The sequence below is a fragment of the Poromitra crassiceps genome (assembly GCF_964638095.1).
Source record: "Poromitra crassiceps genome assembly, chromosome: 28".
Classification (NCBI taxonomy): Eukaryota; Metazoa; Chordata; class Actinopteri; order Beryciformes; family Melamphaidae; genus Poromitra; species Poromitra crassiceps.
Window position 1 is genome coordinate 19,135,887 of NC_139651.1, and position 71,525 is coordinate 19,207,411.

The window sequence follows — 71,525 nt, forward strand, 5'->3', positions numbered from 1 at the left end:
TTGCTTTCAGTTCATGCCTCACAGGGCGCGAGCGCTGAACACTGACTGCATGACGCCGCGTGGTACCATCCTGCACCAGACGCTGGACTTTGATGAGTTCATCCCTCCCATTCCCCCACCACCCTACTACCCTCCAGAGTACACCTGCACCCCCTCCATGGATGGACAGAGGTATTATCAATATATATATATATATATAATAATATATATAATATATATAATAGGTATTATCAATGGATGGACAGAGGTGAGTGGAAAGAACACATGCCAAGCATCTTTTGTCGTCGCTGAGAAAAAGCAGTTGATATTGAAGACTTGTTCCCAAACCTGGGTACATAACACCTCATGGCCTCATTTCAATCATGAGAGACTAGTAAGAAAGGTTCAAATAAACTTTAATGATATAATAAACAAATTAGGTTTGGCGTATGACTTCATGATATGATGACGCTCCTCCTGAGATGCGAGAGGAGGGCGTCAGCGATGTATAGGATAGAGCAGTGGTCCCCAACCACCGGGCCGCGGACCGGTACCAGGCCGCAACGCATTTGGTACCGGGCCGCGAGCCGGTCAAATGTTTTTTTTTGTTTTTTTGTTTTTAAATAAACATAGGCTATAATATTATAGGCTGTGTGTGGTAGTTGAAACATAGTTTCAAGTTGACGTTTATTTATGTTTGTAGTTCAAACAAAAACATAAATACTGTATAGGCTACATACAGTACAACACAAAAGGCTGTTATTTACCCTTTGTCGCCACCTGGTGAGTAAATATATATGTAACTAAAACCATTCAAATTGACAACCGGTCCGCAACTTTTTTTCCATGTATCTACCAGTCCTTGGCACAAAAAAGGTTGGGAACCCCTGGGATAGAGAATCCACCCATAGGGTATTCTTCAGGAGTCATGACGTTGTTGGTGGTGGCAGGGGAGGAGGTGGGGCGAAACAACTGCTTCAACGGCGACGACACAAGTGAGGCGTAACAACAAAGTAAAACAAGGACTTATAATACACTTAACCGCTTAGGTGATTGGCTCAGCGGAAAAGCGAGGTAAATGAATGGCTTGAGCTGATTGGTTATTGCCAGAGCGGGAAAAGTGTGGGTGACTGTGAATGGACGGGGCAGAGGCATGAATGAAAGGGGGCGTGCATAGCAATGTTGAGCTGGGAGGTAGTCTTCATTCATGAAATGAGTCTGCAGTGACATCACTATGTGGAAAAGCATTGAATACACAATTTGAGCTACATCAAACGTGTGTACTGGTTAAACAGAACCACCTTAAAATTATGTCTAAATATCATCTCATGTGGAAGAGATTGCAAATTCTTTGTTACTCTCTGAGTGACGGTGTGAAATGAGCAGTTTATATTGTCACTTTATTCCATAAAGTGAGGAATTTTTTGAGGAATCCAAAGGAGCATTATTGAGCAAGGTTATTTAAAATCCTCCAAATGTTGAGTTGATGCTCAATGTTCCCTCCATGAACCACATGCATCTTTGTGAGTGAAAGGGAGAGGTACCCACATTTCCTATGTGTGACACTCCATATGATGGAGATATTTGGGTTATTTCTTCTGTAGTCTAGCGCAGTGGTTCCCAACCATTTTTCTGTTATGTACCCCTTGAGCTGTTTACCATGCCGATAGTACCCCCTCACTCATGTGTTTCCATGATTCTCCTAAAGTTGTTATATTAAACTTATATTAAACTTTTAGTAGGCCTCTCTAACACATCTCATTAAATGAAAATAATTTGAATGACTCCTCTTTAATACAATTTTGACAGTTTTCAATTGGTTCAGTTTTCAATCAGTTTTTATCATTTTGGAAATACATTGTAATCCCAATCTTTCCAAGTACCCCCTGCAAGCTGCTCAGGTACCCCTAGGGGTACACGTACCCCTGGTTGGGAATCACTGGTCTAGCGTACAGTACTGCCTACAGTACTTTCTGCCAGCCCCTCCCATGTTCTTTTAGTTAAACACATACAGTAAGTCAGATAGACCTATAAGATCGGTGTCATAAAACTGGACTTCATTTCAGCAAATCTTATGAACAAACTGTAATCAACCTGTTTTCTGGAATCGTATTTCCCAGACTATTTTTTCTTCTTTTTTCGTCCTTTTATCCTTCCTCCATGGCCCCTGCACATAAATCATGTGACTATAAAACATTTTAGTTCTTCTGGTAAAACTTTTAAAATGCATAAACCAAGCAAATCAAAAGGGGCATTATCCTTGAAAAGTTTATGAACCATTGACAATATTTTGACTATGGGTTTCCAACTCAGTGAATTGAGTGACCTCAACTGAGTATTTAACGGCCATACCCCATGCCCGAGTTTAACAGATAAAATAAAATTGAATCATCTTAAATTGTTATTTGGGTGGTATACTTAAAAGGGATTAATAATTCTGATTTTTTTGATGTGGGGTTGTTATGAGGTACTTGCCATCAGTCAGTGTAGCTACTACATGCAGTAGAAGATCCTGATTTTAAAACTCAAGTCGCGGACTTTTTAAAGAATGTGATGGGTCAATGTCACTGCTTTTCTGTATAAAGTGTTTTTAATATCTTGTATACAACCCCTCCCCACCCAACCCCCTTTTCCTCATTCCTACCTTTTACCCTAACCCCCTCTACCCCCCCCCCCCCCCCCCCCCCATCTCATCTCCCCTTTTTCTTAACTGCTCCAACCCACATTCAATTCCCCTCATGACTGTATTGCCTTTTTATGTTCTTGTTGTGCTTGCGTCTTGTTGTTTTTTGTTTTTATGGATGTTGCCATTTTGGCCAGGTCTTACTCGAAAAAGAGATCTTGGATCTCAAGTAATTTTCCTGGTAAAATAAAGGTGAAAGAAAAAAGAAAGAAAAAGAAGGGAAATCTATTTCCATGACAAAATTATAAAAATTTAACCATCAACCAGCACATTTGGCACACGGAAGGAGTTGACCATGATGCACCGAGGAAAGGTCCTTTCTCCTCTAATCCTCTGGCTTTCTCAGAGCTTCCCAGCTCTTCATTCCTGGCCTAACCTTGGCCATCCACAAAGCTCTTTAGTCATGGGCTAAGACACATTGAGAAGGGACCTGCTGACTGAAGAAGCAAACACATCAGAAGCTGTTGGTGAGGACTCCAGAGCTTGAATGACAAACTGCACAATCTCTTTTGTCACCTGTCACTCTGTGTTTCATCCACCCACCATGGGCGTTTCCTGCATTCGCTTACCCAGTGTTTGTATTCAAAATCAATCCTACGGAGACTTTGTAGCCATATATATCTGAATATATATGTATATATATATATATATATATATATACACATCACTTACATCTATGACTTCTTCTCATTGCTATGGCTACTTGTCCATTTTCAGTGCAACCACCACAAGACATTTCCTATGAAATAGCAAATGGACCGCCGCCGAAAACAGAGAAAAATCAAAATCCATCACATTAAGCAGTGTCTGATTAGACAGAATCATCTGACTGTGATCAACGCATGCAGTACTCTCATCAACACATGCAGTACTCTCATCAACACATGCAGTACTCTCATCAACACATGCAGTACTCTCATCAACACATGCAGTACTCTCATCAACACATGCAGTACTCTCATCAACACATGCAGTACTCTCATCAACACATGCAGTACTCTCATCAACACATGCAGTACTCTCATCCATCAACACATGCAGTACTCTCATCAACACATGCAGTACTCTCATCAACACATGCAGTACTCTCATCAACACATGCAGTACTCTCATCAACACATGCAGTACTCTCATCAACACATGCAGTACTCTCATCAACACATGCAGTACTCTCATCAACACATGCAGTACTCTCATCCATCAACACATGCAGTACTCTCATCAACACATGCAGTACTCTCATCAACACATGCAGTACTCTCATCCATCAACACATGCAGTACTCTCATCAACACATGCAGTACTCTCATCAACACATGCAGTACTCTCATCAACACATGCAGTACTCTCATCAACACATGCAGTACTCTCATCAACACATGCAGTACTCTCATCAACACATGCAGTACTCTCATCAACACATGCAGTACTCTCATCAACACATGCAGTACTCTCATCAACACATGCAGTACTCTCATCAACACATGCAGTACTCTCATAAACACATGCAGTACTCTCATCATGCAGTACTCTCATCATGCAGTACTGTCTCTCATCCATGGTCAGCTCTGAGCATTTTGCTCTGCTAAGCAGCTGTGACATCCATGCTTCTCCGTTGTGGTTAAAGATCCATTGAGCCCTCCCCTCCCTCCCTCCCTCCCTCCCTCCCCTCCCTCCCTTCCTCCCTCCCTCCCTCCCTCCCTTCCTCCCTCCCCTCCCTCCCTCCCTCCCTCCCTCCCTCCCTTCCTCCCTCCCTCCCTCCCCTCCCTCCCTCCCTCCCTCCCTGAAGAGAGTCTCCTCCATCTTCTCAGCCTTTGCGACAGAGAGAGTGCTGCTGCTGATGAAGCCGTTTGGCAGGCGGCCACATCTGTTTGTCAATTATGCCATAAATATAAACAAGCCTGAAGAAGCCTTTATAGAGTGTCCCTCTGCCCCGGGCCGGGGAGGTGTCATGACATCATCGTGCCCGGGCCCGCGGATGATTGGTGGGATCTGGCAGGTTCTGTGTCATGCTCTGCCACTTTAGAGGAGAACGGGCTTGTAATTAAAAGATACGACCGCTCGCATGACTGCCTCCTCTTAATTGCCAGCGTATGAAACAGCACATAGAATGATACAGCGTGTGTGTCTGAGGCTGGATTGGAGCATTGGGGATATTATGGGATACAAATGATATTTTGGCCATTAGTGTCTCTGAAAATAGAATGATATAGAATTGAATATGCTGTGAAACTAGGACTAAGTGCTCTCTGTGCTCTCGGTGTCCCAGTTGTTCTAGATATGACTTGAATTGTTTTTTCTCATTTGGGTGAACCTGTGTTTTTTTGTGTGTCTCTGACAGAGGTCTGCACCTGGACTTCCCCCATTCTCCATTCAGTGCCATCTACGGGGTGCCAATTAACAGCCCAGGGACTCTGTACCCGACTGACCTGCCCCCTCCATACGAGTCCGTGGTGGGGCAGACCCCTGCCAGCCAGGTGAGTAACACCAGCGTGCCCCCGTCTCTAAAGCAGGTAACTGAGCACAGGACACAACCTTCATTCAATATGGAGGTCAGACACCTTCATCCACTTTGAAACATGCATTTTACATACATTTAATGTGACTTCATCATAGCTTCCTAACAGAATGCCATCACAGTGCTTGCTGCTCAAATCCCCTCTTAAATCATTAGTCTCCTGTTGTAAATTTGAAAAATGTCCTGTTGGTTTTCAGCGAGTTTTTATGTTTTGAGAAGTTAATCAGTCAATCATTCAGACCATTCCAACAGCTTTCATAGTCTCATCTGTAACGGACGACTCCTTTGACTGTCATGTTGAACTGATCACAGCTGTTCTCCGGCTGAAAAGAGGCTCCGACTCTCATCTCATTGTTGGCAATTACAAATGACTGGTTGACCGGCTGAGGGACAGTCTTGATCTTCAAGTGCATTTTTAATCATGTAACACCTTGTAATCATGACACTTTAAACAGCGTCTTCAGATCACAAAAGAATGTTTTCTCGCCTGCACTGGATTTGAAGTGTCGGTGGGTATGCTAGCTGGATGGTGGGTATGCTAGCTGGATGGCTGACGGAGGCGGGGCAGTGCGGAGGGAGAGATTGATTGGTTGACTGGCTGATTGATTGGTTGACTGAAGGAACAGCCAGAGGGTAGAGATGCATTTTTGAAATTCAGATGATTATAATTTCAGGCCATGACATGACATTTTTAAAAAGATGTATTCAGTCATACACTGTGAACGGCATGGTGTTCAATGTAATTAAAGCTGCTCATTCACCATGGAGATGATCCAGCAGTGTACCTACCCCTTCAACTAAGGAATTGTGATTTGCTTGGATGCTGTGGTCTTACAGAGCCCTCTACAGGCCAAACGGTGGTACTGTATTGAGGGTGAGGTGTCAGACATGAGTTGTTAGCGCAAAGAGTAGTGACAGAGGATATAGTGGAACTCCAGCATCTATAATTCAGATGTTAGATTGGTTTACTGTCATGCCTGAGAGAGAGAGAGAGAGAGAGAGAGAGAGAGAGCGAGAGAGAGAGAGAGAGGGGTTTGTACTCTCTGTATACCTGCATTTGCTCTCAACTACAAAAAATGTGGATGTTGCTGTCAATGAAGTAAGTTGGAGTGTTCATCTTCCGTATATACAATCTTTTTGTGCAAGACCCGACCATGCACGTGACATAGGAGAATGCCAGGATTGGAGGGGGGGTTTCTGTTTTCCCCCGTTTTGGGCGTGGTTTCTGAATGCAGTGTCTCTATGGCCTTTGTGCCAGTGGCATGTGGCCTTGTGCCCTAGAAATGCGACGTCGAAAGCCAGATGGCCCTAAAATGAGGGAATCCTCCCCACCCTGCTGCCGTAGTAACATGATCAGCAAACAAGTGTTGTGAGACCTAAACCAGCTCCTCTCCATCCTGTTCCTCTGTTCCTCTCATTGGTGTGTGGTGTTCTTCACAGGTGACCACCAGCATGGAGCAGCAGGCCACTGAGTCCAGTCTGTGTGAGAGGAACACCACAGCAGGACTCAGCACTCAGGGTAAAGTCTGCTTCCTTTGTGCCCAACCAACATTACACTTTGTTCCCATTGTCACCTGCTGTTGTTGACGTTCGACCTTTGACCCTTCGACGTGCGTTGCAGCCTCGGTGGACAGCGCGTCGCTGATCGTGTCCGAGGTGGCCGACCTGCAGGACCACAGCTGCTCGTCGGAGGACTTGTGCTCCCTGGAGGTCCAGGGCTCGGACTCCTCCACCTACGGCACGCCGCACGCCGCCCCCACCGCCGACGGCAGCTGCACCAGCCTGGAGCTTTGCACGCGGGGCTCCTCGCGTTGCCACCACCGTGGCCCGCGTGGCTCCGCCGCCCGGCCCAGCGACACGGGCTACAGCGAGTCCTCCCACCACACCCACGAGTCGTCTCTCGCCGCGCGCTCCCCGGACTGGTCCTCGGGCAACGTCAGCAATCTGGACCACGAGGATTCCACGGACATCACGCGCGCGTGCGAGGAGCTCCGGGCCGCCATGCACATGTGCGACGAGCTGGCGTCGGCCAAGTACGTGCCGGAGGAGCCGATGCCGAAACCGTCGGCGCCACACTCCCTGATGAAGGCGAGAGCGCTGAGCCGCAAGCTCACGCTCCCCGTCGCTACGCCCCCACCGCCTCAACCCTGCTCCCCCACCTCGCTCGCCTCCTCTGGGGGAACGTCAGCCCTCAGCCCTTTGGCCCCCTCGCCTTCCCCGTCCCCTCCTGCCAAGACCCGCGGCCCCAGGCTGTGCTTCAGTGTTTGGTCGCCCTCCTCCTCCGCCTCACAACCCCCCTCTACCTCAGCCAAAAGTGGCTGCTCGCCCTCAGAGAGACCGCGGGGGCTCCGTGCGGCCAGGAGATACCGCAAGCTGGCGCGCATCGTCCGCTCCACCAGTGACCCCATCTCCTGTTCCTCCACGTCAGGAAGTAAGTCTCGGCAAGAATATTATTCTGAAAGATGTTTGTACTACAGCGTACATACCCCATCGAAATGTTAACCAGTGTGATCTACTTTTCATTGTCCGTGTCATAAAATAGTAGGTTGAAGGTTTCAAGCTCGTAAGAGGCATTGGCATCTTCTGCCGTCTGTCAGTTGGTCTCTCTCGGCGCTCATGAAGGTTCTTGTCTCCCTCTGCAGGCGAAAGTTGTGGCTGCGCCTCTGCAAGTAACCCTCCTGCTGAAGCCTCAGCTCACACGTCACCAGAGCAAGGTAGTGTTGACCAAGTGTGCGTTCATGTAATGGTGGGAAGGTCTGAAGTCAGCTGCTGAACAGTGTTGCTGCTGAACAAACAGTGTTGCTGCTGAACAGTGTGGCTGCTGAACAGTGTTGCTGCTGAACAGTGTTGCTGCTGAACAGTGTTGCTGCTGAACAAACAGTGTTGCTGCTGAACAGTGTGGCTGCTGAACAGTGTGGCTGCTGAACAAACAGTGTTGCTGCTGAACAAACAGTGTTGCTGCTGAACAGTGTGGCTGCTGAACAGTGTGGCTGCTGAACAGTGTTGCTGCTGATCAAACAGTGTTGCTGCTGAACAGTGTTGTATTATTATTTTGTCTGAAAATCAAACACAAAACACAAACTATAAGCAAACGTGGACACTCTGCAGCTTAACAAGCCAATTTAATAAACTTAATTGAAACGAATAGGTTATGATGATGATGGTTAGTCTGGCAAACATGTCATGAAGGAGCATACCTACGCGTTTTCTCACTGTCAGATGACAACTGGATTTTTCCACCATGCTGAGAAGATTAAAAGTTAATATCATAACTCAGAAACTCTCAGACTTCATCATGGGACTTGGACTGGCGTTCACATTGACGTATCTAATAGCACATGAATGCAGGGAAAGATTCCACAGCCATAGGTTATTGTGTAGTTTTAAGTGGAGTTCGGACGTAGCTGATCTTGAGAATGTGTCAATGAGACCATGCTTAAATTTAATGGTTATTTGACTTTTCACAAAAACACATGTCAACTCTGTGACTGTCGTGTGGTATTGTGTTTTTGATCTTCGTTTGTTCCTGGTGTGTCCAGAGCCAGCAGACATCTCAGCAGAAGCAGGAGGCGGAGCTAAAGCCAGTCACGCAGGTGTCAGGAAGCAGCAGAAGGAGGGCAGGAAGTGGCGTGCGCTGCACACACACTCGTCCCACGAGCGCCCACACTCCCTCGCTGACCTGAAGACGTACAAAGACACCAAGATCTTGGTGGCGAAGTTCCTGGAGCATTCAAGCTGCAGTCTACCTCCTGAGGTCCAGCAGGTCGTCAACAGCATTAAGTGTGTCATCAAGTCCGATGAGAAACACATGGAGGAGGCCATTTTCAGTGCCAATGTTATAGATCAGGTAATGCTGTTGGTAATAGATAACGGGTAATAAAATCAATCAATCAATCAATCAATAGAGACGTGTTTACTAGCCAATTTTGGAGAAAGTGGAATTATAGCTTATTGCAGACCATCAATATGTATTCTGGTTTTTACAGAAATATATCTATAAATTGGGACTAATGATGATGATAGGAATATGGTTATAGATCTACCAAGTAATTCTCTGGAACACGTTTTGTCAAAGCAAAACAAACGAAAATCTCACACGGCTGGCTTAACCTCTCCTGTGAGATCTTTCCTAAAGTCCAAGTCAACCTATTCTGCTATTGGGCACTTGTGAAGCAGTTAGGCTATAAGTGAAATGTGCCTAGATCTTTGGATTTTCCATAATAATTGGCATAACGTTCATAATCATAGTGAGTTCCAGTTATGAAAAATAAATGATGCGGACACCTGATACTGATTTTTCATGTGAGAGAGCAGCATCAAAACTACAGTCGCTGTGGATGAGGTATAATAATACTATAATCCTGCATGTGTAACTGCCAGTCAAATTTCAAATTACATTTTTACAAAGGCCAATACTTACAGTGCATATAGCACTGTGCAAAAGTCTTAGGCACCTTAGATTTGAATTTTTAATATTTAAATTTTGTCTTAGATGTTTTTTTGTTTTCTGGATTAATGTGTCAGTAGACCGCCCATTATAGTATTATTATTATTAGTATTGTTATTATTATTATTATTATTATTATTATTATTATTATTAGAAACGTTTTAATTTAATTATTTTGAAAGCATTTTCGCTTGACTTTTATACAGTATGATCAAATACAACTTATTTACATATTGGTTTTCCATGTTAGTGGTGCTTGTTGATGAATTGTTTTCTCTCTATATATCTCTCTCTCACACACACACACACACACACACACACACACACACACACACACACACACACACACACACACACACACACACACACACATAGGGGCATCATGCAAAAAAATGTGGGGGGTTGGGAGCCAGATTTAGAGGAATATCTCATTTTAAATTAACAGACTTAAGCTTAATTTGCGGACTGTCCGGTTTTCGCGGAGCGGAGGCTCTGTGCGGCGAGCACGGCGCTCCGCACAAGCTCTGCGGAGGGACTGCACGGAGCTCCACGCTCCTCTCAAAAAATGTAACTCCGCACTCACTCCGCAGAGCACGCCGCGAGCTCGTGCAGTCAATTCCAAGGCTATGATTGGCTAATGTTTGCTATGGTTTGTATAGGGAAGAAGCCTCCACAAACTGACCAAGTGACCGGCGAAATCAGTGCAAAATGAACGGGTTTGAGCATCGCCATCGCCACATGAGTGAGGGAGCAACATGATCCTTTTCTCAGTTATGAGGGAGCCCATTTTAGAGTGAATAGCCTACAATTTACTACGTCAATAAAAACGATTTGAGATTTATTTAATGCAAAGCACAAAAACAAGAAGACAACAAACTTACTTGCTAAAAACAAACTGAAAATAGCCTACAATTGCACTAGGATTGATTATTCGCCGATATAAATCAGGATCACACACGGAAGAACTGATGTGACATTTGCATTCTCGCTAAAAACACAACAGGAGCCTGGAGGGGGATTCTCCGCTCTCTGCAGACGCTGCACTCCTACCGTATTTACCATAAAAAGATGTGCCTCTGCGGAGAGAACGGTCTTGCCGTGAACACCGTGGACGCCGGACACTCCGCAGTCAGTATAAATTTGCTTTAAGCAGGTGTAACCATAAGGCTATTTTCCAAACTGCTCAGCCTCCTGGAACGATCCATAATCACCAGACTAAGTACATTGCCACTGCCCAGGCTCAATGGACTTGACAAAAAAGGGAGACCACATGTTTCAAAGCAATGTAACACAATGTTTATTTTGGCTGGTATTGCCTTTTCAGAAGGTAGAAATCTTTTCTCTTCCATTAGTCTCATCTAGTGTCCTCTAGAGAGCAGGGGTTCACAACCTTTTTTGTGCCAAGGACCGGTAGATACATGGGAAAAAAAAGTCACGGACCGGTTGTCAATTTTAATGGTTTTAGTTACATATATATTTACTCACCAGGTGGCGACAAAGGGTAAATAACAGCCTTTTGTATTGTACTGTATGTAGCCTATACAGTATTTATGTTTTTGTTTTAACTACAAACATAAATAAACGTCAACTTGAAACTATGTTTCAACTACCACACACAGCCTATAATATTATAGCCTATGTTTATTAAAAAAACAAAAACAAATTGCCTCTCAAAAATCCAATGGGCATGACGCTTCTGCACACACACACACAGTAATTCAGTTCAGTTCACTCACATTCACTTCCCAATGGTAAACAATCCTGCCATAGCATCTAAATACTCCGTTTCCCCCTCTGTCCCCCCCCCCCCCCCTCCCTCCCTCCTCCTCTGTCTCTCTCTTCACCTGCACAGGTAATGACCCAGTCACAGCGTATCATCTGCAGTCCCAGGAAGCGCGCGCACGACGATCTCCACCTGCAGAGCTGCGGTGCTCTGAGCTCTTCCCCTGCGTCCCTGCGCCGACCCAAACACCCCCTACAAATGACGAGCGCCTCTCCCAACCCACTGGACTCCCCCTCCTCTGAACACAGCCGTGTGTGTCGAGAGACCATTCTCTGACCTCTCTCTCCCAAAAGGACTCCAGTCAGGCCTCCCGAGGCCTGACTGGAGCTGCGCTTGAACTGCGCTTGAACTGCGCTTGAACTGTTGAGCTGCGCCGCGAGGGGCCGCACATTTCTGTACAGCGATGAATAGATATTCAGGCATCGTGAAATCTTTCTGTACAGCGATGAATAGATATTCAGGCATCGTGAAATCGTTTCTCTGCACAACGTGACTGCAGTGAAGGCAATCTGAAATGGCCTCATGTCTCATAGTGCCCTGTGAGATGGTAGCAAACTCAGAGCCTGCCAGTGTCTGTAGTGGCTCCTTTCTCATCAGAAAAACTGCAGAATGTTCTCCCTCAGGGGATCTTTTCTACTCACTTTCATCTCTTTAAAACAACAAAAGAAACACAGCTGGTAGCCTGATGAAGTTAGGACCTGGTGACTGGTAGTCTGATGAAGTTAGGACCTGGTGACTGGAAGTCTGATGAAGTTAGGACCTGGTGACTGGAAGTCTGATGAAGTTAGGACCTGGTGACTGGAACCCTGATGAAGTTAGGACCTGGTGACTGGAAGTCTGATGAAGTTAGGACCTGGTGACTGGAACCCTGATGAAGTTAGGACCTGGTGACTGGAAGTCTGATGAAGTTAGGACCTGGTGACTGGAACCCTGATGAAGTTAGGACCTGGTGACTGGAACCCTGATGAAGTTAGGACCTGGTGACTGGAAGCCTGATGAAGTTAGGACATGGTGACTGGAACCCTGATGAAGTTAGGACCTGGTGACTGGAACCCTGATGAAGTTAGGACCTGGTGACTGGAACCCTGATGAAGTTAGGACCTGGTGACTGGAACCCTGATGAAGTTAGGACCTGGTGACTGGAACCCTGATGAAGTTAAGACCTGGTGACTGGAAGTCTGATGAAGTTAGGACCTGGTGACTGGAACCCTGATGAAGTTAGGACCTGGTGACTGGAACCCTGATGAAGTTAGGACCTGGTGACTGGAACCCTGATGAAGTTAGGACCTGGTGACTGGAAGCCTGATGAAGTTAGGACCTGGTGACTGGAAGCCTGATGAAGTTAGGACCTGGTGACTGGAACCCTGATGAAGTTAGGACCTGGTGACTGGAAGCCTGATGAACTTAGGACCTGGTGACTGGAAGACAAAGGAGACTGTGTTGTCAGCATTGTCCTCATGATAAACAGAAAGAACAATGTCTATTAAACTGTGAACTGGATTGACAGGCTGACTGGGCGCTACTCGCCATCTTTTGCAGACTTTGTGGAATTGTTACTGATAGGGTGGTGGATATTTTGTGGTGCCGCTGGTTCAAGAACTTCACAGACGTGGATTATTTAACTTACCTCAGTGTGTTACGATTCTTATCAGTGTTACAATAAAGTATGAGTTTGTATCTTGTGGTTTGCTTTCTTTTTTTCAATGAGTGGTGTGAGACATTGACATTATGTCAATCTGCATCATAGACTGTATAGGGTCTGCATGCAGTGGTGTTGTGAATATCCAGTCAGCTCATTACTATGGTAATGAAGGAGAAACTGTCCGGTAATCTGACAGAAAGACAAACCTACTGCATTCCACTATTTCTATTCATTTATTTTTTATTTGCCATTTGTAGGTTACTTTTAATTGTCATTCTCCATTGAGGACATTTGTGAACAACATTGTGCATGTAAATAACATTTTCTGAAACATAGAAGTAGCTTTTTTTTTTAAATTGATGGACATGAATTTATAAAACAGGAACTTAGACAACAGAATAATTAGTTTGTGGTATTTGGAGTACTTTCCTTATTTTGAACTGTTTTAAGCACTTCCGGTGTGCGTTTTTCAAAATAAAAGAACGATGTGTCCACGAACTCCGCCATGGATGTAGGCTAGGCGGCTAGATCATACACTACAAAAAAATCGACCTCGCGATATTTGAGTCGCCATCTTGCAATATTGATTAGTGTTGATCTCAGTTGATATTGAACATTTTGATATAACATAAGCATCACCACCAGACAACCGGCATACAAACGGACACAGTTTACATTATTATTATTGTTATTTTTACAGCAGATCCACATACACGTCAACCCTACACGAGCCCAGCCGAGCTTGGGTGTTGTGTTCCCGTTCCCATAGAAGGAAAACAAAACCACATCAGTCCGCCAAGTGCTACACTGCCACCAAGGAGCTTTGACTGCCACCAAGGAGCTTTGACTGCCACCAAGCAGCTTTGACTGCCACCAAGGAGCTTTGACTGCCACCAAGGAGCTTTGACTGCCACCAAGGAGCTTTGACTGCCACCAAGGAGCTTTGACTGCCACGCGTGCTTTGTGCTGCTGATACTGGGGTCAACTGAGCCGTCGTTTGCGAAACGACAGTCAAGCCAGCCGCCACAACATGCTTCCTCAATACATGTGAAGAGCCGTGTCTGCGGGTGGGGAGACAGATTAAGGGTAGCCCATGTGTCCTGGTTGCTGCAATAGTGCCTCCTCTTGTCGGTCTGGGCGCCTTTTCGGGGGGGGGAGGGGAACTGGGGGGGGAATAGCGTGATCCTCCCACACGCTAACGTCCTCCTGGTGAAGCTAGTCGGAGGACGCATGTGCTATTATTCTACAGCTCTCTCCAGATTGGCAGAGGGGGTAGAGCGACGCCCGGGACAGCATGGGGGAATTGGAACAAAAAAGCTTAAAAAAAAGGTGAGTGTGTATTCATACCAGACTGAACGTGAGCAGCCTGGCTGCTGGGAATCTGTAGGACAGGTAGATGGAGGCCAGCCTGCCTGCTGTGATGGAGGCCCAGAACACACTGACCAGACAGCCTGCTGTCTTATGGCCCATAGACAGAGGAGGGCTCACTGCATACGTGTAGACAAAGCCTGCATAGGCGCCCTGCAGGCAAACACACACAGAGCACGGCTTTAGCGAGAATAGTGTCTGGATGCCTGCCTGTCACATACAGGAGTGTGAGCTCTAAGCACGGCTGGGTGGGAATAGCGCATCTCACAATAATTCCATCCGTTATGAAGAGGATGGCTCCGCCCAGGAGATGGAGGGCGAAGAAAGTGGGAGGGCGACCCCGAAGCTTGGCAGCGTTAAAGCAGCCAAACAGACGTCCGTGACCTGGGGGAGACGGCAATATTTACACTTTCTTCATTTCCATGGAATAGAATGGTCAAAACAATCTCACACGTGCACGGCACACACACAAACACGCACGCACGCACGCATGCACAAGCACGCACACACACACAAACACGCACGCACACACACCCACACACACACACACACACACACACACACACACACACAAACACACACACACGCACGCACACACACACACACACACACACACACACACACACACACACACACACACACAGTCAATTGTTGCAATGTGTCATCACATTGACATGAAACCAGTGGTTACTGGTTGACCCTTGACCTCAGCCGGTTCAAACTGTGTTGAAGTTGAATATCGTCTTATCTGATCCACCACTTGAACCAGATCCTTTTCCAATAGACTATTTCAAGCTAGGAGTGAACAGGGCCGCTGGAAGTCACTTTAAGCAGGGGGTGCTGGGAGGAAGGGACTCTCGGTGGGGCCCACGCCGAAAAAGAATTGGATGTTTTTTTTTGCCATATTTAGAGGAATATCTCATTTTAAATTAACATTAGGATTATACTGTTGTGACTTGTGATGTAATTATTCAGTATTTTCTCCTTTTCTCACTCATTCAGAGCAAAGAGGGAGATATATAGCATGATGATAATGCTCTATATCTCCCTATTTGCTCTGAATACACCAGTTAACATGAGATGGTGTTAAATGTCAATAGTATACAGAGAAAATGTGGAGCAGGACTCTTATGAGGCTGACAGGCTCTTTCCAGAACACTTCTTCAGTTTCCTCATTAAAAACTCTCTCTCAACATTGTCTGTAAAACTGACTGTATCTGTCCTCTTGATTTTTAGATGCCAACATGGTGTGTCAAAATAATAAATTGGTGTAAAATATTCCAAATCCCATGTTGTATTTACATAACAAAAAATAAATTCCATGTAAACCAAGTAAGAAATCAAATGTTGCAGAGGACACAAGTTGAGGCAATTATCAAAATATATTAGTTACCCCCCCCCCCCCCCCTCTCTCTCTCTCTCACACACACACACACACACACACACAGACTCTCACACTCACTCACAGACTATATATTGACATAGCCTAGATACATACCAACATGAGGACATTTATCTTTTCCCCTGAGCTAGATTTTACACCAGAGATAACCTACTGTGTATTGGAAATATCTGTCAAGAATGTAATGCAATACTATTGTAAATATTTTAGTTTTTGTTTCCACTATGCATAGACACAAACTGTCTTTTTGATGCAGATCCACCCTTATGCCATGCTGCATGCATCAAAAATAGTGATCGCCTCATAATAAGTCCTATGATAAATCTGATACATAGAAAACAGCGTGCATACAGTACAATGAGTGAGTGAGTGTGAACAGATCAGTGTTATTATCTATAAACTTGCAGGCAAACAGGCGATAAGAGGATACATGTCTACAAACGTTTGTATAAACAGGAGATTAGACACAGATCAGAAGAATTAGTTGAGGTGGGGGGGTGGGGGTCGTATCTGATAGGAAGTCACTCTTTAAATAAATGAATGCCCAGTGTGTTGCTCAAGTCAACAACTCTCTTATTTTGTGTCGTGACCGTGTTAACAGGACCCGGAAGAATTTGGCCCACTGTAAGGTCTGAACATAAGGTGAATAGGTTTTAAGAAATGGTTAAGGGGTTATGAGGAAAGTGTTGCCTCAGGAATTATGTCACCCGTGCCTTCCTCTACATAAGACAGAAAAAATATTTCTGCTTGCACTACAAGTTTGGAAAAATATCACTCGTAGCTATGTTAAATCACCTTGTGGCTATGGTTAATCACCTGTTGAGTCCAAATGTATAGACAGCATGAGCATGGGCATAATACATAATACTACGAGAATATTTTGTGCAGTTAACGTTGATTTTGAATCCAACATGGCCCCTGTAATCACAGTTGAACAATAGCCTACACAAGTTGCCTTTTTAAGGATATCCTATCATGTGCATAACCACCAACTCTTTGACAGAAGTAGGTGCTATCATTGGTCATCTGTATACTTGTGACCTGACATGCTCACTGTTCTGCCTTTTAATTATTGTCCCCAGACTGATAGCACATAGATAGAGGTCATGTGGAGGCTGGGTTTACCCAGGCTAGGTTATGATGCAAAGGCCCTAATAAAGATATTAGTAAAAACTGCTCTCAGCCATAGAAATAACAAGGGACACAGGGGGACAGGGGTTAAAATACAGAGGAAATTGAAGAAATAACAAGCATAGGTTGTAGCAAGTATGATAAGAAGACAAGCACTGAAATATTGTACTCATATTTTACTTAAAAGTCTTAACAGCTCTACAGCAGAAACAACAAAAACAGTAACTATACTAGTTACCGGTAGTAGGTCTACTCATACTGTATGGTATGCTTATCGGTTCACTATGAATGACTGGAATGAGTTCAAGTTCTTAACATTTTGTTTTGTGTTTTTGTGAACATTAGGGAAGTGATATTCCTCAGCAGCTACCTAATGAAACCCCAGTCTATATCTGCTGATCTTGTGGCAGGTGGGTGGGGGAAGTAAAACCAGAGGAGGTGGTGGTGTGGTCAGATTCAGCTGCAGCCTCTGTTGCTCTAAAGAAAGAGAAATCTAAACTCAGGCCTGATAGTAAAATACTAGCAGTGCTGGTAGGGTTTCTTCAGCTCATATCCAGATTAAAGAGTGATACGTGCTAGTGACATTTAGCCTGGGTGAACCCACCCTTCAACGTGACGTCACAGACCATATCTGATAGTAGCCTATGGAGGTCACGTGGATGCTGGGTTTACCCATACAGTAGCCTAAATAAGCATGAGATAATGCAAGCTTGGGAAAGTGTGCTGTTTTGGGTGGGAAACATCCAGATGGAATGTGTAAGGCAGAGAACGATGAAACATGCCTCTACCTGACCACGGTTGGAGAAACAGTGTAGGCTACACATTGAAAAAATATTGACTGGGGAATAACAGAGGATGGTCTTGATCTACCTCCACAGCACTAGTGTGTATTTCAGTATACCTGCAGGTACAAGTGGTTCTCAACCTTTTTCATATCAAAGAGTCTGGACCCCCTACTACTCCATGGACCCACATTTGATGAGACTATCTCTTGGACCCAAATCTGGGAATATTTCTTATAGATATGGTTTTGTCAAGAATTCTATGATGAGCCTGCCTAACAGTGAATGACCAAAATAGTAATTATTTTACATTCTCTTAGCCTGGCTCCAGACCTCCGAAGTCCCACCCACTCCACAGTTGTGGAGTTGGCTGTTCTTGAAGATGGAAATAAGTTTACGAGTTGACAATTAGTCTGAATATCAGGCTAACATTCTCTAACTATTATTAATGAAATAATGGTGAAGTTCATCAATTTGCCGTGAACCTCCTGGAACCTCAAGGCCCCCTGGTGTGTCCCTGTATAGGGTCCCTGGACCCCAGGTGGATACATGATGAACACTGTAAATAGATTCCACTATAAAGAAGACATCAAATTCCATTTGACCTGTGGAGGGCAGTAATACGCCTAGTAGCGTCTACAATGCCGGAAATCAAAAAGAAGAAGAAGAAGAACTTATTATAGACAAAGAGCGTGGAAGGAAAGAGACGACACTCCGGCCATTTTTGGAAACAGAATGCGCCTCGCAGTGGTCAGCTGCGGTAGCGCTGGCCCCTATAATCAGCCTCTCTAAACAGTAACTCAACGGGAGTTGAACCTCGGGTCCTTTTCATTAGGTATTTATCTTGAAAAAACTAAACAAAGAAAACGAAAAATGTTGCTTAGTTTCCACAATATGGTTGTTGTTTTACATCCCTGCACTACACCACTTCAATCAAGATTTGCAGTACGCCCGGAAAAGATGTGAATCCCCAAAGTTTAGAGTGTTCTCCCGTTGAGTTACTGTTTAGAGAGGCTGATTATAGGGGCCCGCGCTACCGCAGCTGACCACTGCGAGCCTGTGCGAGGTTCTTTTGGCGCTGTCACGCTTCCAAAAATAAAAAATGGCGGAGGCTGCTGGGCGCTGATGTTGCTATGGGGCAATATGGAGCTGTCATTTCTTTCCATAAAAGTTCTTTGTTATAGATCCATCATCCATGACCCAACTCAGTGGAGTGGGCGAACTAAACAGAAGAAGAAGAAGAAGAAGTGGAGTGGGCGGATTCGAAGGTCGCTCTGGGGGGGGGGTCTCTTCCAGGCAGGAAGTCAAGTCACTCGACTCTGGACAGGAAAAAGATTGAAAAATGGCGTCGGAAAGTGAGAGTGAGAGCGAGAGCGAAATTGAAAATGATCAGGATAAAAGGGGAATTGAGAATAAACGTAAAAGTTTGTCGAGTGTTTCAAGTGGCACAAGTCAGTCAGTGAAGAAAGTGAGGAAAGGGTTAGGTTCGGATAGTGAGTGTAGTCGAGCAGTGAGGAAGAAGCAGGAGTTTGTAGTGGGGATGAGGGTGGTTTCATCGAAAGAGGATGGTATATTTAGTGATCAACATAAAGTAGGGGAGTATGTGGAGAGGGTACTTGGGCAGGTAAGGTCAGTTAGAGTAGCAAGAAGTGGATTAGTTATAATTGAGTGTGTTTCAAAAGAGCAGAGAGACAAAGCTGTAAAGGAAATAAAGTGGTGTAGAAATAGGGCTACTGGAGGTGAACGTGCTAGTGCAGCTATTGTAACATGTTTTGTACTTGGATCTGAGGTAAGGAAGAAGGGTGTGGTGAGTGGTGTGCCTCTGTCGGTAGAGGCTGAGTTGTTTGAAAGTGTGGAGGGTGTGCTGGAGGCAAAGAGATTGACACGATATCATGAGGGGGAAAGGGAGGAGAGTTTGTCTGTGTGTTTGACCTTTGATGGAGAGTTGCCTGAGAGAGTGTATGTGGATTATTGTTGTTATAGGGTAAGGCCGTTTGAAAGAGCACCGATGAGATGTTATTGCTGTCAAGAGTATGGTCATGTTGCTGCTGTGTGTAGAGGGGTCAGGAGATGTGGGAGATGTGGGGGAGAGGAGTGTGAGAGAGACACGTGTTTAGAGGAAGACAAGGCAAAGTGCCTACACTGTGATGGTGATCATCATGCGGGTTCAAAGCAATGCCCAAGGAGAGTAAATGAGGTGAAAGTGAATCAGATTAGGGTAAAAGAGAAGGGTATGTCATATGCTGAAGCTGTTAAAAGAGTGGAGAATGAGAGTGATAAAATGGAAGAAAAGGAACCAGAGAAGAAACAGAAGGGAGTTGAACAAATCATTTGTGTGGACAAAAAAGGATTTTTGACATTTATGGCCATGGTGATTAATTGTACAGAGCAGATCAAGGGAAAAAAGGAAAAGATTAAGATGATGATGGATGCAGCTAGAAGGTTCTTGAATGTTGTGGACATTTCTGGAGAGGAGATTGAGAAGGCGCTGAGGGATGAGTTCCCGACGACTGAGCAGTAGAATGGATATATATAGAGTGAATGGGAGTACTATGGGTGGATACATGATGAACACTGTAAATATGAAGAAGACATCAAATTTCATTTGAACTGTGGAGGGCAGTAATACGCCTAGTAGCGTCTACACTGCCGGAAATAAAAAAGAAGAAGAAGAAGAAGAAGAAGAAGAAACTCCTGCTACGATCGGTCAATAAGGTAGGACTTTTGTGACATATTCAACAACAGTCATTCAATACACTGTTTGTTGTAATGTCGATCTAGTGTGGTAAAGTCAATGTGAGAAAGGATCGCTGAATTGTGACACTCGACTTTTTAGTCCGCTCCGAACACCGGTGAAGCAGGAGTACCGTTACGGCACGAATAGACACGCATCAAAAACCAAGTGGCGGCTGGCTTGACTGTGGTTTCGCAAACGACGGCTCACGGTACGTGCACATCTACAATGGCACGGCGGCTTGCCTGCTGAAAAAGCCGCTTTGACGCTGCATCTTGATAGGCTGTCTTGCTGTATTCTCGATTCTGATTGGTCCATTTCAACATCGCGCTGGAACCGCCCCCAGCGTTTCAGCGTTTCACTGTCGCAGACTAGAGGCGGCTTGTCTCCGAGCGGCTTCACGCTCGCGGGGCGGGACTAGGGCGGGACCTTTCGTTGAAGCTACCCAATGACAGCTCTTCCTACACATTTCCTCCCCGCACCCTCCTGTGTACAACGTTTCTACAGGCTACAGCTCCAAGCTGGAAGCTGGTTTGCACGCCCACAAAACGCTGCGACACAGCGGAAAAGCGAATTTGCCATTGTAGATGTGCACGTACCGTCAGTTGACCACAGTCTGCTGATGCTCCTGCAAGACTGCTCGATTCGACTTTTATTTTGAAGCGGTGGAGTTCTGGATGTGGACTGTTGCGGCGAGCGTCACACACAGCGAAGTCGGTGAATCAAGGGGGGAGAGAGTGGAATAACGTTAACGGGGGAAATCGTGGTAATCGGTGTTTTGACAGGAGTGGGTTGGTTTCATTTCCTTTCAATTGAATGGAATCCGCCGTCCGCAGGAAGAGATTAACCTTTTCGCTCTTAAAACGTGTCTCCAATTCATCTACCTAACGTTTAGCTAACAAGTACAGAGTTTTTAGGAACGTCAGCTATCAAATGTACTAGCTTGCGTTAGCGCGGATATTAACAACGTAACACTAGCTTTGACGGCGATTCATCCAAATCGGTAAATGCAGACCGACAGGTTTTGCTAGAGAACCCGGAAACATATATTGTTTTTTTTGCATTTGCACTTGTGTAAGTGCCACACGGCTCGCTGGCTTCTCCTCGGCTGTCCACGTCCAGCAGCATATTGAACGCTGCCAGATGAGCTAGGCTAGGCCACGTCCCTGCTGCGGGTGTGTTTCATCTATTGACGTTGGCTGAATGCAGAGAGGATGACTCGTGTGCGGATGGGGTAAGCAGCAAAGCAGCGTGAAGAAGAAGCGAAGAAACCCGAGAATAATGTGAGAAATATAACATTGCGGTGACTGTCTATGTGTTTTTACATTACCGAGCGAATGCCGCATATAAACGGCATGGCACGTAGACGGATGCGTTTTGTACTGGGAACATACTCGTGCTGCCGAGCTGCTCAGTAACGTTGCGGTGTGGTGGTGCACAACAACCATAACGTACTTTGTGTTGTTGAAATGGTTGGTTTTGGTGCAAACAGGCGGGGAGGCCGCCTCCCGTCCTTCATCCTCGTCGCCTTGATGGTGATCATCGCCATACTGTCTTTCAACTACTGGACGGTGGCCAACAAGCACGGCCGCGCGCAGGACGAGCTGGCGGAGGCGCAGTCGCAGGTGAAGCGCACGGACGCGGCGCGCAGCCGGCTGGAGAAGCGCAACTCGGAGCTGATGGTGCAGGTGGACACGCACCGGAAGCAGATCGACCAGAAGGACGGAGACTACAGCCTGCTGGAGGACAAGCTGCAGGCCCGCGAGGCACTCATCAAAAAGGGCAGTGATGATAAGGTAACCACACGTTCTGTTAGAAGAAGAGCACTCACGGTGTGTGTGTGCGTGTGTGTGTGTGTGTGTGTGTGTGTGTGGGGGGGGGGGGGCTCCGCCCGCTCCAGGCTGATGGGGTCCATGAGACAGTGACATCAAACTCAGTGTGAGAGGCCCCAAGCGAAAATGTGAAAGAGTTTAATTTCACATCATTCACTAGAAGTCAGCACTAGGGGGGATTCACACAGTATATAGTCTGGGCACCTTCCACCCCGCTTTTTGTCATGGGGGCGTAAACCCCGGACCCAGAATTAACACCGGATGGCAATGCGCCTAACAACGTCTTTGTTGCCGTTAGCTTGACGCGGTGATGTTACCTAAACTAGAGTCTGATCAAAACAAAGCTAGCGTTACATAAAACAAAACGTTTATGCAATATGGCATCTCCGCCACCACCGCCTGACACACCGGTCAAAACGGTGAAAGAGGATTCTGATACTTGGGTCAAATTGTCAAGTTAACGTGAAAGTTGACGAGCTAGAAACGCTGCCATCCGGTCTAGGGCGGGCTCTAGGCGGGAACCAGTAGGGTGACAAAATCAATTGTGGGCGGGAGCCAGGCTCTTTCTCGCCGAGAAGAGCCTGGTGACGCGAGGTTACACAGTATAAGAAAGACTGCTCTGATCAGAGTCTAACCTACCTTACTATACTGACAGAAAACATCAACGTTTTCTCACATGGGGGATCCTCCTGATTACAAAACCTTTGCCAAAAGGTCTGAGCAATCCTGTCTGGCGGGGATGCCGTTTGGGAGCCTATGCTAATGCTAATAGGAGGGCTTGAAGTATTTTCACTCATCAAACGTGGCTGGATCCAGTTAATATCTTCATCCACTTCAATCTGTCACTGTCATCCGACTCCCCACACCTGTTTGCCACCTGCACACACCTGTCTGTCTGTTGAATGGTTTCACCTGCCACTACAAAGCACAACTACACGTTGAAGCAACTTTTTCATAGTCATATGTTTGGGGAGAAAATTGCAGCTCAATGTCCCCAGAAGTGTTTTCAATATACATTTTAAACTATTTTCATGTTAGATAGCCTATTGGGAGGTATCACCCTGTCTTTAATAACAAGCCCCCTCTTTCTACTCCCTTTATCATGCTACTGTTGCATATTTTAGAGTGGCCTAGATCAGAGGTTTGAGTCCAGATCAAACAGAAGGTTGCATTGTGCCTTGACTACTGTATTATATGTGTTATATACATGGAGGGGCTGCAAAACATAGCTACACGGTATAAAGGCTACAATTTTGGGTGCATCTGTCAATCAAACACATGCTAAGTTCTGTGATGGACTGGACTTCACTATACCTAAAGTAGTCACACTAATAGTTTTCACTTTTCACTCCATTCTAGATTGTGAGCTTAGTTTTTGGCAACAAGCACCATGACGCTACATGACTGCCACCCAACTGCCACCCTGTTGCATTCAAGCTGCTGTTTTGATCCTGCATGTTCTCAACACGTGAAGCATGTGTTGTGCTTTATACAGTATGTAGTGGCTGAGAGGTGGGCCTCTGCAGGAACCAGACGGCCATCTTTATTCCCTTGTGTGGTTCTGCTGCCCAGTGGCCACCGGCCAGCAGTTGGCTGTCCATCTGCTTCCCCTCTTTTGTGTCCCAACAGCATCTACTGAACACTGGTGTGTGTCCAACGTCCCACTGCCCCGGGAGACGCTGAGACATAGAGACAGCCTAGAGACGTCCCACTGCCCCGGGAGACGCTGAGACATAGAGACAGCCTAGAGACGTCCCACTGCCCCGGGAGACGCTGAGACATAGAGACAGCCTAGAGACTAGAGCAGATGAAGGGGAGGGCTGCTCTCATTTGCATCCAGTCTGCCTGACTGACCTCTCATGGACATGCATGTTTACCCTGTGTGTGTGTGTGTGTGTGTGTGTGTGTGTGTGGGACGGCGGGGGGACGGGGGGGGTTTCATGGACATGCATGTTTACCCTGTGTGTGTGTGTGTGTGTGTGTGTGGGGGGGGTGGGGGGGGTGGCCTTTGAGTCAATCCGCAGCTGAGCGGCAATGAAATCAGTAGAGCTGCAATGATAATTAATCAACAACTATTTTGATAATCGATTAATCGTTTGAGTACTCTTTTTAAGGAACAGCTCACCCTAAAATCCTCTCACCTGTAGTGCTATTTATCCATCTACATCGTTTTGTTTTATTTGTTTGAGTTTGGGAGATATCGGCCTCAGAGATGTCTGCCTTCTCCTTCTCTTGAATACAATGGAAGTGAATGGCACTCGGCTTGTGGTGCTCAAAGAAACAAAAACATACATTTGAAAAACTCAACAGCAATGTCTCTTTCCAGAAATCATGACCCGGTTACTCAAGATAATCTACAAACCTTGTTGTGAGCAGTTTCATGTAGGAACTATTTTCTTTAGACCGAACTACACCCGCTAGCTGCTAGCTAGTTCCTACATGAGACTGCAGCTAGCTAGCAGCTGTGGGAGTAGTTTAGTTGAAAGAAAATAGTTCCTACATGAAACTGCTCATAACTAGGTCTGTGGATTATCTGGAGTAACCGGATCATGATTTCTGGAAAGAGACATATTGCTGTTGAGTTTTTCAAATGTATGTTTTTGCCATTTTGAGCACCACAAGCCGAGTGCCATCCACTTCCATTGTATTAGAGAAAGGGCAGACATCTCTAGGGCCGATATCTCTAAAACTCAGGCAACTAACACAAAACAATGCAGATGGATCAAAGCAAATCAGATTTTTTATTATTATTATTATTATGTATGAGAATGCATTTCTACATGATACTGTTATTTCATTTGTAAAGTTGACTCATTAAGTAGCCTATTGCAGACAGCTCGTCACTTTTAGTTTCTGTGTGGTGCTAATGGACAGCTCCTGTATGCTCTGAGAACACATTATTGGGTTGTGGGCTTCAAACATTTTGAGAGATTTTCAAGTGGGCCTTAACTCAGAAAAGGTTGGGAACCGCTGCCGTAGACTGATGCATGTTTCACCAGCAGGACGTAGGGTGTGGGAGGATCATGTTATTCCCCCCCAGTTCCCCTCCCCCGCGAACAGGCGCCCCCAACCGATCAGAGGAGGCGCTAGTGCAGCGACCAGGCCTCTAACCCCACTGGCTTGTTCCCACCTGCAGACACAGCCAATTGTGTCTGGTGGAAGAACGTCTGACCAAGCCACAGAGGTACCGCTACTGGGAACTGAACCCTGGTCTACTGGGAACTGAACCCTGGTCTACTGGTCTACTGGGAACTGAACCCTGGTCTACTGGGAACTGAACCCTGGTCTACTGGGAACTGAACCCTGGTCTACTGGGAACTGAACCCTGGTCTCCGCAGTGATAGGCGAGTGCTTTTAGCTCGGCACTACCCAGACGTCCCAAAAACAAATCTGTCTGTGTCTGATTTGCCTGTTAGACGGGCTGTATGCAAAGCTTCAGCATCTACCAGCAAACCTCTGGAGAAATAAAGGCTCAGAAAATAGAACCATGCTTAAATGGTTTAAGGTGGGAGGTAACTGTGTGGAATAAGACTCCCTGGTTTCCTGGTCTTAACGTCAGCAGCATCCGGTATCCATCCGCCTCTGTTTTCTTTAGCAATGGTTCCACTCCTTCCTTTTGTCAACTGCCCAACCCTGTTTCAACACAGATGGCCTATGGCTATGCTATGGGCCTGTAGCATGGGGCCTATGCTATGAGCCCGTAGCATGGGGCCTATGCTGTGGGCCCATACAGCACAGGCTGTCCCCAGTAGTTCTTGGATCTTTAACTGTGGCTGTTCTTGTCATCCTTCTTCTTAACACCAGTCTCAGCAGGCTGTCCTCACCTCTGAGCTTCTCTCTTCAAGGAGGCTGGAGCTTTGCTCTCCACAGTGTTTGACATTGATGCTGTGATGATTGTCCCCTCTCTCTGCCTCAGTATGAGGAAAGAGCCTCTCTGCATATGACTTGTATTGAACCTCAGTATGATGAAAGAGCCTCCCTGCATATGACTTGTATTGAACCTCAGTATGAGGAAAGAGCCTCCCTGCATATGACTTGTATTGAACCTCAGTATGATGAAAGAGCCTCCCTGCATATTAGGGGTGGGGGAAAAAATCGATTCACCTAAGTATCGCGATTTTTAATGTCACGATTTTTTGGATCGATCTTTTATTCCAGAATCGATAATCGCAAAAAAAAAAAAAAAAAAATTTGGGTGCTTGCAGTCAGGCCACTCACTGAACAGCAGGCCAGGCGCCGCCTACTGGTTTACTAGTGGTTTTATTACTTTATTAGTTAGTCTGAAGTAATAATTACACTTCAGGGTTAAAGTGGGTGCATCTCATTGTAAAATTGGACTTCAAACGGCCCAAATCTGGCTTCAAACGGCCCAAATTTCACGCGCGTTGGCCCATATCGGCCTGGCCTGCTTGGTATCTAATGCCCGGCCTGAATTATGATCCCAGTCCGCCCCTGTTTTTAACTATATCGCCCAGCCCTACTCATGATATATAATATACAGTCTCTAGTGTATGATTCAACTTTTCCCATGTTCTAATCTAGTGTAAAAAAGCAAACAAACTGAAAAAATAAAAGAAAAAAATAAACAAAAATCGCAATAAATCGTAATATCGAATCGCAATAATCGTAGAATCGCAATACTTAAGAATCGCAATATAAATCGAATCGGCACCCAAGAATCGTGATAGTATCGAATCGGGAGATAAGTGAATCGCCACAGCCCTACTGCATATGACTTGTATTGAACCTCAGTATGATGAAAGAGCCTCCCTGCATATGACTTGTATTGAAGCCACTGATTTCCTCCAGAGGTTCAGAGGCTGCATGCCTCGTTTGATTTAGCTCTTGTCCAGGACCTCAGGCCGCTGATGAAGGTGGCATGAGTCTGCATTTAGCGCTCCTCAAACCACATCGAGTGGAAGATTCCAGGCCTAATTTGGTTCAGCTTCTCTGATCCGTCTGTCGCCGGTCACAGAGAATCTAGTGTTGAAGAGTCGTGATGATGATGATGATGATGAAGATACTTCTACAGTAGGATAAAAACCAGAAGGGCAGCCAAGGAGACTTCCCTCAAGGTTTGATTCTTTGTTGGTGAGTTCTGATCCGGATCCGCTCCAGAATGTAATTCTGTTGTGTTCTTCCTTGGTCCGAGCAGCACCCTTCCACAAAGTTTCATGAAAATCGGGGCCAGTATTTTTCCCGTAATCCTGCTGACAAACGGTCCGGACCACAGAACCAAACGGTCCGGACCACAGAACCTCCTTGGCGAGGAGGTATGATGACGGCTCAAATATTTATTCTCAAGTTGCCTATGTTGACTAAAAAATTAAGTTAGCAGCTTAAAGACAAAATCAGATTTTCTTTTATCCTTCAGCACATATTGATTCATTTAGCGTTGGAATGAACAAAGTTGAACTTAGTCAACTTAGTCAGCTCATCAGCCGGTTAGAAGACTGAATTAGACAAATTGCTGCATTCATTGCAAAGTGACAAACTAATAACATTTAGTCTGTTAACACGTTGAGTGCCAAGGACGAGATATCTCGGCTTACATAATCCAACCGTTGAGTGCCAAGGACGAGATATCTCGGCTTACATAAACATTTTTTTTTTTTGACGTGGGACATCGATCAACCCCTTTTACGTCTCCTACACCAGAATTGGAGGTATTGAATGTGTATAATCTATTTTACCGACCCACTGAGTGTCGACATGTCTCTCCACAGTAGAAAGAGGCGACCCAAAACTGGAGGGAAAAGCGCAGGAAGCCGTTCTCATACTGTAAAATTGATGGCGAAAACGCCTTCACTTTCGCGCTGATGCACAGCGGTGGCAACGGTGGGGGGTTCCAAGAATAGATTGGATGCACACTTTGAAACACGCAGCATAAATATGACCAGAATCGCATCAAAGCTCTCAACCAAAACTCCACGAAACGAGCGAGTCCACCCAGACTTCCTCAAACAGCGGCACCGCGCAAACAGGCAGCAGCCAGGCAGCAGCAACTTCGTTGTGACACGCCCGCTGGAGAGCCAGGGAGGCAGGAGGAGAACACACACGGAGGGAGGAGTTGGAAGCAGAGGGGGGTTTCCTGCTGTTATGGAGGAAATTACTGTTCAAAACTATTGTTTAGATGTCTGACTCTTACTGATGCCAAAAATGAATGGTTAAAGTGACTGTTCTATCGAATTTCACAAAAAGCCGTTTATCTCTGAATAATTTTTCTGACGCTGAAACCATGCTGTATTCAACTGCTAATGCTTACATAACTACTAACTCTACAAACTAACTCTTTTAGACAGAGAAAGCACACATTCTATTAGTTCTTTTTAGATGATTGGTGTTCACGAAGTCTTAACAGAAAAGAATCCTCGGCTCTTGTAAAATGAGCCAGAATCCTCAAAAAAAAAAACTGGCAGAACCTACCTACAGCATTGAAAAAAGGGCTGGCAGTCAATGTGTTAAATAAACATACGAATGTTTTATTCCTAGAAAATAATGAGAATTGATCAAGATGATGACATATTTGGAAGGCAAGATGAAGTCCCACTGATTGTCACACACCTGAGTGTGAAATTTGTTCTCTGCATTTGACCCATCCCCTGGGGGAGCGGTGAGCAGCAGCAGTGCCGCGCTTGGGAATCACATGGTGATCTAACCCCCCAATTCCAACCCTTTGATGTTGAGTGCCAAGCAGGGAGGCAAATGGGTCCCATTTTTATAGTCTTTGGTATGACTCGGCCAGGGATCGAACTCACAACCTCCCACTCTCAGGGCGCACACTCAAACCACAAGGCCACTGAGCTGGTGAATATATTACAGTCTGGGATCTATGAAGTCATTAATGTAACTACTAGGGGTGGGAATCACCAGATGGCCACGATACGATACTAAAACGATACTTGAGTCACGATACGATAGTATTGCGATATTGCGATATATTGAATATTGCGACCAGAAGTAAAACATGCAGTGTGTTTTTGTTTTGTTTTGTTTTTGCCCCACACGTAGGCTACATTATTAAGCGTCTCTGGACTCAATACGCCACTGCAGGGGTGGACTGCACCATCGGGCGCTTTGGGCAGATGCCCGGTGGCCTGGCATGGCATTACCTGCACACAATTTTTTTTTTTTTTTTTTTTTTTTTTTAATCAATATCAATAATTTGGTCCAAATATCGATACAATATCGTCAGGCAAAATATCGCGAAACTATGGTATAGATTTTCCCCCCCACCCCTAGTAACTACATTTGTAAAAGGTTAAACATTCCAGTTGGTGCCACACTGAGTACCATCCATTCCATTCCTGTATACATGAAAACTAGATCAACCTGTTTCTCCTCATGTTTCTGGTGACTTTACCTTGCTGCACCTAGAGAACCTGCTGAGCCTGCTCTTCTACCTGCTCTGTTTGTATTGTAAAGTGCCCTGTTTGTTCTAATTTGACGCTATATAAATATAAGATTGATTGATTGAATTGATTGTAGTGAGCACAGAGGGCAAACACGGCACCTCTACAGTCATTCACAATCACTTTTATTGCCACAATATTATGCAAGATTACATAGGAGGACTTTGTCTTGATTTAAGTGTGCAGTGTAGCGCTCATATCAATATCAATATTCAGAGATCAAATGAAGATATCTAAAGGGCAAAGTCACAGAATTGCAGGTGCTGCAGTCCAATATAGACACAAATAGGAGAATTACAGATTATAAACGGGACTAACTAATCACATTTGCTCTAATATGAATGTTTTATTTGTACACATTGGGAAGGCAACATATTGCAGTCTCAGATCTATTGTCATTAATTTAACAGGAGTTTTGAGACACCAGACAGGCCCTATTCTATTCTATTCTATTCTATTCTATTCTATTCTATTCTATTAAAAAAAAAAAACATTCGCGCTCACTTTGTCTAAATGACGAAGTTGTTTTCTGAAGCCCTTTTTCTCTGTCTCCTGTCAGATGAAGCTGCAGGGTGAGGTCACAGCCCAGATGACAGAGATCCAGAGGCTGAAAGGTAAGTTGATAGAGTTGTTCAGCCTGGCCAGCAGAGGGCACTCTCAACCAGACCGACACAATCTAAAAAAGTCGAGAATCAGAAATTCACTTCAGGCAGAATGATTGACCATCCAATAAACCTCAAAAACAAATTTGTATTTGTGTGTGCGTGTGTGTGTGTGTGCGTGTGTGCGTGTGTGTGTGTGGCGAGCAGAGCAGCTGAAGGAGCTGAAGCAGGAGTTCCTGAAGCAGGAGGAGCAGGTGAGGGAGGTGAAGAAGAACAGCACCACCCTGGAGAGAAGACTGGAGTATGAGAGGTAAGACAGACCCTCACTCCTTCTCTCATCCTTTGAGGCCATTTACACCTGGCGTTAACATGTGTTTTCTGTGATCAGATTGCAATCAGATTGTGTTTTATCACTTGAAATGCCAGGTGTAAACACCCCCAAAACGCATTGAAGAAGGATTGCAATCTGATCGACCAAACCACATTGAACACAAGTGTATATGCAATGTGTCCTCTCAATCTGGATACAGCAACTTTATGCGGATTGAGAGGACACCCATTTCTGCAATCTGATTGCAATCAGATTGCAGAAAATGCATGTTAACACGCCAGGTGTAAATGGCTTCTTTGAGACCTCAACAGACCAGTGATCATTTTGCCTGCTACAAGTTAAATGAGATCTCAATGTGATTTTACCTGTTTAAATAAAGGCTAAATAAAAATAAAATAAAAAATATCCATTGCCTTTACAGAAGTTGAAATGTACCTTGTTGCTCCTGCCTATATAGACTAAAACACTTTCCTAAAAATTTGAATTTGTGCTTGTATTATTCTTCTAATTGTTGGAAATTGTTACTTGAATTAGGTTTGTGGGTGGAAGTGCCCCTAAATGCTGAAATGATGTCAGCAATATGTTTTTCTCCCTTTCCTATTCTGTTGTCTAAATGTGAGTAGATACTGATCTAACAGCGACTTTAAAGTGATCTTTTTTAGTCATTTTCAGTTGTAAGTGTATAATAGCTCTATAGAGGTTGTGACACCAGTGACCAACCAGTGACCTGTTGCCACCACCGCTCACTATCGGTTCAAAGTGATACTTATGACCAAAACTAAACACACACACAAACAGACCCTGTCCAGGCTCATATTTTCAATCATTCAGTTTAGTTGTTTGTAATAACCCATTTTTAATGTGTCATCATTGTAGTTTACAGTGTGGACGTCAAATTGCACAACTGAAAGAAGAGTGTGAAGAAACAAAAAAGACCCTGGAGGAAGAGGCATCAAATCTAAGACAGGTTAGTAATCGATCAAATATTCCTGATCTTATTTATAAGAGGGGTTAGGTCACCTGACTCAGCCTGTTCACTGACACGCGGCGCAGGTTAGGTCACATGGTCACTGTGACCTCACGAACGCCCTTTTCAGACAAGTGTCTGTTTAAGTCTACACGCGCCTCACCTCGACCCCTCTCATTTTGGTTTGTGGCTCTGAATGATCATGCTTAGGGCTAGGGCTGCTCGATAAATCCATTTTGAATCGTAATCGAATTAATTACGGTAGTTAGGACGATGTTAAAAAAATGAAAATCGTAAAATCCATTTACACTTTAACTAGGGTAATTACGTTACGGCGGGGCGGCTCTCTCATGTACGCGTGCTGCTACTCGTCCCTTCTCCCCGCTGTAAAGTCTCTCTGGAGGCTGTGATACTGGCTACTAAATACAATGGACTTATTTCAACACCTCCAAAAAGCAGTGAAGCACAGAGTGTGAGCACTGAGCGCAGCGTGTTGCACTGCGGGCTGTAGCCTACAAGACGATTGCCACAACACACACACACGCACGCACACAAACACAGACGTTATCACCGGACGATGAAATGTTGCCTTTATAGTTCACATAACAACACGTGAGGCCGCCGAGTAGCTTCTGGTTCATGGCTGTAACGTTACCAGCCTCAGCTGACTCACCCACCCTGTGTGTCTGAATTTCCCCCGAAATGCTATCGCAGTTCCCCGCATACCTGTTGTGACTTTGTGTTATTCTAGTACGGATATAACTCCGAGCACGGGTGGTCGCTTAGACACTGCTAATATAAGCAGATCGAGCACCGAGTGCTCGATCAAATCCACCAGTGTCAAGTGACTGCAGGTTAGCAAGCAACAGCCAGGAAGTTAGGCATAGCAGCGGCAAGGTAAAACAGGAATTTGGGTTCTGCGTTCAGAGTAAAAGCGTAAATTGTCACTTATGAAAAAAGGGGGGAAAAAGAGCTCTGCAGGGCAACAAATGTTTAGAGAAGTATAATAGTATAAAAAATCAAACATCGAGTTTTGAGAGGAGAAATTGTCAATTTTAATTTTAGGCAAAATCGAACAGCCCTACTTAGGGCTCCTAAACCTGACAGAACCTGGTGGCCTCCTGCCCTCAGCTCCAGTATCCATCACAATCAGCACTGTAGCATTCTCTCATTACTGTCTTTGAGACATTTTTGTCAGTCCAGCTCGACTGGTAACACCACCCAATCTCTGTGAGATACCTTCTACATGTGTTTGTTCCTCATTCCTTAAATCCAGTCTATTCCTCTCTCTCTCGCTCTGTCTCTCTCTCTGTCTCTGTCTCTCTGTCTCTCTCTCTCTCTGTCTGACTCACCTTTGATCGCTCCTTCAGAGTGTCCTGGACAGCAGAAAGGCAGCAGTGGTGGGTGGACATGTAGAAGGAGCGACTGGTGTGGAGGCGGTGGGAGAGCGCCACACAGTGGCCACTCACAAGCGTGACAGTCCAGACCTGAAAGGTACAGCAGCTATCGCACAGTGACAGCCAAGGCTTGTTACTGTATTGAGTGTTCTCCCTACTACCACTATGGACTCAGACTAGGGATGTTCATTTTGAAAAATTTCCATAATCGAAAATCAGGGAAAATTAACGATCAATTATCGATTATCGATCATATTAATAATAATATTTTTTTAATATATATATATATATATATATATATATATATATATATATATATATATATATATATATATTTTTACAAAATGAATGCCTATGGCAGAAAATACGAAAGACAACGTGTTCTCCTCAATGAACTCTTTATTTCAATGTGTCTCCTCTCCAACACTCTGCTGTCCCCGGCGCATGCCGGTGTGAATTCCCCATGTTTAAAACAGTTTTGTTGGCACAAAGGCCCGTGCCCAGCCAGAAAACTAGAGACTATATGAAGCTCCACCTCACGTTAGTCGGCTGTGCAATCGAGTGGGGCGAGGAGGAACGAATTCCACCCAAACCTAGTCTGAAAAAATAATAATAATAATAATAATAACAAAATCGATAAAAATTCCACATGATCGATTCCATTCCTTAACGATCAATTATCGATTTTCGATAACTGATGAATATCCCTAACTCAGACCCTACACCATAGCATGTGATTAGTTACAACATTAACAGAGAAACTGCACATAGTCGATATAGTCAATCTTGGTGAGGTTATGCTGTTATTGCCTTCTCTCTCTCCACATTTAGAATAATAATAAAGAGATTAAAACTATGAAATAACACAATTGGAATGATGCTGTGACCACAAAACGTCTCATATTTTAGATTGTTGAAAGTAGCCACGCTTTGCCTTGATGGAAATGTAAAAAGAAATTCATACCTTAGGCATCAACTTCATTGTTTATATTTGTCAAAAAACAAAAACTATTTTAAAGCATTTAGGCATAAACTTCTGGATTAAATTGTCTCAACTGTCTCAACAAGGACTCCATGCGTCTTCATAATGTCAGCTTATCCTGTATCTAGCTCACGTTCCCTCACCTCTGTTACAGAAGAGATGTTATCCTGTATCTAGCTCACGTTCCCTCACCTCTGTTACAGAAGAGATGTTATCCTGTATCTAGCTCACGTTCCCTCACCTCTGTTACAGAAGAGATGGTTATCCTGTATCTAGCTCACGTTCCCTCACCTCTGTTACAGAAGAGATGTTATCCTGTATCTAGCTCATGTTCCCTCACCTCTGTTACAGAAGAGATGTTATCCTGTATCTAGCTCACGTTCCCTCACCTCTGTTACAGAAGAGATGTTATCCTGTATCTAGTTCACGTTCCCTCACCTCTGTTACAGAAGAGATGTTATCCTGTATCTAGCTCACGTTCCCTCACCTCTTTTACAGAAGAGATGTTATCCTGTATCTAGCTCACGTTCCCTCACCTCTTTTACAGAAGAGATGTTATCCTGTATCTAGCTCACGTTCCCTCACCTCTTTTACAGAAGAGGTGTTATCCTGTATCTAGCTCACGTTCCCTCACCTCTGTTACAGAAGAGATGTTATCCTGTATCTAGTTCACATTCCCTCACCTCTGTTACAGAAGAGATGTTATCCTGTATCTAGCTCACATTCCCTCACCTCTGTTACAGAAGAGATGTTATCCTGTATCTAGCTCACGTTCCCTCACCTCTGTTACAGAAGAGATGTTATCCTGTATCTAGCTCACGTTCCCTCACCTCTTTTACAGAAGAGATGTTATCCTGTATCTAGCTCACGTTCCCTCACCTCTGTTACAGAAGAGATGTTATCCTGTATCTAGCTCACGTTCCCTCACCTCTGTTACAGAAGAGATGTTATCCTGTATCTAGCTCACGTTCCCTCACCTCTTTTACAGAAGAGATGTTATCCTGTATCTAGCTCACGTTCCCTCACCTCTGTTACAGAAGAGATGTTATCCTGTATCTAGTTCACGTTCCCTCACCTCTTTTACAGAAGAGATGTTATCCTGTATCTAGCTCACATTCCCTCACCTCTGTTACAGAAGAGATGTTATCCTGTATCTAGCTCACGTTCCCTCACCTCTGTTACAGAAGAGATGTTATCCTGTATCTAGCTCACGTTCCCTCACCTCTGTTACAGAAGAGATGTTATCCTGTATCTAGCTCACGTTCCCTCACCTCTGTTACAGAAGAGATGTTATCCTGTATCTAGCTCACATTCCCTCACCTCTTTTACAGAAGAGATGTTATCCTGTATCTAGCTCACGTTCCCTCACCTCTGTTACAGAAGAGATGTTATCCTGTATCTAGCTCACGTTCCCTCACCTCTTTTACAGAAGAGATGTTATCCTGTATCTAGCTCACATTCCCTCACCTCTGTTACAGAAGAGATGTTATCCTGTATCTAGCTCACGTTCCCTCACCTCTTTTACAGAAGAGGTGTTATCCTGTATCTAGTTCACATTCCCTCACCTCTGTTACAGAAGAGATGTTATCCTGTATCTAGCTCACATTCCCTCACCTCTGTTACAGAAGAGATGTTATCCTGTATCTAGCTCACGTTCCCTCACCTCTGTTACAGAAGAGATGTTATCCTGTATCTAGCTCACGTTCCCTCACCTCTTTTACAGAAGAGATGTTATCCTGTATCTAGCTCACGTTCCCTCACCTCTGTTACAGAAGAGATGTTATCCTGTATCTAGCTCACGTTCCCTCACCTCTGTTACAGAAGAGATGTTATCCTGTATCTAGCTCACGTTCCCTCACCTCTTTTACAGAAGAGATGTTATCCTGTATCTAGTTCACATTCCCTCACCTCTGTTACAGAAGAGATGTTATCCTGTATCTAGCTCACGTTCCCTCACCTCTGTTACAGAAGAGATGTTATCCTGTATCTAGCTCACGTTCCCTCACCTCTGTTACAGAAGAGATGTTATCCTGTATCTAGCTCACGTTCCCTCACCTCTGTTACAGAAGAGATGTTATCCTGTATCTAGTTCACATTCCCTCACCTCTGTTACAGAAGAGATGTTATCCTGTATCTAGCTCACATTCCCTCACCTCTGTTACAGAAGAGATGTTATCCTGTATCTAGCTCACGTTCCCTCACCTCTGTTACAGAAGAGATGTTATCCTGTATCTAGCTCACGTTCCCTCACCTCTGTTACAGAAGAGATGTTATCCTGTATCTAGCTCACGTTCCCTCACCTCTGTTACAGAAGAGATGGTTATCCTGTATCTAGCTCACGTTCCCTCACCTCTGTTACAGAAGAGATGTTATCCTGTATCTAGCTCACGTTCCCTCACCTCTGTTACAGAAGAGATGTTATCCTGTATCTAGCTCACGTTCCCTCACCTCTGTTACAGAAGAGATGTTATCCTGTATCTAGCTCACGTTCCCTCACCTCTGTTACAGAAGAGATGGTTATCCTGTATCTAGCTCACGTTCCCTCACCTCTGTTACAGAAGAGATGTTATCCTGTATCTAGCTCACATTCCCTCACCTCTGTTACAGAAGAGATGTTATCCTGTATCTAGCTCACGTTCCCTCACCTCTGTTACAGAAGAGATGGGCAAACCTGGCAGTGATGCTGGCATGCCTGGAATTGAGGACAGTGAGGTGGGAAAAATAGATGATGTACAATTTGGTAAGTATCCCACTTTATTATTATTATCATTACTCACAGTAGCAATAAGCTGCTGCACTGGGATGTCTTGGTTGTAGCTGTACATCCAGCGAAGCCCCTCTTACCTCTGCCTCCTCCTGTATCTGCAGCCCTGAAGAAACCGTCCATCACCCAGAAGCACCTGGAGGCTCCTGACGTGGTGGTGGCGGGGGCCGGTGCGGGGCCTGGCGTGGGGGCAGCGGACGGCCCTGGGGCCCGGGGCCTGTCTCTGGACCAGCCCAGGCTCCAGCAGGACCGAGTGGTGGTCCCACCTCTGGGTCTCCTCCAGCAGCCGCTCCCCCAGGCGGTGGGAGACAAACCCATCCTCATTGATGAGGACAACAAGGCTGGCAACCAGGCAGACGAGTTTGGAGAACACAGCAGACAACTCCGAGGTACATGATGCACCTCCCCATATATAGTGTACTATATATAGGGTAGTGTACTGTATGTATGTATGTATGTATGTATGTATATATCTATATATATCTATATCTACCGGTATATATATAGATATATATAGATATAGATATAGATATGTGTGTATATATATATGTGTGTGTGTGTGTGTGTGCGTGTGCGTGCGTGCGTGCGTGTGTGTGTGTGCGTGTGTGTGTGTATATATATATATATGTGTGTGTGTGTGTGTGTATATATGTGTGTGTGTATATGTACAGTATATATATACATATATATATACACATACATACATACAGTATTGTGTGTGTGTGTGTGTACACACACATAAAATACAAACTTAGCCTTTGGTAATTTATACTGAAGCTTTCTTGAAACATTAGCTATGGTGATTTTCTACTTTCAGTGAGGTTTCTCTCCCTGAACATTAGTGATTGAGTGAAGGGAAGAGGATGGTCATCTTGGCAGTCTTGAGTGGAGACTGAAGACATACTCGTGCCACATTATTAAAGACCACACCCATTACAGCCGCCACGCTGCACTTTAGGAATGTCACTTTCAGTTGGGAACGCCAAACTTCTGCATGTGTCCGAGCAGGGCTGGAGGGAGTTTGGTGATTGTACCTCTGCTGTTTGGGTGGAGGCCACAGGTCACGTCCAGCAGAACTGAAGTCTCTTCCTCATCCTCAGCTCCCGATAAGGTGAAAGAAGAAGGTGGACAGATGAAGGTGCTTCCTCTGCCCCCCAACCCCGCCCAGGTGCCCAACCCCATCCAGCCTCACCACGCCAAACAGCCAGCGCACGCCGAGTCGCTACGACACCGCCAGAGTGAGTGCATCCAACACACTGGGAGGAGGGGAGAGTTGGCAAGGGAGGTTGTGGGTGGAGGGGAAATGGAAAATCTTACATTACATGTGTGAAGATGAGCTTTAAGCGCACGTATACTTCCTGTTAGCACACGTATACTTCCTGTTAGTGCTATGTGAGCACACGTATACTTCCTGTTAGTGCTGTGTGAGCACACGTATTACTTCCTGTTAGCGCCGTCGTCGTGCTCAGCTGCTGCCTCCCAGCGCTACTGTGACGTGTCGCAGTCCCGGCGCAGAGAGTCATGCACAATGTGGTGTGGCGCCATCTTCTGGTTGAATTTTGTTTGGTTTTCCCCAAATTCTTAACGGTTTGCCGCTCCCGCGTAACACATTTCCGTGAGAGTGAGACGTTGTCACCGAGGATGTGTTTGAATGTGAGGAGTGTGAGTCCACGTAGAGGCTGTCAGAGAGTACAGGAGAGGAGACAAACCACCTGCTCCTGCTGCCTGGCTGCTGCTCTGCTCTGCTGCCTTCCTCTTCCTCCTCCTCCTCCTCTGTTCTCCTCTCTCCTGTCACACGTCCAACCTGATCTCCTCTTCCTCCTCCTCCTCCTCTGTTCTCCTCTCTCCTGTCACACGTCCAACCTGATCTCCTCTTCCTCCTCCTCTGTTCTCCTCTCTCCTGTCACACGTCCAACCTGATCTCCTCTTCCTCCTCCTCCTCCTCTGTTCTCCTCTCTCCTGTCACACGTCCAACCTGATCTCCTCTTCCTCCTCCTCCTCCTCTGTTCTCCTCTCTCCTGTCACACGTCCAACCTGATCTCCTCTTCCTCCTCCTCCTCCTCTGTTCTCCTCTCTCCTGTCACACGTCCAACCTGATCTCCTCTTCCTCCTCCTCCTCCTCTGTTCTCCTCTCTCCTGTCACACGTCCAACCTGATCCGACCCTCTTCAGCTCTGCTGCTTCAAACATTGATTTTCTCCACTTTGCGCTTTAGCGTTTTTTCCCTCAAATCCTTGGTTTTATACTTGCACTTGGTGGGAAATGAACTCTGGTCAGATGCATTAGATGTTTGGCAGTGGCTGGTAGTATTGGTGAATTTGTTAAGGCCACCAACCACTGTGATGGGTCAACAAAGTTTTGCTCAAACTGGGCGGGAGGTAAACGTCTGCTAAGAGTAATATGGCTTCGTCTTTCCAATAACCACTCCCGGGCACCGTACTTAGCAAAAGAGTTGCAACGATTCATCGATTAGTCGATCGACAGAAAATTAAACAACAACTATTTTGATAATCGATTCATCGTTTTGAGTACAATTTTAAGAGAAAAGGTCTAAATTCTCTGATTCCAGACTCTTAAATATGAATATTTTCTGGTTTCTTTACTCCTGTATGACAGTAAACTGATATTATCTTTGAGTTGTGGACAAAACAAGACATTTGAGGGCGTCATCTTGGGCTTTGGGAAACACTGATCGTCATTTGCTACCATTTTCTGACATTTTATAGACCAAACAACTAATCGATTAATTGAGAAAATAATCGACAGATTAATCGATTATGAAAATAATCGTTAGTTGCAACGCTACTTAGCAACATAATGTAGTTACTCTTTATGAAGAAATGCATTGAATGGGCGCCGCCTATGACAGTTGAGCGTGTCTGTCGACCCTGAGGCGAACTGCAAACAGAATGACGTGGCGACATGTTGGAGATGAGCAGACACAGAGAAGCAGGCAGATGGTGCACTGCAGGAAGAAGAAGCAGCCATGTTTCAATGAGAAGTTGCAACACAACGATCAAGGCAAGATGTGGGACTGGGCTGGCTGGTTCAGTTCTGAGTGTCTTAATCTTAGATTTACATAGCTTCTTTAAGTCATATTGACAATATTATTCCATCACTATCAGCATACTTGAATAAATACATGAAGCATATCCTAGGATATGTGCGGACTATGTTTTGATCATATTCAGCTTTTAATATTGATCGTCAAAAAGTGGATGTTCCAAAACGTGAGTGTTGGGCCTGTCGGCTGAATGTGGGGGTCTGCCAGGCAGACAGCGGCTAATAGTGGCTCATAACGTCAATTCCCCAACCCTGCTCACACTGACCTGACGGATGTGAAGAGAATCACTATGCTATGCTCGAGGAGGAGGAGGAAATGTACTTTTAAAAATCAAGCGATGACTTTCACAGTCCCTTTTATAATCACCTCGACTGTCCGTATGGAAGTCCGTGGTTGACTTTGCTTCCCTCATCACTCAGAAACACTCTTGCATTCCTCTCATGCCCAAACATCTCAGCCACCTTCTCAATGCTGTCCATCCATTCACTCCTCTTCCTCATCTCTGATCACGCTTTCATCCGAACGGTCGTTCCCTTGTGCATCTTCACGATGCGGTATTCACCCACTCCTCCCTCCATCTTCTCCTCCGCTTCCCCTCTGCCTTCCTGATGAGGCCCTTCTCTGCCTCCTGCAGGCCGCTTCTTTGACGAGAACGAGTCCCCAGTAGATCCGCAGCACGGCTCTAAGCTGGCGGACTACAATGGGGACGACGGGAACGTGGGTGAGTATGAGGCCGACAAGCAGGCCGAACTGGCCTACAATGAGGAAGAGGATGGTGATGGTGGGGAGGAAGACGTCCAAGGTGAGCCCAGGCCAGGGGGGATCTGTGACTGCCTGTTGTCCAGGTGTTTCATCTCCACCATTCCTCCCCTTGCTCCCTCCCTCCTCCTCCACTCCTCTCCTCCCGTCCCGCTGCTCCTCCCTTTTGTCCCAGCAGTTCCCCCACACGAGAGTAGCTCACAGCACCCTGAGTTTCGCTTCTTGAATCCGCTCTTTAAGAACAGAAAGGACAGATTATCTAGAAGCATTGTGACTTCAAAACACCGACAGGGTCGAAGGAGGACTGCTGTGTATGCTGTTCAAGATGAGTAACTCATCACACAGTAAAGCATAAATAAAATGGTAGGACTCTGTTCTTCAAAGTATGGATGGGGGAAACCTGACCTAGGAACTTACGGTCCTGTGAGTGTAACTTCATTTTCCATGCAGCGCTTCCTCTCCTGCCTGTGCCTCCCTTTAGCTGTGCCACCTGTCTGTGCCCACCACACATCTCTGACCCACATCTAGACCAATATAGCCCACTGTGTTTGTGAATGTGTCCGTGTTCAAATGCATGCCCTGTGTGTGATCATGTGTTATGCCCTGTGTGTGTGTGTGTTATGCCCTGTGTGTTATGCCCTGTGTGTGATCATGTGTTATTGTTTCCTGCCGTTTCATTTCCAATTGCCTATTAGATTAGAATTGTCATATTTGTTTGGAGTGCTGCCGTGTCATGTATTCATTAGATCATCATATTTGTGTTTTCAGCCATTCAAAAAAATGAATTTTAGTATTTCCAGCCCAGCGATTAATACAGAATGCAACTGTGGCGATTGTTGGGTCTGTACACAATGAAATATGATTCTCTGGTTGAAATGAGTAAACTCAATCAGCGATGACCTTGTGTTACCTGCATACATTGATGGCCAACAGGGACGCAAATATTATGCATCCATATATTAAAGAGTTTCATCCCAAAATGACATATCCACCATTTGAAAAATATGGGACAAGACATGATATGGGACAGCTACTTGCTGCCTTAAGACGTGTGCTTGCAAAAATATGGTAATAACATTTAGAGGGTAGGTAGGGGTGTATTTTTTATTTTTATTTAACCAGGCAAGTCATTAAGAACAAATTCTTATCTATAATGGCGACCTGGCTGGTGTAACCCCGGTGCCCTGGCTGGTGTAACCCCGGTGCCCTGGCTGGTGTAACCCCGGTGCCCTGGCTGGTGTAACCCCGGTGCCCTGGCTGGTGTAACCCTGGGTGCCCTGGCTGGTGTAACCCTGGGTGCCCTGGCTGGTGTAACCCCGGTGCCCTGGCTGGTGTAACCCTGGTGCCCTGGCTGGTGTAACCCTGGTGCCCTGGCTGGTGTAACCCTGGTGCCCTGGCTGGTGTAACCCTGGTGCCCTGGCTGGTGTAACCCTGGGTGCCCTGGCTGGTGTAACCCTGGGTGCCCTGGCTGGTGTAACCCCGGTGCCCTGGCTGGTGTAACCCCGGTGCCCTGGCTGGTGTAACCCTGGGTGCCCTGGCTGGTGTAACCCTGGGTGCCCTGGCTGGTGTAACCCCGGTGCCCTGGCTGGTGTAACCCCGGTGCCCTGGCTGGTGTAACCCCGGTGCCCTGGCTGGTGTAACCCTGGGTGCCCTGGCTGGTGTAACCCTGGTGACCTGCCTAAATTTGCACACAGGCCTTTCTTCAGTTGGCCACCTAATCATTCCTTGTTACTTAATCATCTCTCTCCACCGTGATCGCTGACATGTGGTGAGCGTTCTGGCTAGGGATGCACGATATATCGGCAATCATATCGGTATCGGCCGATGTTAGTCATTTTTTAACATATCGGTCATATCGGTATCGGTCAGATGTTGCAATGTTAATATCGGTTATCATTATCAGCCAAATTCTTCACATTGATATGAAATAATGCAGTAAATCTATGATTTATGGGCTTTTCCAAAGGCTTTGCAAATAAAGAAATGCATAACTTTTTCAAATTCAGTGTTAACATGTGTTTTTCAGTATGTACAAAATGTGATGATCATAAAAATGTGGTTTTATACAGATCATATCGACATCGGTAAATATCGGTTATCGGCCATAACAGCAATGTTAATATCGGTTATCGGCATCGGCCAAAATTTTCATATCGGTGCATCCCTAGTTCTGGCACAAACTGGCTGCCGTGCATCACCCAGGTGGATGAGTTGAGTCCCACCCTCCCCCTCTGTTATGTGAAGCGCTTTGAGTAGAAAGGCGCTATATAAATCCAATCCAATCAATTAGGGTATGGTGTTTTTTCAAATCTTGGTTAATAAATATCAGTGATAAGGTTCTTCCCTTATGGATGAAAACTGTTTTGGTTTGAAGCTCTTTGAGGCCATTTACACCTGGCATTAACATGCGTTTTCTGCCATCAGATTGCAATCAGATTGTATTTTATCACTTCAGCCTGATTCCATTTACACCTGGCGTTAACATGCATTTTCTGCAATCTGATTGCAATCAGATTGCAGAAATGGGTGTCCTCTCAATCCGTATAAAGTTGCTGTATCCAGATTGAGAGGACACATTGCATTTACACCTGTGTTCAATGTGTACACAATGTATCCCTGACCACCTCCGGAGGTGGTTTGGCCGATCAGATTGCAATCCTTCTTCAATGCGTTTTGGGGGTGTTTACACCTGGCATTTCAAGTGATAAAATACAATCTGATTGCAATCTGATCACAGCAAAACACATGTTAACGCCAGGTGTAAATGCCCTCTTTGTGTCTTTGGAGTTCCACTGTGGTTGTGTTTGGTCGGCTCGCCACAGTAGGTCACGGCTGAGACGATGGATAACCGTTTTCAATAATGGCAAGATTATGTGATAATAACTGAGTAGTGTTACAGTAAGTGAAGTTAAGAGTTTTGTCAAATACCATATCTCTAATGTTCTGCTTTATTTCCTTTTTTCCAGATGATGAGGACCGAGACATGCAGGGAGATCGAGCAGTGGATTATGGGAAACGACATCAAGCCATTGACATTCTCTGAATAGGAAGTCATTGACTCTGCATCTGACTTTCTACTCAGACCTTCCTCTATATTGGGACAGCTGGTTCTGACAACCGAGGTCTTTCTTGGCAGAATAGTTTGGACTTCAATATGCTTCAGAATTTATAGGGTGCATCCTCAATGGTCAGTCATGGACTATTTTGAAAAATAGACAATGCAACTAACGAATCAGTCAGTGCAGAGTAACCTAACATCACAGAATATACGAAACAATTCACGATGGCAATGTCCTGAGCTGCTGTTAATTTTGCAAATGTGGATTTAAGTTATGACGTTCAACAGTAATGATATACTGTACATAGACTGTTCACTTCTGCTCTTTGTTTACTGCCTCTGAATGAACATGAAGGTAATTAAGACGGTTCACAATGGAGTGTCTGAAAGTGTCTGTTGAATCTCATCTGTCAGGAACCTCAAAGTCAACCTATGTTTTGTTTTGTTTTTGCTGTTTCTTTTCAGGTTGCTTTTGCTCGATAAAAACAAACTTTCTACCTGAGAAGCTTGTCAGAGACTGATTGGGCAACTCTGCCTCTCACACCATTTTGGGACTTTCTATGGTTGCCCACTGCATTTAGAGCAATGGGAAAATGTCACTGCCATAAGCAGGACTTTGCTTATGGCCTGCCTATTAAACCATTTTATTTTTTCTTCTTCTGACGGACACTAAAAAGTGCTCCTCATTCTGTTTTTTCACGGATGCCATTGCATGCATTTGGAAATCTTTATTAATAATCAAACTGAGCAAAAATACCGATGCTTAAGCAATATTTAGACCATTGTTCGTATCCACCCTTATGTGCAAAGATGAAGCAAGCACATATGAAACTGACACACACCTGCTTCCATAAATTAGGTCTCTTGTACATAATGTCGTTGAACTGTTACCATTTGTACTGAGGAGACTTAATTCTTTACATTTTAGGGAAATCGCTGAACATGAAATCAATTGTTTGTGTAGCCAGGGAAATTGATTTCTCATGGAAAGGCCTATTGAATGTTATTTTATTTTATTAAAGGTGATGCTTCATGTCAATTGTCAATTGTGATACAGTGCATTGTTAATGATACAGATGTAGAAATGAGACAGGTTTTCTCATTGAATCGTGTTACCCCCCACGAATCTTATGAACTAAACGTGTATGTTGAGTGTGTGCCGCATGCAACTATCTTCTTAGATTTGATCACAATCATTCATTGACGTTTCTCTCAAATGTACACCTGTATGTTGTTCAGTGACAAAAGCGAGAAGCTGTTGGCTTCAGGCTTGTGTTTTTCAGAGACCAGGGGGTGTGTCTGTGTCCATACGGGTCTCTGCCTGGGAGAGAGAGTGAGCATAGGCGGGAAATGGCGCCTGCTAACACAACGGAGTGTCATTTCGGAGACGGCCCTTGAGTAGCTACACGGGAAAGTCGGATCAGATCACGAAAACAACCGCTGCCTATGTTGTGGCGGTTGTCGCTCTTGAATCGTTATCTTCAGATACTGCGGACCACTGTCAAGTAAGTGGGTAACTAACGCTATTCGTGCCAATAGGTCTTCGGCGTGCGGTCGATGTAATGTTACGTTAGCTAACGACAGAATAAATATTTTCCTTCTTGCCTCTATGCACATCTGTTAGCCCGAAGCTGTTTTGCAAGAACGCTCGGTACTGTTCATGCTAGTTGCTAAGCTAATGCTAGCTGCTAAAACATCACGGCCTATGACGGACCTGGCTAATCCCCGGAATATTTGGTTGGCTCGTCAATAACGTTAGCTCATTTTAGCTTGTTGCTACGAGATGTTATTACTATGCGTGCCATTATAACGAACGTAACGTTAGTAGATTGTTAGTCAACTGAAATGATCTGGTGTTTGAACGCACAATTAATGTTCGCGTTAGTTACCGTAAGTAACCAGTTTAACGTCAAATATTTTGGCTAGCGTTAAGGCTAACATCCATTGGCATTCCATAACTTTCCAACTTTGCTAGGTTAGCTGGCGTTTTCCATCAAATACCGATGTCCCTCCCAGCCATGTCCAGAAATCTCGCCGTTAGCGGCAACATTAAGCGTTAGGTAGCGATGAAGATTGTCAGATAAAATGGGCATCTGATTAATAACTGACGTGAGGTTCACATCACGTTCAGGTAGCCTTGTTGACTTGACGTCAACTTGGTCACTGATCCGAGACAGTCAAACTGCTCAGTAACGTTACAGTGCGACGTTAGCCTGCTAATTCCCGTTAACGTTACGCTGGTTTCGTTTAATAGCATTGTTATTTTGCTAACTAGCTTAGGCTCAAATCCCGTGCGAACGTTTGCTAACATGTCGTTCCCGTGCTGACTTGTCAGTGTAATGTAGTAACGCTACATGAAATGCCACTCTGATCCTGCCTGAGAGTTACGGGTTATTCCGCTAGTTCACATGATGCTGCATAGCTAAGCTACATCAACTCCCGGCAGCTAACGTTAACGCTAAATCACCAACTCCTCGTAGTTCCTTTAACGTTAGCGCTAGCTAGCCTTTTAACTAGTATAAGGTGCACTGATCGAGGTTAACGTTAAATATAACTCGCGGTGAAGCAATACCGTAACTGCTCATGTTTCAGCTTTTACAAACGTTAACGTAGTGTGATGAACACGATCGTAGCATTAATTGGCTAGATGCGCCAGCTGGCTAAGGTTGTAATGCTGCTAAGCTCATATTTAATTCCGTGCTAAGCTAGAACCCACAGTTAAAGCCAGTTAACGTTGGTCAATTTGAGAAACTCGACAGGCTTTCGATCGAGAGGGCCTGGTTCCCCCTCAGATGTCTTGCCATGGCTAACATTAGCTAGCTTGCTAGTATTCGTATTGGCATGCATGTTCTCATTTCCCGCTCACTTGTTCGTACCTAGCTATGTGCAGCATGATCCTTGGTTGCTGCTGATTGCAAAGAAAGATGGATATTCCATCATGGTAAAGATGTAGCTGTCATGACAACTTTCGCAAGGTGTGATATATTTTTGTATCTTTTTTTTTTTTTGCATCACTACCCCCCTCGCGTTTGCATCATTGGACTTGCTTTCATGGAAGTATCGACTTTGACAGAGACCCACGAATGTTACTTTGAAATTGTACGTTAGTTATAACTCACCAAATGTTAATGCTAAATGTTAGCAAAGCATACATTGCAAACCAGAAGCTCTCACTCTGAAGATATCATTAGTTGCAATAGCGGTTACATAACTTGTTAGGATGACAACAATATTACTGAACCTAACGAGGACTGACACTTGCATCATTTAGCAATAGCTCTGAAGTGGAGTTTTATTGCCACTGTTACCGTTTTTTGGTCTCTTCACCACAAAGATGTGTATTTTTAATGCATTGAACAAGACCCTGTTCCTGCCTGCCTACTACTTTGATGCTAACGTTTGTTCACTCTAGCACTTTAGGTGCCTCTTTAAAAGTGTGTTTGTGGTTGAGCAGGAGCATGCACACCTCCTGTGCTTCATGGGGTACATACACCCTGTGGAAATGTAAAGCAGATGCTAGCTGAGATGTCTCTGTGTGGATTGAGAGGGTGCAGTTGTGAGTTTGTGCTTTCATTCTGACAGGTCCTGGATATGTCCAGACACATTTTCAGCCAGTTCTTACGTAAGCATAAGGGGCTGGTATGCTCCACTGAAGATTTGCGCTTACTGTGAATAGTTGTTTCTGTTCGTGCACCACCAGAACAGCACTGAGCAGTTCTTTCCTTTCTGCTGGGGAATGATCAGTGTATTTCTCTCACATAATATCTTCAGTTCAGCCAAATTCCAAAATCTTTGTCAGCGCTGATGTTGTATTTTTGTTGTCTCAAATGTACCGCTGATCTTGCATGTAACTACAGGGAGTCTTTCTATAATGTGTAGAATAAGATGTTGGGTAGATCTTTTTGAGTGTACAAATGGGACTGAAACCAGCTGTGGCTGCCATGATCCACTGTGATGTAAGTGAAATGGGATCCTGAATGCAACCAGATGTTGGCGGCAATTTGTGTGCTAGTATTGCCCCACTACTACACATCCTAGTCTACTCTATATACACCACCAACTTTGCCATTTTAAAACAATTGAGGCCTTTAGAATAACCAGTTTGTCCATGTATGTATGTAGTTGTTTTGCGTCAAAACTCGCCAACACCAAATTTGCTTCCTTGACTTTTTGGTACAGTTTGTATTGTAACATTTTCTTCTCTTCTCTCCCGTGCTCCTTACGTCTTATTTCCTACAACAGCCTTACATGTGACTGCAAAAAACGATGAGGCTGAGAATGCGTAAGGCGTCTCAGCAGTCGAACCCCAGCCTGGCAGCCCGCTCGTCCCGGACCAAGCGGAGGCACTCAGAAGTAGAAGAGGACCCTCCTCCTCCTAGCCGTGGGAGGGGCTTGCTTTCCACCATCAAGAAGTTCATCAGAGGCAATGCTGTTAAGGTAACTTAACTACGTCTGTGATCACCTCAATTCACAAGGTGGCGGAGTGTTGTTGTGCCACTTCAACAATGGCTGCCACTCAAGTCGTCTTTTGGAGACGAGTATTGTAGCTGAAGAAGCCCTCCATCAACTCCCCGTGGGTGTTAGTTTGACATTAATTCACCTAAGCGTTCCTTTGGTCAGCCATGTCTTCTTTTTAGCGCTGTGTTCTCCCAGTGTCGGATGTAAATCCAGTGTTTGTCAGTGGCGAGTGTCATGTTTCTCTACAAATGTCTGCTGGAATGCTGCAGCTTGTCTGAGAACTCGGGCTTGGTTCTAATTTTAGCCACTGGCTCACAGAGTTGGTGTGCAGGGACAGGAGGTAGTAACTAGTGGAAAAGTCTAAGTCAGCTGAAAGAACATTTCCTCTCTCAAACTGTGTGTGTGTGTGTGTGGGGGGGGGGATGTATTGTTTTGCTGTTTACTATGAAATACATTTTGCTACACAGATTTTGAGTGTGTAATGGATGCTGGTTTAGCAAACAAACTCCTTGGCTCCGTTCCTGGCTGCAACTAGCCCATAAACACAGATAGGCTTTTGATTGTATACAATGTTAATTGAGATTGTATCTGAAAGAAGTGGCCTGATTGTCTGCTACTGTCAGGAGAAGAGCAAACAAGGGCAATTAATCAAATGAAGCTGATGAAATTACAGGATATAAAGGTTTTGTGAAGCAAGCTGATTGGCTGCTTTGAATCCCAGAGTCGGTTAGGGAAAGTGAATAAGTAATGATCTCCCCTCAATAAACAACTACTTGTAGTGCCCTTGAGCAAGGCACTTTAACCCCCAGCTCTTCCAGTGGAGCGGCTCAGTCACCAACATCAGAAGATGATGTTTTTAGTGGGAAATTCCCAGGTCTAAATGTGTAGCTATGAATATGAAGCAGGGTGTTGCTGGAAAACAGTGTGCACGCTCAGTCAGCTGTCAGCTGTCCCTGGAAAAAAACCTTTTAGCAATTGAACATTTGGAGTTTTGTTTCATGTTTGTTCTGCTGTTGTCTTTTTCTTCTTCTATCTTTAAATCTTGCCTCTTTTTTTAAAGGTTGGCTTTACCGATAATCAACCCACTTTGTATCATATATCATCTCGGTAATATGAGCACATGGGCAGTGTTTACCTTGGCTCTCTGTTTACCTCATGGAGAAAAATCCTCCTGCAGAAACTCCGCCCTGCCAGCTGCAAGCCATTAAGACTCGTTAAATGCTCTCCATGGATGTGCGCATACTTTCAAAAAATACAAAGAAACAATAGCAGCCGCCCTCAGAGAGCAGATTCTGCCTCTCCAGCAGAACTTCTGCAGCTCCGTTGTGACGTAAAACGCGCCACAGCGGCGCACTTTGCCAGAGGAGGAAATGGGAGATCTCCGTGAGCAAAACGGAGAGAGGAGGTAAACACTCTGCATGTGCTTATATTACCGAGATTATTCATGATAAAAAGTGGGTTGATTATCGGTAAAGCCATCCTCGGCCAGTCGTTACGAAGGTGTCACTCGTTACGTTATGAAGGTGTCACTCGTTATGAAGGTGTAACTCGTTATGAAGGTGTAACTCGTTATGAAGAGGTGTAACTCATTTGATCAATCCAGGCTTTCTGTTTAGGATTAGAGCAGCGGTTCCCAACCTTTTCCAACTCGGGTCCCACTTGAAAATGTTTTCATGGCCGACCTCCGACCCCATAAAAAATATGGAGGCCACAACGTATCATTTATTGTGTGCTCTTGTTGTCTATAAACTATGCATGCAACATCTCACAAACACACTTAAGTTTAGGGATGGGAGTGACTGTTAGAATTCTCAGGTCCCCCAAATTGACTTTTGAAATCTTGTCTTGCTCTGCTTGTGGCCCCTTCAGGTGCAACAGGAGAACCCAGCCAAGAAGACACGCCTCCACTGTGATGTGGACAACAACCTGATCACCTCCACACCCCCCGGCACCAACACCCCCCGCAGGACTATCAACAGGAGAGGCTCTGTCAATGGACGTGAGTCTGAGTCACTCGTCTTTAGGGATGGGTACCGTTAACGTACACCGGTTCTAAATTGGTATCGTTTCCTGATTGGTCAATCCCGGAGTGTCAATAAGCGTCTCGACGAACCCCCTAATGAGATGACACAGCTGCCAGCATCAGGAAGCAATTACATTTGACGTTGCTTAACTGCATTTTTACCCTCCTGTCCCATCATGCTACAGTACGCTTGCGACAGGAAAAAGCAGACTACTACTAAATACTTAAAAATATCAGTAGTATATCTGGAAGAAAACCAGCTCCAAACTAGCATTTGACCCCAGAGAGATGCCTGCAGCCGGCCGGGAGTCAAAAATGATATGTGTCGCTCTGCAACAAACTTTGCTCTGCTTTGGTGAAGCTGACTTGTTTTCTGAAAGAATATTATGTTGATTTTGCAAACTCTGAATACAGAAGAACAACAGACGGTGTTGTTATCTTTAACCTACCTGTAATGTTAGCGTTAGCTTGCAGCAAAAGATATCCAGCCGCTCAGCACAGGGTAAGTTGTCGGCTGTTTAAGTACGGGATAATCAACGACTAGGTGTGCATTATACGATTTTAATGCACGCCGCAGGCATCTGGGATAACTTTGTTTGCCTAGCAACACTAGGGGAACCGACTAATACCTGGAACAAGCGTTACCATCCCATCAGCTTCTCATGCAATGGAAACGTTTGCTGTTCCAGTCAATAGGACGTACCTTGGATACGAGCCGGTGAAGCTGCGGTAGCGAGTTGAACAATGTTAGTTGTGCTGTTTGATGTGCTCTGTCCCTGAAGGGAAAGTCGGGCCAGTGCAATGCATTCTGGTTGTTGTAGTAGGATTCCCCCTTAGAGTGAACTACAGCCACTTCCTCCGTTTTCTCTTGTAATAGGACTCCAATTTCAAAAATAATTGCACATTTCTATTACATAGGTGGCCTAGATTTAATAAATACCATATTCACAATGGTGAATATATTATTTCTGCAAAAAAAAAAAAATTAATAATAATAATAATAACAAAATAACTTCACATCTTTTCCATGTCATGTCTTTATTTTTTGCACCAAATTATGGAGAGTAGTATCGATAAGTATCGGTACCGATAAAATCCTAACAATAGCCATCCCCACTAGTCTCTATTTTACATTGGGCTCCAAGTGTAACCCTGTGAACTCTTCCCTACAGAGGCAACCAATCATGACAGGAGTAAGGAGAAGCCCAATGGGAGCCTGGAGGAGACAACAGCTGTTGAGTTGCCCACCAGCCCCCCCAGGACTACCCTACTTGGGACCATCTTCTCTCCCGTCTTCAACTTCTTCTCACCAGCTAAAAATGGTACACATTTTAAATCTGAAGTCAGTCTGTTGGTGGCGTCTGTGTCTAGACACATTTTAAATCTGAAGTCAGTCTGTTGGTGGCGTCTGTGTCTAGACACATTTTAAATCTGAAGTCAGTCTGTTGGTGGCGTCTGTGTCTAGACACATTTTTGTGAACACATCTCAAGAACAATGCATGATAGAACTTAATATTTACCACATGTACCCCCTATAGAGTAGATCTGATTGGGGCACCTTGCTATGTAGCTTTGCATATTGATGAGCGGGAAAGGATGGGACATGTTAGCAGCTCTACTGCATGTTGTCTTTATTTTTTATTTTATTTTGTTCCAGCCTCTTCTGGCTCGGATCCTCCAGACCAGGCGTTGGAAGCAGAGGAGATGGTCAAGCAGGTGGACATAGAGCAGGTGGTGGAGACGCCTACAAGCACAGCCACATCCACGCAGGATCTGTGTCCTGCCACTCACCTCTACTCGGGTGCATCCCAGCTCCCGCCCCTGCGACCCGCCCACATCCCCGAGGCTCCGCCCACGGCGGAGGAGGCAGAACTAGAGGCTGATGCTGACCTTCCACCCCTCACAGGTAGATGGTGCCGCAAAGGAAATGAGTCCCTGAAATGTTTTGTGTGTGTTACATTGGCTTAGTAAGTAATCAAGTCTGTGAGAATTGATTTGCCATCTTGATATTTTGAGTTGCCCAGTCTCATTTTGTTCTTCATATCAATCTCTCCTTGTTGTGGTGCAAGCTCCAGGCTCCAGTCCAGAGATGGCGTATGTGGACGCTCCTCCCACTGCAGTACCAGCAGAGGCCACCTATGAGGAAGACTGGGAAGTGTTTGACCCGTCAGTACAACATTTTGGTTATAAACTTCATCGCTCCAGTCTCTTGTACTGATCGGCCGAGCCACATTCGAAGACCTTATACACCTTATAATCGTATTATTGTTCATTTGAATGATTTCAGGAGAGTTAAAGCAGCTACAGGGAACTTTCACTCGGGTTAGGTTCGTGTTTATTGTAGTGACGCCTGTGGACAAAAGCGGTACTTTTTTCGCCCGGAATGAAAATGCATTTCCTGAGGAACGAGGCTCCTCCCACTGTCGACACCAGGCTGTCAGGCCAGACATAGAGACACTGCGGAGCACGTCATCATTCAGAAACTCCCCCTCCAATCCTGGCATTCTCCTATGTCACGTGCATGGTCGCGTGTTGCACACAAAGGTCATATATACGGAAGATGAACACTCCAACTTCCTTGACAGCTAGATCCACATTTTTCTTCTCGCCAATTCTCAATGGCTTCCTTGTTTTGCTCGGGAGTACAAAAAAACTTTAACTGGTGATTTTTTACATGTGTTGTGTGCGCAGCCCACCACACAACAGCTTTTAGCTATGTTTAATTCAAGGAAAATGACGCTGGTGTATGGAAGTGAACGGAGCAATTTCTCCCGTGATGGGCGTGGCCTATTTCATGCAGTGTCTCTATGGCTTCTCTGAGAGTCTGTTTGATTGACTGCATAAGGTTGACGTCACTGAAAACCCAGGGATGTGATCTAAAATAGCTCGACTTTAAACTGCACCTCTTATGCATTTAGTGTAAGGGTGCTAACAATCAAAACCTGAACGTCGGGATTTCCCCTTTAGTGGTGGGTCATTCTACTGGATTCAGATTCAATGCGTCTTGCATGAGGTTTTGTTGATAGGATCTGTGTGAGAACATATTTCAGTATAATGTGGTTTGACGAGCTTTTTAAAATGGACAAAATGCACGTGTGATGCTTTCATCCATAGGTATTTCTTCATCAAGCATGTCCCTCCGCTGACAGAAGAGCAGCTGACTCGTAAGCCAGCCCTGCCTCTGAAGACCCGCAGCACTCCTGAGTTCTCCCTGGTCCTAGACCTGGTCAGTTACCACAGACACGTCTACCCTCACAGCTCCTTCCATATCACAAGATTTCTATTTTGTTTGTCCTTGTGTTTTTGTTGATTTCAAGTCTGTTGTAATTTAAAATCAGACTTCATACAGAGGATCTCGTATTTGTTTCTTCTACCAACTGTTGCTCCCTTCTGCTCATTCAGGACGAGACGTTGGTTCACTGCAGTTTAAATGAACTGGAAGATGCAGCACTTACCTTCCCTGTCCTCTTTCAGGATGTAATTTACCAGGTAAATGCTGGCTCACAGGTGGATTTCGTGTCTCCATTTTTAGGTTTTCCATGTTGCCACTAGAGGGGGCTAAAGTCACATTTGTCAAATGGTGTGGAGCCCAACCAGGATCGTGTAACTCAGTGATACTCAACTTGTGGCCCATGTTAGGGTGCAGAGTGGTCCCATGTTAGGGTGCAGAGTGGTCCATGTTAGGGTGCAGAGTGGTCCATGTTAGGGTGCAGAGTGGTCCATGTTAGGGTGCAGAGTGGTCCATGTTAGGGTGCAGAGTGGCCCATGTTAGGGTGCAGAGTGGTCCATGTTAGGGTGCAGAGTGGTCCCATGTTAGGGTGCAGAGTGGTCCATGTTAGGGTGCAGAGTGGTCCATGTTAGGGTGCAGAGTGGTCCATGTTAGGGTGCAGAGTGGTCCCCCGACCATTTTCTAATTCACAATGAAAACTATCAAGTTTGACTGAGCTCCAGCTAAATTCTCAAATATCGCCACCTGCTCACCACCCAGGTACTTATATGTATTAACTTAACCTATCCTGTGTGCACAAAATTGTCAGAGTAAACTCTGGCTGACGACCCAAATACCTACAATCCACTACAGAAAATTTTATATTATTAATGTGTGTACATTAACTGGCCCCTGGCCTCCTGTCACTTTGCAAAAGTGGCCCCCGGGCGAAGCAAGTTGAGTATCCCTGCTGTAACTGATCCTAACATCTCAAAATGTGCCCTGCAGCCAGTATAAGATCATATTACTGCTGAATGTCTCCAATATGACAAAACATAACCCAAATTAATATTACATTACCCAAGATGCACCTTGCTTTAGCTCCATTCACCCACAATGATGTTACGTGCAGTAAACCTTATATTAGGGAGAAATGTGTGGTTACCAATGGTCTGTCTCCTTCTCAAGGTCTATGTGCGCCTGAGGCCCTTTTTCAGAGAGTTCCTGGAACGCATGTCTCAAATCTATGAGGTAAATGCAACTTGTTGCTATTGTTCTTATATCAAACTTAATAGTGTCAAATCTGACTACGGTAGTTTAATGCTGTTTATCTCCTTCCTTCCCTCTAGATTATCCTCTTCACAGCCTCTAAAAAGGTCTATGCAGACAAACTGCTGAACATTTTGGATCCTAAGAAGCAGCTCGTGAGGTGAGCTTTTTTATTCTTATTTGTGACCGAGTCATATTTACGCAAAACAAACTCCAAAGGCAGTGCAAGCATGAGTATCACTGCATACCACATGACAAGACCTGTGCACATGACCTGTGCATACCACATGACAGTGCAAGCATGAGTGGAAAAAGAGGAAGAGCTTAAAAAAGCTGACTAAGCCACAAAGAGGTGTCGGTGTTGTGGTTTTGTTGAATTATTGATTCCGGAGACCTGCTCATTGATTTGAGTTTGTCTCGTGTGTTTTTCTTCCTCCTCCTCCTCACTGTAACTATAGACACAGGTTGTTCCGGGAACATTGTGTCTGTGTCCAGGGGAACTACATCAAGGACCTGAACATCTTAGGCAGAGACCTGTCAAAGACCATCATCATTGACAATTCACCACAAGCCTTTGCATATCAGGTGAACACTTCAACTAAACATGAACACTCTGGGACATTCATATTTCATATTGCGCCCCCCCCCCCTCTCTCTCTCTCTCTCTCCCCCAATGTGCATTTTAGTCTATGCTTATTAGACGAGGTGGAAAGAAGTTACCGCTTTTATCCAGCAGATGGCAAAATTAATTTGTGTTGAGGTTGAAGGGTAGTTTAGTTTATTTCAATAAAGTTGTTATTATATGCTGAAATAAAGCAAACAGGGGGGAAAAATAAGGAAACAATAAGTCATGGCTTGTGAAGCATTGAGGAAACCCAGCCCTAGTTGTCACCAAACTCAGGCAAAGGTAGAAATGTTTTAGAAGATAAAAAAAATTGAGGGAAAATATACATATTAGACAGTTAATTACTTATGTCGCCACAACTGACAATTTCCTTCCCCAACAGCTTTCCAATGGGATTCCCATAGAGAGTTGGTTTATGGACAAGAATGACAATGAGTTGCTGAAGCTGGTCCCTTTCCTGGAGAAGCTGGTTGAGATGGTAAGATGTTTACTCACTAATGTAGTCACGATGTAGCGGTCAGTAAAACATCAATGCTATTATTAAGTAAGATCTTAGCCATATTGACAATGGATGGGTTTCCCAAAAGCGTCTTAGCGCTAAGAAGCTTCTTAGACCCTTCTTAAGGCTTCACGGGAGGGGTCTAAGAAGCTTCTTAGCACTAAGAAGCTTTTGGGAAACCCGGCCAATGTATGTTAACATCAAGTAAGATCTCAGCATTTCAAGTCCTTGGTAAAGTTTGGTCACTAATCTCCTTCTCTCTTGCCGTTGATTCTCACGCCTGCTGGACTTCTCAGAACGAGGATGTGCGCCCGCACGTTCAAAACAGGTTCCGCCTGCACGACCTGTTGCCCCCTGACTGAGCCATATTATGGACTCTTTAACGGGACGACAGAAGAAAAAAGACTGAAAAGAACGAGCGTGTAAAAAGCCCCTCTTCGGATTACAAACTATAACATTTTGCCATTACTGTTAAAATTTTAGCCTTTTTTCCTCTTTATTTTTTTAACCCGCGTTGCTTTTAAAACTGCGACAACTTCAAAAGAAAAACGTTTTTGAAGGAAGATCTGGGTGAAATTTTCTAAATCTCCACATGTATAGATGAAATCGCATACTATGGACAAGCCCAGGTAGACTCCTCTTTTTTGTTGACTGACTCAAGTCGTGGAGCTGGATTTAGTCTCCATGCTGATAAAGAGGTCTTGGTGCTGGCTGAGTGGATATGAACATGCCACCTGGTAAAGAGGATCTCCGACCCCGACCTAGTCGCGAAAACCCAACCCCCTGGTGCTCGCGCTGTTGAGACTGATTCATAATGACACACTCTGGCTACAGACCAACTACAACAGGAATGACTGGCCTGTCAAATCATCTGTATGTGTGTGTTTACCCCCCCCCCCCCCCCACACACACACACACACATTTTGTGTTTGTCAAATTTATAAATCTGTAGCCTTTAAAATAATTATGCATTCCTCTGTAGCTGAGTCATGTTTCTATTGTTGGGCTGTTTTTTTCTGGTAAAACTGGTGTTTCATTCTTTGTAAACTCATAGTGTTTTCGAATTGTATTTTATTTTTCTTCTGTTTGTAAGATTTGATATTTAAAATAGGTCATCTTAAGTTTATCCTAAGCCTGAGAATGGGCGATAGTCCACTAAGTCAAATGAAATGAAATCCAGGACTTCAAATATTGTTTTGTTCTTGGTCATATGGGTTTAAAACAATGTGGGGGTTTCACTGTGGACGGCTTGTTAATTAATACATCATAGGATTGAAAATCTGCTTAGCTGTAATTTGACATAAAGGTTTGAGGGCATTCATTCATTTTCAAAGTGATATGTGTCAAAGTTAACCTTTTCTTTTTTTTAATAGTATTTGATTTGTCATTTTTGTAATCGGTATTGTCTTTACTCCTAATCAAGTATTGTGGCTAAATCAGAGCTCTGTTTCTTTTTTGTTATTCTGTGTTTTTGATGGCTATGTCAGTAGCATTTGGAGTAATGTAGCACATCTCTGCCAGTGTCTCCAGAAGTCTACCCAGGGTAGAGATCTGTGTCCAGAAGACCCTGTACCAGCATCTACCCAGGGTAGAGATCTGTGTCCAGAAGACCCTGTACCAGAAGTCTACCCAGGGTAGAGATCTGTGTCCAGAAGACCCTGTACCAGCATCTACCCAGGGTAGAGATCTGTGTCCAGAAGACCCTGTACCAGCAACATATACTGTTTCAAGTCAGCCTCACGACTGTGCTGTACATCCCGACTGCCCCCTCTACCTGTCTCTTTGATTTTATATTTTTACTCTGTACTTTTAAAAAGCATTTTTTTTCCTTTTTAAATGCAGTTTAAAGCATTGCTTTTAAGAATGGTAACTATATGAATGTGTTTCTGCCCTGGTTCGGCTTCCACACTTTTGCGAAATTGACATTTTACTTCTCTGGTGTTTCAAAATGTTTTCATTTAGTGAAAACAAACGATAGGAAGCAGTGTGAATTTAGTCTTGGTCTCCTTACAAGCCTAAAACTCTTGGAGGTGTAGACTAAAATCCAACGAGCCGTCATCACAGAAGTCTGTTTTCTGTCATGGGCCCAACTCTATCCAATCCACCGTGAACAGGGCTAAATACAGAGGTGAGTAAACTATCCCAACTGTTTCCCCTCATTGATTGATATTGATCTGAAAATAGGTGATTAAACTCTCTGCCTCATTTCAAACAGGTGGGTAAACTGCGTTTACTCGCCTTTACCCTCCTCTACGCCCCTGACCGTGAAACGGTTCCTCAGAAAGTTGAGAACAACCAGGAGTTATTTTAGTCTCCTCATAACCATTTTGCCTTTTGGCTCTTATGTTCATCGTTGAACTGTATTTCAGGTCCTGTTCGGTTAGGATCAAGTTGTGTTTTGAAGTTCTAGCAAACGTGTGTTTGGGTCTGCCTGGGTCGCCTGCATGGGTGCCATACGATTCCTCTCGCTGTGGCATTTCCAATGCTCTCTCGTTCCCCTCCCAGTGTTTAGATAGAAAGAGACAATCAGGCCACAAAGCTCAGCAGAGAGCAGATACAGATATGTAGAGAGAATCCGGATTCTTTTGCTCTGTGTGCAGTATATATATATATATATATATATATATATATATATATATATATATATATATATATATGTATGTTGCAGTTGTACTGTGATTCCATTTAGTTGTGCCCCCATGAATAGATTTTGTCGGGTGTGTTTTCCTCCCCCTGCTACTCTGCCGGTTGTGCTGAAGAGATGCTCTGCAAAGTCGTTCAATGCCCTCCTGCTCTCTTGCCTTTCTCACCAGAAACCAGTAGCTCCTCCAGAACCTACAATTGGTTTGTACTAAAGTAATTGTTACAGGGCACAATGTTGTTTATTCAGACATAATGTTATGAGTAGACATGTCCAGACTATGAATGTAAATTATACATGGGGGTAAAGTCTTAAGTCTGATATCCCTGTATCTTCTCTCCTTGCCACCTTAATTATTTTAAGAGGATCAGTTTTTCCTCTGTTTAAATATATATATATTAATATATATATATATTAATATATATGTGATTTTGAGGAGGCAAAAGGAAGATGAAAAATGTCTTGAGACTCCACCATGGTAGCCCCCCTCCCCCACACAGTTTCACCTTCCTAACTGCCATGCCATCACCAAGTATGCAAGCCTCACCAGCCTGCGGTGTGAGAGGCAGCCTCACCAGCCTGCGGTGTGAGAGGCAGCCTCACCAGCCTGCGGTGTGAGAGGCAGCCTCACCAGCCTGCGGTGTGAGAGGCAGCCTCACCAGCCTGCGGTGTGAGAGGCAGCCTCACCAGCCTGCGGTGTGAGAGGCAGCCTCACCAGCCTGCGGTGTGAGAGGCAGCCTATGCAGACAGTGTGTGAGAGGCAGCCTCACCAGCCTGCGGTGTGAGAGGCAGCCTCACCAGCCTGCGGTGTGAGAGGCAGCCTCACCAGCCTGAGGTGTGAGAGGCAGCCTATGCAGACAGTGTGTGCTCACGTCCTCAGCCGGTTTACCACTCCAGATGATTGTGAAACATCAGTCAGGGCTTGTTTTTGAAGGATTGGTGGGAGGTGTTTGGTTATTTTCAATCCAGCTCATTTTTTTTAATGTGCATTACCAGATTATTGTACAATGAGTGTTGTACAATACATGCAGCTTCATGTTAAAAAAAAAAATCCTTAAAGTAAGGAAAATCTTTTGTATTTTTGTTTTCAAAAGGCATGTCATATCTACTTTTTAAATGTATTAATGAAGATTTAACTTTACATCAGATGGAGTGTTCCCCCCCCCCCCTTTTTTTCTTACAAATATCTGTCTGTATGTTTAGTTTAGCGCAATGTCACTGAACTGTTAAACTTAGCATGTAGAGAATACAGCTTGCTTTGTGGGAAAGTCCTGAATTAAATTTTAATCATGGCACTTTTTTCTGCAGAAGAGAGCGACTGTGTTCATGAATTATTTTTTTCCCCTCAATCTCTGTGAAGCCATTTGACTTGCAGGAATTGTTATTTGTGCTGAAGATGTATTTAAAAATGCTTGAAGACATCTTTTGCTATTGTAAAGTGTACATACAGTTACAATGAATTTCTGAAAGAAAGTTTTAAAGTTAAAACCCTCTTGCATGCCCCTTGTTTTCATTTCTGTCTTCTTGACTGTGACGAATGAGACATTCTGATTAGAATATGAATCAAGATAGTCACAAAGGAATTGATATTCCTTTATTCCCCAGCCCTCTTTCAAAAGCTGCTGTCCAGTTCTGTTTACACACCCATAATTAACAAAAATAAACCGAATTTCGGGCCTATATTCTTAAATTGTTTCAATTAAGAATAGTTTCACTCATTTGTGCACTATGTTTTTTTATATAGGCTATAAAAGCATGGTGACTTAATATGGTCATTATTTGTACTGCTTTTTCCCCTGAAATGTTCTCAACCCAATTTCAAGCTGATTCAAAGTTCACAGAGTTCATGCGCAGGTCTGGAAAATGTGGGTAAGTTTGACACATTTCTCTTAGGAATTACAATGACTTGTGAGTTTGGAAATTGCACAAAACCGTAAAAGCAAAGCATGGGAAAATACGATTACAATTTAAGGCTAATTGTCGATGTGCAGATGAATGTTCATTCTGTCAGGCGACTCTGGACAACAAAATCAGTACTGTGTGGCTGTTCTGAGATCCTTCACAAACCACCTAATAAAGATAGGATCTTGCGGTAACAATACTACATTTTATTGAGCCTAATTAGCCCTGAATAGGCACACTTCTCAGCAGATGTCATGTTAAAGCGGCGGCAGGCAGCAGTCTGCCAGCCGGCGGGTGTCTGGCTGTCGGTTGGGGGGCGGCTCAGGTTTCAGACGCAGCGCTGAGAGGAGTTAATCAACACGCTCAATTAATATTTCAGGACTCATGGCCGTGCTTGTTTGCGAAATCCGTTCTGCGTTTCACAGCCCACATTTCGCACCTCCTGCTTTTTTTTGCCGGTGGCCTTAATTCGGCTGCTTTAGAGCAGGTGTTGTGTTGCAGGTGGACACTGGAGTTGATGCTCACAGCAGCGCGTAAAGTGGGATCGGCTATTTGGCAAAGAGGAAAACCAGTGACAGAGTGGGAGTCGAGACTAGTCTGTCACAGTGGGAGATCGTCGGACAGACAATGTTGGATGTCATCTGACCGTTGGATGCGTTTTCCCGGCAGAGGTTGGGAAGGAAGGCAGTTAGGCAGCCTGTCCCAAACTTCACCAATATGAAAGTGGTTCTGAGCGCTGTCCCTCTGCCTGAACTGATTGTGCGCAATGAATCAACCGGATAAGTAAAACGCACTTTTATTGAGGCTTTTTTGCTGCTGGAACGACATTCAGGAGAGTCAAGAACATGTGGTCGACACCGGCTATTTCCCTGATCTGCATCCTTTTTGGTAAGTAGCCTCTAGGGTATATTAGCCTATAAAATACGAGTTATTTCTAACTTGGACTTGTCTGAATCAACGCCATACAGTCACAGACCCATATTACAAATAGTAATTTAGAAATGATATGAACATTTCCATGGCATTAACAGAATCTGATAAATCATGTAGGCTATATAGCCGCCCTATATGCTAATTTGAGTGTTCATGATGAGTAGTAAGGATCGCTTATTTGCAAACTTTAACCCTGAGACAATAGTTTTGGTTATATATATATATATATATATATATATATATATATATATATATATATATATATATATATATATCATAGACTATATATATTATACACGGTATATTCTGACTAAACAATAGGGGGGAAATATATTGTATTTGGCTAATACAAGGCTATTGTCATCACATTGAGCCTATAATTTTAAGCAATTTAATTTTTTCAAGAATAGATGTACAAAGTTTCTCAACAGTGTCATATTGATGGTGAGCCTCTATAGCCTACTAATATTTCCTTGTTTGTATTTGTATGATCCACAGGGATTGTATGTGATGTGAAGCAGGTGTGCTCGCAAACCTACATCATGAGAACTTCTGACGAGTCCATCAAATTACACGAAGACATCCAGAAACTTATTAAGCAAATTCATTCATTATCCAGTGAGGATAAAACGACACATTCAAGGGCGAAGAGTGGCACCAACCTGAAGCCCACTTCAGAGGAGCAGCCCAGTCTCTTTTCCATATTGGAGAATGTTGACTTGACTTCATATTATGGTGTTCTGAGGAGACTGTATGCAGTCTTCGGGCCGATGCTGAGAGAGAGATTCATGGAGAACCTCCCTAAGACATTAGTTTGCATCTCGTCTGGGAGAGACGACTGCGGACTGGAGGCAGAGCTGACAAAGACGGTGGCTCTGGAATTGGGTAAACCATTTCTGACGTTCCTGTCATCTCTGAGGTCCCAGACATGCACTCGCCTGAAGACTGGCAGCAGCGATGAAGAGCCAGTCAGCTTCCTGAGATCCTACCTCAGTATGGACGCACTGCCAACAGTGGACCTAAGTGGTTTCCAGGACATGTTTGTCACTGCATTGTCAAGTCTCCATCTCTCTGGGAATCTGATATCTACTCTGAATGGCTTTGCGGATGTGGCTGTGACATATTTGTCAAAGATCTTGGTGAAGTTACTCCAAGCACCAATGGACTATATCAAAATAGGGTTACAGTTTGGAATCAAAATCCCATCTTTAGATCAAAGGGAGGAATGCCACCAAGGTAACAGTTATTTTTCAGTAATATATTTTAATCTATGTAAAATACTGTGTGTGTGTGTGTGTGTGTGTGTGTGTGTTATGCTATATAATAATAGCCTATACCACAATTTTGTGCTGCGAATGAAATTGTTTCTCATTTGTTCTGTAGGTGATCTCAAGCAGCTGTTAATGTGGTAAGCCCTCACATGTAATCCAGCAAGGCCAATTCTTTAAGATATTGTTATTAAAAGAATGCTTAATCATTTCCATATTCATTGAACATATATTGTTTTATTATAGGGGATTGAACCACAATGTGAGCTGGTCCTTTGCTAACTCAATAGTCGACATCTTCCTGGCTCCAGAGGAGGCTCCGTGCAGCTACCCGGGTCCAGACTGCCAGAGCCCACCCAGGATGTCGTTCATGCGCACCTTGGAAGGGGGGAGTAACGACAGTGACATCCTGCTGTGCGATCGCCGCAATCTGGCCGTGCTCAATGACACGCTGTGCGCTGACATAACGACAAGGTGGCCAGAGGAACCCTCCACGTCTCTTCTGGCCTTCTGCCAGGCGCTGAGCGCTCTCACACCTGTGCAGGTAGAGCGGGTGTGGAGCAACACCTGTTACGCCCTCCAAGCTCTCGCGTCTCCTCTCCTCAGCGGCAGGTCGTCGTCGTCGTCGGACTGCGGTTTCGGGGGCGAAGCGCCTTCCCCCGCTGTCCCCACTCCCTCGGTGACGCGGAGGAGGAGAACGGTGGGGCCTCCCCCTTCTTCTCGCCAGTTCTCCAGGCTGGCCCTCAACCAGCTCCTTTGCAACTACTTCAACTGGACAGACGGTGGCGTGGTGGACGCGGGCCTGGTGACCCTGTGCAGCGATAACGATCGCGAGGAGTTTGCGAAGCACGTGTGTAACAACGGTGAGCTGATGAAGCGTCTGGTGTCGGACGAGAAGAACAGCTGGCTGTTGGGATATTGTGCCAACTCTTCTGCAGACACGTGGGTTATGGTGAGTCAGTTGTGCCGCTACGAGAGCTGGATGGCCCCGCCCGCGGTGCTGGTGGACTCGTCCCTACTGACCTTCTGCTGGAGCCTGGACAGTGACAGGCTGAGGAAGCAGCTGTGTGAAAACGTGGGCTTCTTCTCCATGGTGTTCTCCAACCCTGACAATGCAGCGCTGATTCCTAACTGTACAGACATGGCTCCGGCCACACACACCAACACCAACATCGACACCCTCGTGGCGGACTCTTGTCGCTACTCGCAGTGGCACGACGTGACGCTGATCACCATGAACGTCATGTCGCTGTGCGTCCGCCAAGACGCTAAAGGTTTCGTCGCCGAGGTTTGCTCCAACGCGACCTTCCTGAATGAGCTGCTGCGTAACGACGACAACGCCTGGCTCGAAGCACACTGCTCCGTCTCACTCAGCGCCCGGCCCACGGACCCGCCCTTGGTCTTCAACATCACAGACTGGTGTGACTACCACACGTGGGCGGTGCGGCAGATAGACCCTTCGGTGGTCGGCCTGTGTTATCAGCATGATCAGCTTGCTTTCCAGAAGAACGTCTGCTGCAACGTGCCTCTGTTTGACAAGCTGACGGTGGACCCCCAGAACGCCTGGATGAGGTCCTCCTGCACGGACAAGGAAGCCATAGAGCTCATACCACAGGTTGGTATTTTAGCTGGGTCACATGATGCACAATAATTAGATATTGTTGTCTTACAATCCACAACAGCATTGAATTTGTATTTTGCTCTGGTATTCATAACTGCCTCTGCCTTACTGTAGGTGTGCAAGTACTCGGACTGGACCCGTCCCATCATTGTGGACATGACGGAGCTAGCTCTCTGCGCTGAGCTCGACCCGTTCAACTTCACCTCCAAGGTCTGCTCCAATTCCACAGTTCTCCAGAACCTCCTGGCCAATCTGGACAACACCTGGCTGCTGCAGCACTGCGCCAACCTCTCCAGTACCGCGGGACCTTCTACCACCAACGGGTCAGAAGAAGGAGACGGCCTGAAGGGATTCAAGCCTTCAGAACAATGCCAGTACTCCAGCTGGGGCGTCGCCCTTCCAGACGCAATACTGGTGGCTCTGTGTTGGGATTATGACCAGGTCAATTTTGTCTCCTCGGTCTGTCCGAACGCTCCACTTCTGGCTTTCCTCACCCGTGAGCCCTCTAGTGTGTGGGTGAGCACGTTGTGTGCCACCTACACCAACTACACCAACAACAACACCACCACCACCACCACCACTCCAGAGCCTCGGCCCTGCCTGCTCCGAGAGCTGGTGAGGAGATTCAACTGGACCTGCTCTGCCGACTTCACCACAGCGTGCCGGCCGGGGGCGGCTCCCTATCAGGCCCTGCAGGTGGTCCTGCGCTGCTGGCTGGAGGCGATGAGGCCCCGGGTGCAGCAGCTGCTGACTCAGCGTATGGCCACGGTGTTGGAGCAGGGTGCCAGCATCACTGTGGTGATCCTGGTGGCCCTGGAGGAGAGCCAGATGACCTCGCTGCGCATCACCGAGAACATCCGACTCAAAGTGCTGGAGTCGGTTTCCGTCTATCTGGAGAAGGAGGCCGACTTTGACAACAGGAGGGTCTTGCTGCAGTGCTTTGGGGTAAGGTCTTGCTGCAGTGCTTTGGGGTAAGGTCTTGCTGCAGTGCTTTGGGGTAGGCATTTGAATTGTACAGCCCGCCATGCTTTGAAAAATGAGAAGGAAAAATAAACCGTATGTAAATGTTATTATTTTCACAATGTTTGTCTTGCAGAATGAATGAATGAATGAATGTGGAAATCTGTTGGGGAATGGAGACCAGTGAAGTAGCTTGCAGGGTTTTCTTGGAAACCGATTAAATAAATGAATCAGATTAACTCAGTCGGAGTAGAATTTCTTCCTCGTCTTTGATTCAGAGATTGGCTTACCCAGTCTCACTGGAGAACAGTTAATGGGCTTTATAGGTTGATCTAATTAATCGCCCAAATCAGTTCCCGATGTGTCCTGCAGCCAAGCTGCTGTTGGTGTACAGTTACACTCCTGCCATCGATATCCACATCATCAATCTCTTCCTCTGGCTGTAACCTCAACTAGCTCAACTGACACTGGATTTAACTGGATTTTAAGAATCACATGTCAACATTGACTTCCAGATGATATGGCTTGCTTGTACTGTATGATTAATCGTGTGTGTGTGTGTGTGTGTGTGTGTGTGTGTGTGTGTGTGTGTGTGTGTGTGTGTGTGTGTGTGTCCTCTACAGAAAGTGCTAACCGGCTTAATGCAGACAGGAAGAGATGTGACGAGTGACGGCTTCTTCCTGATCAAGGTGACTTACACCTGACACTGACTCAAAGGCCCTGTCTGATTCTCAGGTGAACGAGCTTTATAGGTGGCATTTCTAGGTAAGAAGTTGTAAGTAGGCTGTCTGAAACCAGTTTGATACATAAGTTCACTGAATTTGCAACCTTTCTAGGTACCTGGTTATGGATCATTTTCGAGGAACCATACCATGCACACTTTGGTGGGTTAGGGTATCCCATGATAGCCTGCGACCCTTACAACCGACGAAGAAGAACGAAGCGAGCCCCTAATGGCGACGTCCACAAAGCCGACCGCATCAGAAAAAAGTGAAACAATGTTGGCTAAATAACAAACATATTTCACTTTCTTTTCATTTTTATTCTAGAATAGTCAATAACGTCAGCCTTTACTTAAATTTAGTGTAGTCAGATGTTTGTACAGTGTCAGGAAAGTCACTTTTGAACAATAGTAGGAAGCATCTTACCTGACGGTGTTCTGGACAGCAGCCACTAGTTAGGTTGCTAATATAACTAACATTAGAGAACTCGCTCCGCCCGCCCCAAAGCAGGACTACACAGCCAGGAGGATAGCACCATTGCAAACCTTCAAGTGTAAGTGGAGTTCGTTTTAACTGTGCTTTATTAAATGATAAGCTGTCATTACTTCCCATTTGTAGCGTTTGTAACATTTTCGTTAGCTGGGTTTTATGCTTTTAATTTGAAGGCGGAAAGGGGAAATGGTCTGATCGTAGATTGAATTGACACTGGTCTGTCAATTCTATCAGTTCATATGTACCATTTCCCTTTTTCGCCTTCAAATTAAAAGTGTTCACGGTAGCCTGTGAAGCCTCGACCTTTCTGGATTATAAAAGTAGTATAACGTAAAAAGAAAACAGCCCCCAGCCATGTCGTTTTATACAAATTTATTGCCAAATGCTTTGGGATTCAACTTGATCAATCTTGGTCAGAAAAAATCTTGTATATTCAATGGAAAAAGCACCCGTGCGACTGGTAGGTGGATTTTTCATCCACCTATATTAAAATTAGTTACCTAATTAATCAAGTATCTAGTTAGGTAGCTAGGTGATAGGATCTCACTTGAGTTTCAGACAGACCCAAAGTCTTTCTATATAGAATTGTCTTCCAGATCTGTTACGTCTGGTCTAACTGACACGTGGATTCATGTTTTCATGTTACTTGTGTTTCCAGGAGTATTTCCGTATCCCTCTGGACAAGCTGAGGCCAGTGCTCAGTGCGGTTGACATCAGCACTGTCAGGCAGATCCTTCAGTACTACAGCAGGAACAAGAATAACATGCAGGTGAAGCAGCTGTCTCCTATGAAACTTACTTCCTTTTATCAGTCTTCCGGGTATTTTCTCTTTTTAGTATTGTGTCTCTGCGCTATAGCCTGTGTTTAGTCTCAGTTAAGTACACAGTACATACTGTAGTAACAGAGTGTCCCACCCGTAGTGAGACAGTACATACTGTAGTAACAGTGTCCCCCCCGTAGTGAGACAGTACATACTGTAGTAACAGAGTGTCCCCCCCATAGTGAGACAGTACATACTGTAGTAACAGTGTCCCCCCCCATAGTGAGACAGTACATACTGTAGTAACAGTGTCCCCCCCGTCGTGAGACAGTACATACTGTAGTAACAGAGTGTCCCCCCCGTAGTGAGACAGTACATACTGTAGTAACAGTGTCCCCCCCCATAGTGAGACAGTACATACTGTAGTAACAGTGTCCCCCCCGTCGTGAGACAGTACATACTGTAGTAACAGAGTGTCCCACCCGTAGTGAGACAGTACATACTGTAGTAACAGAGTGTCCCCCCCGTCGTGAGACAGTACATACTGTAGTAACAGAGTGTCCCCCCCCGTCGTGAGACAGTACATACTGTAGTAAGTAACAGAGTGTCCCCCACCCGTAGTGAGACAGTACATACTGTAGTAACAGTGTCCCACCCGTAGTGAGACAGTACATACTGTAGTAACAGAGTGTCCCCCCCGTAGTGAGACAGTACATAGTAACAGTGTCCCCCCCGTAGTGAGACAGGACCTGTTGTGTTTGCTTGTGTCTCCCAGCTGCCAGATGACTACCTGTCCACCGCGGTGTCGGTGATGTTTGGGACGCACCTGGTGAAGGATGGTAATCTCTTCCCTGAGCTGGCTCCTCTGCTGTCCCGGGCCAGTCCTGCTGACATCAAGGCTTTGCCTCCACTGCAGAACAACGCCAACGTGTGAGTGACAGACAGTGCTGCTGTGTTTCAGTGTGAGTGACAGACAGTGCTGCTGTGTTTCAGTGTGAGTGACAGACAGTGCTGCTGTGTTTCAGTGTTCGGCTGAGTGTGAGTGACAGACAGTGCTGCTGTGTTTCAGTGTGAGTGACAGACAGTGCTGCTGTGTTTCAGTGTTCGGCTGAGTGTGAGTGACAGACAGTGCTGCTATGTTTCAGTGTTCGGCTGAGTGTGAGTGACAGACAGTGCTGCTATGTTTCAGTGTTCGGCTGAGTGTGAGTGACAGACAGTGCTGCTGTGTTTCAGTGTTCGGCTGAGTGTGAGTGACAGACAGTGCTGCTGTGTAACTTTCAGTGTTGGACTGAGTGTGAGTGACAGACAGTGCTGCTGTGTAACTTTCAGTGTTGGACTGAGTGTGAGTGACAGACAGTGCTGCTGTGTTTCAGTGTTGGACTGAGTGTGAGTGACAGACAGTGCTGCTGTGTTTCAGTGTTCGGCTGAGTGTGAGTGACAGACAGTGCTGCTGTGTTTCAGTGTTCAGCTGAGTGTGAGTGACAGACAGTGCTGCTGTGTTTCAGTGTTGGACTGAGTGTGAGTGACAGACAGTGCTGCTGTGTTTCAGTGTTGGACTGAGTGTGAGTGACAGACAGTGCTGCTGTGTTTCAGTGTTCGGCTGAGTGTGAGTGACAGACAGTGCTGCTGTGTTTCAGTGTTCGGCTGAGTGTGAGTGACAGACAGTGCTGCTGTGTAACTTTCAGTGTTGGACTGAGTGTGAGTGACAGACAGTGCTGCTGTGTAACTTTCAGTGTTGGACTGAGTGTGAGTGACAGACAGTGCTGCTGTGTTTCAGTGTTGGACTGAGTGTGAGTGACAGACAGTGCTGCTGTGTTTCAGTGTTCGGCTGAGTGTGAGTGACAGACAGTGCTGCTGTGTTTCAGTGTTCAGCTGAGTGTGAGTGACAGACAGTGCTGCTGTGTTTCAGTGTGAGTGACAGACAGTGCTGCTGTGTTTCAGTGTGAGTGACAGAAGACAGTGCTGCTGTGTTTCACGTGTGAGTGACAGACAGTGCTGCTGTGTTTCAGTGTTCGGCTGAGTGTGAGTGACAGACAGTGCTGCTGTGTTTCAGTGTTCAGCTGAGTGTGAGTGACAGACAGTGCTGCTGTGTTTCAGTGTTCAGCTGAGTGTGAGTGACAGACAGTGCTGCTGTGTTTCAGTGTTCGGCTGAGTGTGAGTGACAGACAGTGCTGCTATGTTTCAGTGTTGGACTGAGTGTGAGTGACAGACAGTGCTGCTGTGTTTCAGTGTTGGACTGAGTGTGAGTGACAGACAGTGCTGCTGTGTTTCAGTGTTGGACTGAGTGTGAGTGACAGACAGTGCTGCTGTGTTTCAGTGTTGGACTGAGTGTGAGTGACAGACAGTGCTGCTGTGTTTCAGTGTTCAGCTGAGTGTGAGTGACAGACAGTGCTGCTGTGTTTCAGTGTTCGGCTGAGTGTGAGTGACAGACAGTGCTGCTATGTTTCAGTGTTGGACTGAGTGTGAGTGACAGACAGTGCTGCTGTGTTTCAACGTGTGAGTGACAGACAGTGCTGCTATGTTTCAGTGTTGGGCTGAGCAATCAAAAGAATACTGTCACTCATTTCAATATATATTTCAATATATTTAGTCCTGTGCACTGTTGTGTGAATGATCATCCAATAGCACAGTCAGAAGCAATAATTTAAGGATAAAAATTACACATCAGTGTTGGGCAAGTTACTTTCAAAATGGAATATACTACATATTACTAGTTACTTTCATTTGAAAGTAATAAGTTACGTTACAATATTACTGTCTGTGTAGAGTAACTCATTACCTACCTTTGCATTACTTTCACAAAAATAACTGCAGTAGCAGAATGACATCGCGTCCCTGGGACCATCCCAAAAAATAATTTAAACTGTCTTGAAGTCAGTGTAAACTGTCCAAAATTCTAAATGTTATCCTTTTCCTTCCTGTTATTGTCATCCATAGTGGTTATTTGCATAAAAACACACAATTTGATTAGGAAATGATTGTATCTTTATTATTATTTATGTGCTTTGATTTAAAAAAAAATAACTCAATTTGTAACTTGTGTTACTTGACAAAGTAACTGTTATAATAATACTGAAATCCTATTGGTAATAACTGTTATATTACTGAGTTACTGCTAAAAGTAATATATTACATGTAATATATACTTTTGTAATGAGTTACCCCAACACTGCACATTATCTACACACACTTACGAATACATAGGAATTCTGGGTTGCTGTTTGAATGGTATTTGAAGTAGACATATTTTTCCTCTTGCTCAACAAAATCAAGGTAGCGGGAAGACTTCCACCTGGGAAAAGCACGTTTCTGCCATTTTGCATCTAAGCTTCCTCTATGGAAGCTTCCATATTCCTCAGTACATGCCCATGTAAACTGAGAGGAACATTAATTGCGATGAAAAAAAGTGGTATTTTGCTTTTTGAAAACTCAACTTTAATTTGATATTCAGAGTAACCATTTTTTATTTGTAACCAATTTTCTTACTGAAGTCAAAATAATTAATGACACTACTTGTTACTAAGAAAATAAATATACAGAGTTGGTTTCCACTTTATGTACACCTCCCCTTTTATGCACAGCCTCGACAGTGTGTTACCTATATGAATACATCATTAGTATAAACTTTATACTAAACATACTAACATACTAAAAGCATGTAGTCAAGAGGTTCAATTGAATGGAACAGTGTGCAAGACATGTGATTTAAATGATTTTGAATATGGTATTATAGTTGAGGCCAGATGCGCTGGTTACAGCATTTCAGAAACACACCCTGGGATTTTTGTGCACAATAACTGTCTCGTGTCTAAGCAGAAGGACCAGTCATGAGAAGGGCATCTCAGAGCATAGAGACACTGCATGAAATAGGCCACGCCCATCACGGGGGAAAAGCTCCGTTCATTTCGACACACCAGCGTCATTTTCCTTGAATTAAACATAGCTAAAAGCTGTTGTGTGGTGGGGCGGCGCAGACAACAAATGTAAAAAATCGCCAGTTATAGTCTTTTTGTACTCCTGAGCAAAACAAGGAAGCCATTGAGAATTGGCAAGAAGAAAAAAGGGGGACTAGCTGTCAGGAAGTAAGTTGGAGTGTTCATCTTCCGTATATATGATCTTTTTGTGCAACACGCAACCATGCACAGGAGAACGCCAGGATTGGAGGGGGGGTTTCTGTTTTCCCCCATCTTGGGCGTGGTTTCTGAATGATGACACCTTATGCAGTGTCTCTATGTGAGGAGGTTGTCTCTATAACTTGTCTCAGTGTCTCAGCAGAAGGACCAGTGATGAGAAGGGCATCTCAGAGCATAACTTGTCTCAGTGTCTTAAGCAGACGGGCCGCAGCGGCAGACCAGGTTGCACTTCTGTTGGCTAGGAACAAGAATGGTGAAAGAATGGAAAAACACTGCCTGGTCCATTTTGTGTGTGTGTGTGTGTGTGTGTGTGTGTGACATGCCAATAACACGCTTTGCCAGGGGTTTTGTAAGCAACATGAACCCATGGAGCAT

The 71,525-nt window shown here is 44.9% G+C and overlaps 3 protein-coding genes across 5 annotated transcripts in view; all 3 read left to right on the forward strand.

The window, feature by feature from the left end:
* fam189a1 (family with sequence similarity 189 member A1) overlaps nt 1–11,686 on the forward strand; it is a gene marked incomplete at both ends in the record, with an annotated part of 116,971 nt that extends 105,285 nt beyond the window's left edge. The window contains 7 exons of the mRNA XM_083662277.1: nt 11–171; nt 5,004–5,139; nt 6,621–6,699; nt 6,802–7,611; nt 7,823–7,894; nt 8,720–9,027; nt 11,480–11,686. Coding sequence (XP_083518403.1) covers nt 11–171; nt 5,004–5,139; nt 6,621–6,699; nt 6,802–7,611; nt 7,823–7,894; nt 8,720–9,027; nt 11,480–11,686 — 1,773 coding nt within the window. The remainder of the gene's footprint in view (nt 1–10; nt 172–5,003; nt 5,140–6,620; nt 6,700–6,801; nt 7,612–7,822; nt 7,895–8,719; nt 9,028–11,479) is intronic.
* Nucleotides 11,687–21,181: 9,495 nt separating this feature from the next.
* Nucleotides 21,182–44,624, forward strand: golm2 (golgi membrane protein 2). Of its 2 annotated transcripts, XM_083662121.1 has the most exons (10): nt 21,182–22,265; nt 30,273–30,327; nt 30,523–30,625; nt 31,523–31,613; nt 32,984–33,107; nt 36,649–36,732; nt 36,861–37,145; nt 37,857–37,994; nt 40,454–40,621; nt 43,545–44,624. In XM_083662121.1, the coding sequence occupies exons 1-10, from the start codon at nt 21,939–21,941 to the stop codon at nt 43,619–43,621; spliced, it is 1,452 nt and encodes a 483-aa protein (XP_083518247.1). In that variant the 5' UTR covers nt 21,182–21,938; the 3' UTR covers nt 43,622–44,624. The 2 variants fall into 2 exon arrangements, with proteins under 2 accessions (XP_083518247.1, XP_083518248.1); XM_083662122.1 differs by lacking the exon at nt 40,454–40,621.
* A 355-nt stretch (nt 44,625–44,979) lies between these two features.
* ctdspl2b (CTD (carboxy-terminal domain, RNA polymerase II, polypeptide A) small phosphatase like 2b) lies at nt 44,980–59,985 on the forward strand. 2 transcript variants are annotated; one of them, XM_083662383.1, is made up of 13 exons: nt 44,980–45,141; nt 47,879–48,073; nt 49,964–50,093; nt 51,290–51,439; nt 51,775–52,023; nt 52,187–52,283; nt 53,232–53,343; nt 53,520–53,606; nt 54,514–54,576; nt 54,675–54,754; nt 55,053–55,179; nt 55,602–55,697; nt 56,015–59,985. In XM_083662383.1, exons 2-13 carry the CDS (start codon nt 47,903–47,905, stop codon nt 56,078–56,080), a joined length of 1,428 nt encoding a protein of 475 aa, XP_083518509.1. In that variant the 5' UTR covers nt 44,980–45,141; nt 47,879–47,902; the 3' UTR covers nt 56,081–59,985. The 2 variants fall into 2 exon arrangements, with proteins under 2 accessions (XP_083518509.1, XP_083518510.1); XM_083662384.1 differs by lacking the exon at nt 44,980–45,141 and adding an exon at nt 47,228–47,258.
* Nucleotides 59,986–71,525: the final 11,540 nt, after the last annotated feature.

Excerpts from the sequence above, each read along its gene's own strand:
- golm2 (XM_083662121.1), top strand. The coding sequence starts at position 21,939 with ATGGTTGGTTTTGGTGCAAACAGGCGGGGAGGCCGCCTCCCGTCCTTC. Across the intron at positions 22,266-30,272 it reads AAAAGGGCAGTGATGATAAG|ATGAAGCTGCAGGGTGAGGT; the intron begins GTAACCACACGT and ends GTCTCCTGTCAG. Across the intron at positions 31,614-32,983 it reads AGGCATCAAATCTAAGACAG|AGTGTCCTGGACAGCAGAAA; the intron begins GTTAGTAATCGA and ends TCGCTCCTTCAG.
- ctdspl2b (XM_083662383.1), top strand. The coding sequence starts at position 47,903 with ATGAGGCTGAGAATGCGTAAGGCGTCTCAGCAGTCGAACCCCAGCCTG. Across the intron at positions 53,607-54,513 it reads TTCAGGATGTAATTTACCAG|GTCTATGTGCGCCTGAGGCC; the intron begins GTAAATGCTGGC and ends CTCCTTCTCAAG. Across the intron at positions 54,755-55,052 it reads CCTAAGAAGCAGCTCGTGAG|ACACAGGTTGTTCCGGGAAC; the intron begins GTGAGCTTTTTT and ends CTGTAACTATAG.